This window comes from Cherax quadricarinatus, chromosome 13 (genome assembly GCF_038502225.1).
Source record: "Cherax quadricarinatus isolate ZL_2023a chromosome 13, ASM3850222v1, whole genome shotgun sequence".
NCBI classification, from domain to species: domain Eukaryota; kingdom Metazoa; phylum Arthropoda; class Malacostraca; order Decapoda; family Parastacidae; genus Cherax; species Cherax quadricarinatus.
In genome coordinates, this window is record NC_091304.1 from 52,538,798 (window position 1) to 52,610,886 (window position 72,089).

The 72,089-nt window shown below is 41.8% G+C and overlaps 1 protein-coding gene across 3 annotated transcripts; it reads right to left on the bottom strand.

Annotated features, from left to right (window-relative positions):
• Positions 1 to 30,357: 30,357 nt before the first annotated feature.
• Positions 30,358 to 54,067, bottom strand: LOC138852650 (uncharacterized). 3 transcript variants are annotated; one of them, XM_070084735.1, is made up of 3 exons: positions 53,974 to 54,067; positions 53,353 to 53,448; positions 30,358 to 31,767 (listed from the first exon to the last, which is right to left on the bottom strand). In XM_070084735.1, exon 3 carries the CDS (start codon positions 31,371 to 31,373, stop codon positions 30,423 to 30,425), a length of 951 nt encoding a protein of 316 aa, XP_069940836.1. In that variant the 5' UTR covers positions 31,374 to 31,767; positions 53,353 to 53,448; positions 53,974 to 54,067; the 3' UTR covers positions 30,358 to 30,422. The 3 variants fall into 3 exon arrangements, with proteins under 3 accessions (XP_069940836.1, XP_069940834.1, XP_069940835.1); XM_070084733.1 differs by having other exon boundaries at positions 53,236 to 53,448; XM_070084734.1 differs by having other exon boundaries at positions 53,226 to 53,448.
• Between the last annotated feature and the right edge of the window lie 18,022 nt (positions 54,068 to 72,089).

Consider the following 72,089-nt stretch of genomic DNA (forward strand, 5'->3'; position numbering starts at 1 on the left):
CACCATATACCACTGAAGCATGGGCAAGCCTTCCTCTACACCATACCAATGAAGCATGGGTGTTTCTCTTACACCTGCCACCCCTGTTTGCCCAGCAGTATATCAGCCATCTCACTGATACTTCATGTTCTCCCATATATAAATCTCTTGCTTAAATATCATCACTAACCTAAGACAGAAATTAGCTTGCTGGATAAGTCTTGGTTGGCAATTAACATGTCATCAAACCTGCCACCTAGGTAACTAGCCAACAATGGTGACTGTTACCAATGATATTCATTGTATTTGGAAGGCATTCATAATAATTACTCACATCAACTCGAGTACAGTTGTATCAGCAGTACAGGCATGATACATTGTACTTAAAATCCAGGTGCCTCATAGCTAGTTAGTTGCATCTAGCTCACGCTGAGGTCCAGGGATTGGATGCCCGGTACGACTGGACATTAGATGTGTTTCCTTTAGACACCTGCTGCCATGTTCACCTATCAGTAAATACAGTGGACCTCGCCTAACGATATTAACTGCTCCCTGAGAGAGCTCATCGTTAGCTGAAATTATCGCTAGCCGAGTTAATTTTCCTCATAAGAAATAATGGAAATCCAATTAATCCATTCCAGACAGCCAAAAGTGTTTAATTTTTTTTCATGAAATATACATTTCTCTACAAAGAAAATAAGATATGCACACAATCACATAAATAATGTTAAAATGACACTCTACCTTTATTGAAGAGTATTGATGAGTGATGAGACACTGTTTTCTTGAACACTGGGATTTTCTAGAGTGATACACCAGCAAGACTTCACTTGCAATCCTCTACTAGCATTACAACAAACATGAGGAGTTACCTGTCTTTCATAGGCTTGTGTCCTGGGAGTGCCTTTCCTCCTGAGTAATGTAGGTCCTGTCGGCATTTTCTTCCAGAACAGGTCTGTTTCCTCACAACTGAACACTTGTTGGGGGATGAATTTTCAGCTTGCCATGCCTTACTGCACTGTGTATGCCACTACAATTCTTGCAACTTCAAACCAACCTTGCTGGCCTTTAATTCACTAATATGAGCACTAGTTCAGGCATTTTTCCTGTTCACCTGGGTGTTAGCTGATCGTTGTGGGTCGCATCCTGGGACAAGATTAAGGACCCCAATGGAAATAAGTTAGACAGTCCCCGATGATGCACTGACTTTCTTGGGTTATCCTGCGCCAGCCTCAGTTAATTTTCTCGTAATTGTTTCAATGCTAAGCCACACCAACAACACACTCGCCATCTTTATAGTCCAGCTGATGGTGGCAGCAACAGCTGACTGATGGTGCAGCAGCAGTTGACCGCAGCAGCAGCAGCGACCATGGTCCAGAACAGCTGGCTGGTCCAGCAACACAGCTGGCTGGTCCAGCAACAGCTGGCTGTCCAGCAACAGCTGGCTGGTCCAGCAACATGACTGTCCAGCAACAGCTGACTGATCCAGCAACAGCTGACCATAGCAGCAGCAGCAGCGACTGATCAGCAACAGTTGACTGGTCCAAAAACAGCTGACCGTGGTGAAGCAGTGCTGACTGGGTCCAGCAACAGCTGACTGTGGTGCGTCCAGCAGCCGACTGGTCCAGCAACAGTTGATCATTCCAGCAACAGCGACTGCAGCAGCAGCGAAGACTGATCCAGCAACAGCTGACTGTCCAGCAACAGCTGACCGCGGCGTACAGCAGCAGCGCCACCATGGTACAGCAGCAGCTGACTGATCCAGCAACAGCTGACCATGGTGCAACAATAGCTGACTGATCCAGCAACAGCCGACTGGTCCAGCAACAGCGACCGAGTGCAGCAGCCGACTGTGGCACGAGAAATTTATCACCCTTTACCAAGAAAAGCTGGTACGAAGCTTTTAACGGCGGTGACTTATATTTAGCAGTTACAAGCACTATAAATAATGGAATACAAAATGTATCGAATGTATGCATGCAACCGCCACCCTGGCTTGTAAACAATGCCACCGGGCGAACAAGTGAGGCTGGCTCAGGCCGCATGGACGATCTCGACGAATCGCTGCTTGAGCTTAGTTTTTTAGTAAGAAGTGAGCAAAAATTTTTGCGCTAAAAATGTATCGCTAGGCGGATTTAACGCTATGTGATGCCAACATAAATAGGTCCACTGTGGTGCTGGAGTGTTAGTCGACTGGTCTGGGGTCACATCCTGGGACAAACGTGACTCTAATTTGTGGGAAATACTCTGCATAACAAGGGGCTTTCTATACAGTAGCATGTCACTGATGTCAGCTATGGTCTGTATACCTTGTACATACACTGTGTAAATAAGATACAGTGGTACTCGAGTTACTTAACCTAACTTATTCCAGAAGGCTGTTCGGATGCCGATATCAATTTCAGAATTTGTTCGCATATGAATAAAGCAAATTAGATTAGACTGCTCAGATCCCAAAAATACACTTACAAAAGCACTTACAAAAATATATTTACACAATTGTTCGAGTTGGGAGTGTTCGAACTTGGAGGTAACACTGTGGACACACATATTACTGGTTGGCTGCCATGTAACAAACAGTTTGTTAATATAAGATTTAGCTTGGGATTTTTAATCTAGGGGTTAGCACCCAGGATAACTCAGGAAAGTCTATGCATCACTGGGACTGTTGATCTTACTTCCATTGTGTCCCCAATCTTGTCTCCCAGGATGCCACTGTTACTCATTGTGGTTGGGATAGTCAGGGACTGTGGTTCCTGTCTATGGGCAAAGGTAAAAGTTACACTCATCTCAAGCATAACAGGCCACCCAGGGCTATCCCAGTAAACAGAAAGCACTAAAACATCATTTGTACTTCAATGGCTGGTTAATAGAGGGTTAGGCAAAAATCCTAGTTAGAAAGACCATTTATTCAACATAACACTATATACACACTCTAGAAAACACTTTCATGTATCTCCTATCCTAAACGCTCTGCTATAACAGGCAAGAAGCAGACGGCCATGTCCATGCAACTATAACACTCGCCTAGTCAGCCCAGGCCTTCACTCACCTAAATACCAACCACATTTCTACCACCATCCCACTGCACCCTGACCATGTCAGAGCCTAGGTGAGCATACAGGTAAGCTTATAGAAGTGGTTTTATGGCTTGCTAGTTAAACAAAGGGATACACAACTACAAATCTATATTTAATACACAGACCGATGCCAGCCTCCATGCCATGCTGATCTATGGATTCTCCCAGCCACGCCTACCCTACGCACCTAAACACAGTTGGAAAATAAATACTCAGCAGGATTTTTTATAATTACAGTTAGAGGATTTTTACAGTAATTCTAAATGCACATTATAAATTGAAATATGCTTACAATATATAATATTCATACACATGGCACACTCTCACTATATGTACACTACAATGTCATGCAGAACCTGCCTAACACCCTCACCCCAGACCAAAGTCTCGCCTGCTAGCAGGATCTACATGGACACCGGGCTTAGGCAATGGAAAAGAAAGAAAATAAACCCCACATTGCTGTCTGAGGCAAAGGGCAAATGATAACAGGGGAATACCACCATACAATCACGGCCCATACCAACATGTAATATTAACAAACTGAGGTACTAGATTGCAGACATGTGAAACTCACAACATAAAAGTGACTGTTCTATGCTGTAACGAGTCCACAGTCACTCTTCTTAGACAACTGTGTTAGGAAAAAATCACACAACAGCGCTGGTTAGGCACTGGCGCATGCATTTTACCTAAATTACATCAAGCAAACTGATAATTTGATGCTAACTTTGTACGGGCGTCTCTGAGGAATGTCGCTTATGAAGTAACACCAAAGTTCAGTATGTTGGTAAGGCAGACCAACTGGTGCCACCAAAAAAAATTTTTAAACAGGGCACATTTTCCAGAGGAGTTCAAAACAAGAAAACAGATTTATATGTTAATTTACTTAGAAGGTAACATCGCATTATCACCCCATCTCACAGCAATCTTTAGTAACAAAACTGGTTCTGGCGACACACCTTCATGAATCAGAATACAGGAGGGGGAAATATCAGGCTCAAAACAACGGGTGGATAGTCATATACGGTTGGTGAATCAGGCTTAAAACTTGGAATACCATTGAAGACCCACAAAGGTGGACTCCATAGCCGACACCTACACGTCATCTCAAGGACCCTGGAGTCACCTCAGCGGTGATCCAAAAGGAAAATTGAAAAGAGTCCTGAGAAGTAAACACTGATCAAGAGAGACAAGGACCCAAACAGTGGAGGGCATCACCGCCAGCCCCACATTCACTAAAACGTTAGATCCAACAGCCCCTATCCCAACAAAAAACAGAGGCAAGGCATTCCAGCCAACACCCTAAAATGTAGCATACCTTACCTAGGCATGGCACTTGATGTGACTCCCCAAACATACACACACTCGGAATCCTGATACCTCCAGCTCAACCTGCCCTTCCCCTTTGGGTGGCCCAGGTTCCATCACTGCCTACCAAAAATCACTGCAAAATAAGAATACATCAGTCTATACACTAATCATGCATTTTAACCCTTTGGGGTTTTATGTACAGTACGCCTTCCCGTGGGGTTTTTGTCGTACTGATGCGCAAAATTCTGCGGCCTCAAATCTCACGGAAAAGGCTGATAAGCCTAGATGGAGAGAATGGGTCTTGTGGGGGTGTCTTAGTAGGAAAAATCTAGGACCCAGTGGTCATTGTGGGAATGCATCATAGTACAAAATTTTCCCCCTCCCCTGTGGAAAGGGGTTCCTCACTCCTCGCGAATTGGACACTTTTTTTCCCCCAGTGACAGTTCTAATACAGATGGAAGTGACAGTGAAGATGAGTTCAAGGTTCTGGTGAGGTTTTGACTGAAACAAGCCATAATATGGGGAAAATGAGGGAAACCCAGACAACCCACAGCCTTCCACCTCTGGTGCTGGGCCGTGTTCAGTTGTACCAGAATCAAAGAGGAAACTCCTATTTCCCAAAATCCCAGACTCAGATGTGAGCATTGGTGATGATAATGATAGGGGGTTAAAACTAAAAAGATCTTCAAACTTTTTCCCAAAGAATGGGGAGGAGGGGGAGAGGAGGAGGAGGCAGAGGAGGAGGGGGGCAAGAGGAGGAGGAGGAAAAAGAGGAGGGGGGGAAAAGAGGAGGAGGAGGCAGAGGAGGAGGGGGAGGAGGAGGAGGAAGAAAGAAAAGGAGGGGGAGGAGGGAAAAAGGGAGGAGGGGGAAAAAGGGGAGGAGGAGGGGGAAAAGAAGAAGAATCTAATGATAACAATAATACATAATAATAATACATAATAATAATAAAAATAATAATAATAAAAATTTAAAAATACATAATAATAATAATAGGGGTAATAATAATAATTTTAAAATTAAATGTTCCCCCATGACAGTAACAAGATAAGGGAGATAACATCTGATAAGTTTTTGACGTTTGATGAGGGTAAATGAGGGTGAGCTGATCCCAAAAATGAATGAACATGCCTCCTTTTTTTTTGCTGGTTACTAACTTTTTCTGTCTGTCTATTTCCTTCTGTAAAGCTCCTGTCTACCCACCCCGGCTCTCTGTCTCGGGGGGGGCCCCCAAAAGCCCTTCATCACTTTTACTCACATTTTCCCAAACCGAGTATAGCATTTTGTCTGGGTTTCTTAGGTTATCCGGGAATTTTACCATGTATTCTTGTATTTATGTGTACCTGTAGGGGAGATAGACAGACAGATAAATGGGGGAGAAAGATAATTAGTTTTAGAATGGAGGGGGGGAAGCGGCATAACCCCATTTTTTTGACGGGCCCGGGGGGAAAGAGTAAGGGAAGGCCAAATTTGCCCTTTGAAAAGCTGCGGACTCCTTGTTTTTACACTATGGACAGGGGGGGAAGGAGTGGGGGAAGAGGAAGAAGGGAGGAGGGGGAAAGGGGGGGAGGGGGGAAAAGGGGAGGAGGGGAAAGGGAGGGGGAGGAGGAAGGGGAGGGGAAAAAGGGAAGGAGGAAGAAAAAGGAGGGAAGAGGAATAAGAGGGAAGGGAGGGGGAGGGAAGAAAAGGGAAAGAGGGGGGAAGGGGAGGAAGAGGAAGAAGAGGAGGAGGAGGAAGAGTAGGAGGAAGGGAAAAAGGGAGGAGGGGGGGAAGGAGGAGGGGGGAAGAGGAAAAAGTGGAGGAAGAGGAAGAGGGGGAAGAGGAAGATTTGAGGAAGGTGGGGGAAGAGGAGGAAGAGGGAAGGGAAGAGGAGGAGGAGGGGTTGGAACACTGTCACTGGTACTTTGGTCCCTAACATTTCTGTCTTCTATTTGTCTGTCTGTGGCTCCCTTTCCACTGTCACCCGTCTGGCTCTCTTCTAAAAAACCACAAGACTTTTCTCATTTTCTCACATCTTCAAACAAATTAAAACCCTTTGTTTTGGATTTCTTGGGTTATCCTAGGTAATTTATACTATTATCTTGTTTTATTTTCCCTGTGAGACAGAGATAGATAGACAGATGAAGGAGAGACAGTTTTAAGAGATGGGAATGGGGAAAAAAGATAAAACACCATTTGTATGACCCATGTTTCAGAGTTCCACAAGCTGCAGAACTAATAGGAATATTTTTCAGTGACTGTATTTTGGGTTATATATTATAGAACAATAATAAAAACAATGTTTTGTATTGTTTGTTTTTGTAAACAAGTTTTTAAACAATATATTGATAAATTTTGTTTTTGTGCTTATTGTTTTGTATAAAAAGTGTATATATTACATTTCACCTTACTTTGGTCTCATAGGACATAAAAATTTAAAAAATAAAATAGTAAAAAAAAAAACAAACCTTCAAATCAAGTAAACTAAAATTTACCGGGTGGGGCCAAAGCGCTTTTTTGCCATCTGTGGGTCATTTTCTACCAAAAATTCCTTTCATCCATATCTCCGTAAATATTTAGTAATTTTTTTTTTTTATCCCATAATGTTTAGAAAAAACTCTATTTTTTATAAGAAAAAAAATTTTTTTGAAATTTGGGACCCTGGAAACGGTTTGGGGGGGCCTGGACCCCCCCAAAGGGTTAAACATGAGACATGGCATCAAACCACATTTCCGCTCCCCTCAAAAATGAATCCCCAAGATTAAATTTTGGGGAAACCAAAGGGCCCCCCTCTTAAAAGTCATGATTGTGGGTTTTTTATTAAGTGAAAAAACTTAAAGGAAATGGTCACTATACACAGTTATAGGGGGAACTGAATGATGATATTAAACCCCAAAAAGTTGTTTCTGCCAACCTTTTAAAACAAAGCCTCCTTTTTTAAGGGGGTATAACTTCTTTGGTGACTTTTACTTTTTTTTAGAAAGCAAAGAGTGGGGTTTTCCTGCTCTACCCTGCAACAAGACTGCCCCCCAAATCCTTTATCGTTTTTCAAAACCCCGGGGGGGGTAACTCAAGGTTACACATAAAAAATCTTGAGGGTTAATGGCATACAAAAGGGTTTATGTCAGAGATTTAAAGTTACAAATTGGGGGTGTCCTTGGCACACATGGGCATGGGGAAAAGAAGACCCCCCCTGGTTTATTACACAATTTTTGAGTTCATAAGAGGAAAAAACCTTAACTTAAATGTACCGGGGCAGTCAGTGCCCTGTTCAAAGGGATCACCCGTTGAGACCCGTAAAAAACAACGTCCATGGACCCCCTTGGTACAAACAGTCTCTAAAAAAAGAAAAATTTCCCCCTTTTGAAACCCCTTTTTACCCCAACCCATCATGCCAGGCCTGTTGGGGTTGCCAAAAATTTCCCAAAAACCCCTACCTCATGGGGGTTAATAGGCCCCCCCTATTTTTCCCCGCATCCCCCCCAAAACTCTTTCCCCGAAAAGGGGAAATGGTGAGCCAACACTACAACCCATCTTTCAGAAGATCCAAATCTTCCACCTTTTCTTACAATTTTCCCCTTACATTATCTTTCTCAGGGACCTTATCCACCCCTCTTTTTAAGCCCCCCCCAGTTCCATCCCCCAAACCTTCCCCCGGACTCCGGGTCCAATGCCAATCCCATCTCTCCCGCTTCCCCGAATATTGGGACCACCTCATGGTCCCCCATCATCCCGGGCAGACTGGCAGGCTGGTGCACTAGTGCCTGACCTCATCTTAGCCAAGCAGTTTCTGAAATTGAGAAAAAGCACCTCGGGGAAAAATCACCATCCTCCGTAGATGACTTAATGATTAGAGTGCTTCCCCCCAGTAATGAAAAAGGGGGAGGGAAATTTCCCCCCATCCCAGTCCTTTCTGGTACTGGTAAAACCATGCTTTGCCCTGAGAGACGGGGGAAAACCATTGTGCTTTTCTTTGACTCCTAGGATGACATACTTTTTAATTTAACCTCAAGTAGGCCTCTCAAAATTTACATGACATTTCATAAATATGACTTCTGGGTGATTTGTCCAAACCCCTAAGAGAAAAAAATGTTTCACCAGAAATCTCAAAACCACACACACAAAGTTTCAAAAAGGGGTATTCCACTTTTAACCTTTTTAGAAGAATTTATTAATAAACACTGGTTAGTCAGCTCCCCTTTTAACACTTAACTGGCCCTTGGAAAATCTGAAAAATCAGACAATGACCCCTTTAAATTTGGGTTCTGCGGCCATTGGACTGGGCCCCTTAAAAGTCTTCTCATTTGAAACTCTGCAAAATAAACATTTGGTAAATTTTGGGGAAACCCCACACCCTTCGAAACAGCTGATAAGTGAACAGCGTTCGGGGGGCCCAAACCTTCCTGGGCCTCACCCCAGCTGCTGAAAGGGGTAAAAAAATTTTTCCCATCAGCCCCAAAGACCACTTCCCCAAACCCGAGTTCATTTGGGGCCCGGTTCATCACATCAGAACTCTCCTCCCCAGGCCCAGACTCAATGAACAGGCTCCCAAGGCCCCCAACCCATCACCCCCAGTGTGCAGAAAGGGTCACAGGGGGGGCCGCCCTGCTTTTTTTCCCTGTTTAGTCCTAGAAACTTTGCAAAAAAGTAAATTACACAAGGGGGTTTTGTTAAAAATTTCCCCAAAAAAACCCCAAATTTTTCAAAAGGTAAATTATTATTTTAATTTTTGGGGTATTATGGGGAATTCCTCCCTTCCCAACCCCGTTTAGAATGGTTTTGGCTTTCCCGGTTTAAAAAAAGAAATTTCCACATAAAATTTGATAATTCTCTCCTTTTCCCCAAAAAGTTACACAAAAAGTTGGGATAGCTGGGGACTGGGGGGCCTTGTCCCGAGGCAAAAGGGAAAAGTTACCTCATCTCCCCAAACATAAACAGGCCACCCAGGGCTATCCCCGTAAAACAGAAAAAGGGGCTAAAACTTTTTGTATTAAAGGGTTTTAAAGGGTTGAAAAAATTCCCGGGTTTTTAAAAATATATCCCATTTTTTCCCCATACATTTGTTTTAGAAAAACCCTTTTATGTATCTCCTATCCCCAACGCCCCAAAAAACAGGCACAAAAAGCAGGCGGCTGGCGGTCCCGTAACCCTCACGGCCTGGGGGCCCAGGGCCCCTTCCCCTACTCCCAAAACCAGCCCCTTTCTTATTTCCCACTCATCCCGAAACCACCAAAAGTCAGAGCCTGGAAATGAGCATACAAGGGAAGCCATAGAAGGGCCCATGGCCAAAATTAAAACTAAACAAAGGAGTACACAACTAAAAATTTGCTTAAATAAAACAGCATCTCCGGCAGCCTCCCTGCCATGCTGACTCCACTGACTCCTCCAGCCAAACCCCCTTTCCTAAACACAGTTGTAAAAAAAACCCAGCAGGATTTTTATAAATTTCAGTTAAGTACTTTACAGTACCCCCCCAAAAGCCCTTATAAATTATAAAAATTTATTTATTATTTACCCTTTTCCAATATACCTTACAATGTCTCAGAACCCCAAACAGCCCCCCACACCTTCTGTAACACCCAGGTCTATTTGTTGCTGGTGAACAGGGACGCGGTGTTACCGGGAGACCGGGGTTTTTGGAGGGGTTCGGGGCCCGGCCCCCCCGGGGTCTGTGACCAGGCCCCCTGGGTGGAAACATCCACATTTCCACCTGGCGGGCCCTGAACCCGGAACTCGGTGTAAAAGGGTTCCCAAAACCATGAACACGTTATCCCCTCTACCCCAATGATCTGCCAATGAATCAGGTTAAGATACATTACTATATGGAGGCCCCATTTCACAGGTGGGGGTCGGCTACCTGAAAAGCAAAATTGATGAAAAATAAACAACCTTATAACTTTTTAACTATCCATTGGGTGAGAAAAAAGGCCTTGAAATGAATATCCCTGCATTTTATTTTAAAAAATTTCACCCCCCTTTTTTAAGTATGGTGTTACAGTGGCCCCCGGTTAAACGATTTTTCTTTCCCAGAAGTATGTTCAGGTCCCATTTGGGCCTTTTTTCCCCCGGGGGTTTGGGGTTAGCCCATTCAGCCCCCCAAACATACAAAAAATACTTACATTCCCCCATGATTGCCCATTGGAGGTGATGTTTGGGGCCCACTGTTTTGCAAAGTCAATAAATGAAGAAGGGGATCATGAAAAACTGCTTACTGGCGAAGTCGTAAGTGGGGGTTAAAAAACTATAAACCTCCCTCAATGGATTTCCCCATTCTTAAGACCAATCGGTCAAAAAATTAAAATCCTAATGGGGGCATTTTGATGGTGGGGGGGTTTTTTGTCAACCTCTTTAATAAACAGTAAAAGCAGACCCTTTTCCCACATGTGTTCTAAAAAAGTAGATCTACTTTTTTTTCATATTTTCAAATATAAAAAAAAAAAAAAAGAATAAAAGTTTTTAAAATTTTCAAATGTAAAAAAACAAAGGAAGATCTATTTTTTTACATTTCGATTTTAAAAACTTATATACGTTTGGACCATTTATGGGTTAATATTTTTGTTTTTTTCACCTTTCCATTTTCTTTCTGGTTTTTTTTTTTAAATTTTTTCAAAAATTTATTATTTTAATGAACAGAATAAATCAGCTCTAACTACATTCTTAGGTGTGCATACGGGCCCGGTGGATAAATCAGTCGTCGATAAATGGTACATCCTAAATGAAGAAAAGGCTGACTCCTTTAAACCACAAATCTGCAAATTAAAAATATTTGCTGTGATATGTCTAGCAAGGCAGTTCAATGGTGGTTTTTTTCAAACTAGATGCTAGACCACTAACCTTCTCTAAAATATTTTACAATTTTAAAGGTGAATATTGTGCATGTCAGTGATCTATTGTTTAAGTCTTGACGGCCAGAAAAATCTATTTTTCCTAAAAATTCCCCATATATAAATTTAGTAACACTACCAGGAATTAAACCCTAATTTAAAATAAATAAAAAAGGCACAATCCGGCTGGGGCGATCACAAATAACCCCAAAAAAAAGACAGAAACTACGGACGTTTGGGCCCACTTGGACCATTTACAAATCCCCTAAGGGGGGGCGGGGGCTAATAGGCAGGAAGAGGTGGGGAGGTAGGGTGGGAGTAGTAGTAGTAGTAGTACAAATGTATATAATCCGACAGGTTGACCGCCCACCGGGCATCCCCCCTGGGGGGTTTGCTTCAGCCCGCCACTGGATGGCAAAATCCCAAAAAAACAACCAGGCCCGCACATGTGTCTAATTTCTCATAGATGAGTGAAGAAGAAAAAGGTGTAGTAGTGGTAGTGGTAAAATGGGGAAAAAAGGAACAGGCCAGTCCAGGGGGGGGCCGAGGCTAAACCCGGGGAGAGCAAGCGCACCGGGTGCGTGAAAGGGGGAAATGGTGAAATAAAATAAAAAGAACAGAAACACGAGACAGGAGAAAAAACCCCGAGGAAAAAGGGGAAGGGGGGGGAAGAAGAAAAAGAAAAGAAGAAAAATGAGTTCAGGGTTAAGTGGGTGTTTGAAGTTTGGAGCATTTTAAATTGTGGGAAGGACTACGGCCCCGGGTAAGTTCATACAAGGAAAGTTTGTATAAAAGGGTTCAACTAAAAAGGACTTTGAGTTGGAAAAAGGGAGAAGACAGTTTTGAGAAGCCAGTCAATAGGATCTATGATCTCGGTGACAGAAAAAAAGCATTGTTATTAAACAAAATAAATATTTTTGCTCCTAAGTCTGTGAAAAGAAGGTTTTCCAAATTGAAAGGACAGGAGGGCAAAAAATAGAGTAACACCAGGAACATCTGGGGGAGGGGGGGTATAGCAGATTAGTCGAAAAGTGTTAGTCTGGCGGGAAGAAACGTTCTGGGGGGAGAATTTTGAGTTAAAAGGGGCCGGGAAAAGTGGGAAGGCAGAGGATGAAGGTTCCCCTGAGTAGAGTTTGGGAGAGAAGAAAAGCGTTTGCTGAGAGGGCAGAGTCTATGAAATGGGAAGGGTGAAGGCGGGGGGGAAAAATTTTAAAGAGTGGGAAAATTTTGCTGGGAAGGGAAATGAGGATCACAGATGCGGGGCACGGAGAAGGGAAAAAGAACACTTTTTTTGACAGGGGAAACATGATGGAAAAGTAGTAATTACATGCCACTTTTCATGGGTTTCGGAAGCGGAAGGAAAAACCTGTATCTGAGCGGTGGACATGGACATCAAGGAAAAAAATGGGTTGGGTTTTCCTTCTTTCCGATGTCATTCACCTCAGGCTCATTTCCTTTCGTTCAAACTATGCTGGTTTGCTGTCTTCACTACTTTCTTCATTTTCCCAACAAAATTCCTCTTTCTCGTCCTCATCCTCGTCTCAGTTTCAGCAAAATTCCCTTTTTTTTACCCTTCTTCTGCTTGTAGCTGCTAACACTTTAGCCTATCCTCTCCATATGAGACTTCTATCCTGCCTTCCATTTCGTGCTCAAGTAACAATTCTCTCGGATCAGCACTCGAACTAACACTCTTAGCATGTCGTTCATCTCTCTCTCTCAGTTCTGAGTTCAACCTGCTCTCTGTATCTTCAGGAGAAGCTGGTCGTCTCTTTCTGACGAGCAGGAGCTTCAAATGTGTTGAGCTTTGCACTAACTGTCTATACTGGCTGCGTCGAAGTCATGAGCCATCTTGACTGTGTGCTAACTGTCTTTCTCAGCTAAACTTTCAGAAGTGTCTCTCTACTCTTGCTTTGCATGAACCTGCCTGCAAATGCTGTCTCACTTACGTGCAAAGTGACCAACTCAGCACTCCTGACACTATCTCTTTTCTTCTTCTTTTCTTCCTCTCACCCTCACTTTCCCTGATGTCTTTCTCTCTCTGTGCGTGTTTCGTTTGCTACTTTATTTTTTTGCCACTCCTCACTGCCCGATACTCTCTCCCTGCTATTGTAGTGCTCTTCAGTCTCCCCCCTGTATTGGCCAGCTCTAACTCTGCCACCACTACTACTCTCTTGCTTTACTACATCTGCGTGATGAGTGTGCACATGCTGATTTTTGTTGTGGCGTTCGCCATCCGGTGGCTCTATTGACGTCTGCGACTGAGTGCCATGTTGTGCATGTGTCATTCACTGTCGATTTTTGCTCTACTACTCTGCTCTCTGCCACTTCATTCTAAGCCCCAATGGAAATGAGTCACTGACTTTCTTGGGTTATTCTAGGTAATCTACACAAATGCTCCTATGTATGATAATTTATGTATGTAATTGTATTTGTGTACCTGTACCTGAATAAACCTACTAATCTGAACCTAGCCTAATGTAACCTAGCCTAACCTAATTTAACATTAATCTAAATTTCATAGCATAACCCATAGTTACATTCTAACAAGTCGCTGAACCTGCCATCAGGATAACTCGGTGACTTTGCCCAATACTTTAATGAAATTAAAAATACAATAAGGTAATACACAAATAACCAACACATAGGAGAAAGAAGCTTATGCCGGATTTGTAAATGTTAGATAAAAGGACACATGTGCAACTAATGTGACATTTCATTGTGGCAGTGTTTCACTCTCCAGGAGCTTCGTCAGGCCATTACAGCATGATATTATCAGTCTGTCATGATAATATTATCATATTACCATGATGCTATCAGGAATCATGGTAATATTATTCCACTATCCTGGTACTATTATTAAGCTGTCTTGGTAATATGCTGCCCTGGTTCTATTACACTGGCTTACAAGGAGAGGGTTTTGGGGGTCAATGCCCCTGTGGCCTGGTCTGAGATCAGGCCTCATGGTGGATCAGGGTCTGATTAACCACGCTGTTACTGCTGGCCGCACACAGCCCGGCTGGTCAGGTACTGACTCAAGGCGCCTGTCCGGTGCCTTCTTGCAGACAGTCAGGTGTCTATTGGTAATCCCCCTTTTATATACTGGGAGGCAGCTGAACAGTCTTGGGTCCTGGACACTTACTGTGTTGTCTCACAGTGTATTGTGGCACCCCTGCTTTTCATTGGGAAGAAATTAGCCTAGAAGAAAGTGAACAAGGGAACTCAGAACAGGTGGCAGAACTTAGGAACGACACGGAATCAATAAATATAGGTAGTCAGAACATTTGCAGTTACTATGCTAAAGGTATGTGCCTATATGGCAGAGATTGTTGGAATAAATACACCAGAAAATGTGCGAACATGTTGAGGAAGGGAAAGTGTCATTTCAACAAAGAGTGCAAATACAGTGGACCATCAGCTAACGATATTAATCCATTCCTGAAAGCTCATCGTTAGCTGAATTAATTTTCCCCATAAGAAATAATGGAAATTAAATTATTTCATGCAAGACCTCAAAGTATGAAAAAAAAAAAAAAAAAAAAAATTTTTTTTTACCACATGAAATATTAATTTTAATACACACAAACTGACACTTACCTTTATTGAAGATCTGGTGATGATTGATGGGTTGGGAGGAGGGGAGAGTGTGGAAGTTGTTAATGTTTAGAAGGGTAATCCCCTTCCATTAGGACTTAAGGTATCAAGTCCTTTTCCGGGGTTACTTCCCCTCTTCTTTTAATGCCACTAGGACCAGCTTGAGAGTCACTGGACCTCTGTCGCACAACAAATCTGTCAATAGAGGTTTGTACCTCCCGTTCCTTTAAGATTTGCCTTAATTTCCATACTAATTCTCACCCTTTTTATCACAGGGTTGGCACTAGAAGCTTTCTCGGGGCCCATGGTGACTTATTTTGCAGGTACAGTCACTAAAAACGCTGTGATAATATGAAATGTTCCGATTGTATGCGTGGATGCGACCACACTGGCTGGCTTGTAAACACTGGCACCCACGGGACAACTGAGGCGCGCTCAGGCCACATGTGGACGCGTCTTGAACGAATCGCGTTGGGCATGTTTTTTAGTGTTAGCCGAGGCAAAATTTTTGCATTAAAATGTATCGTTACCTGGATTTAATGTTAGCTGATGCCATCGTTAGCTGAGGGTCCACTGTACTTCCATCCAGTAATGTGTAAAGCTTCAACGCAGTCCAGAGAATGTTATGACCTGAGCTGCCCAGACCATCATGTAAAAGGAACGCGGCACTACAGAGTTAGCAGAGAAAGGGAAATTGAACAGCATTCTTTTTTTAGACAAAAAGAGAAAAGATCAAAACAAAGGAAGAGACAAACGGGGGGAATGGTAGAGAGGACAGGTGGGCTCAAGGCCGAATAAGCAAACAAATGCAAAGCCAGTACTGGAGAAACCAGGGGAGTGTACACCAGGGGACATACCAGGTAGTACACCACCAGTGGTACTAATGAAACACAAAGCGAGACAAAACATCCCACTTGGTAATTCCTGCTTCATATTTGCAAATATACAGGGTTTGAAATCAAATAAAAATGACAAAGTTAGTTAGGTCAGTGGGCTCCTGACAGAAGCGAATGCCATGTTCGGATCATTTACAGAAACACATACAATGGATGTTTTGGACGGAGAAATAAAGATAGAAAACTACAACATGTATAGATGTGATAGAATCAGTAGGTCACAGGGAGGAGTAGGAATCTATGTAAAGGATACTTTCTGTTGCACAGAAGTGCTGAATTCTATGAATGATATAGTAGAAATTCTAGGCATTAAAGTTGAAAATAGGAATTTGGTAATTATCCTAGTATACAAACCACCATCGGCAACTGCTGAGGAATTCACAGATCATTTAAGTAAGATAGATAGCTGTCTGGATAGGCTAGAAAGTCCTACACCAAATATTTTACTCCTTGGAGATTTTAATCTCCCTCATGTAAAATGGAAGATGGCACAACGTAATGTTATACCAGAAATATCCCCGGAAAGCACCCTGGCTCAACAGGTACATACCAGGGAAATAATGAGGTCTTGTGAAAAGTACTCTTTAAACCAACAGGTAATTGATCCCACTAGAAATGAAAATACCCTGGATTTGATATTCACAAACAACGAGGAACTGATCAGAGACATAACAGTTTCCAAAACTATTTACTCTGATCGTAACATCATAGAGGTTCAAACTAGTATTAACTCAGGGGTAGGAAACTGCATCACTAAAGTTAGAGACGGGATGTTCAGTAAGTTTAATTTTAACAACCATAGAATTAACTGGGAAAAAATAAACCAAGAGCTATCAGACATACCCTGGGAATCAGACATGAGCGACCTAAATCCCCACCAGTGCCTAGAGAAGCTGAATACAGAAACATACAAAGTATGTATGAAACATGTACCATTGAGGAAACCCAGAGGAAGATCAGATATAGAGAGAGAGCGTAGGAGATGGTACAGAAGAAGAAAACAGGTTACTGAACTTCTTAAAAACACAAACATGCTACAACAGAGGAAAGATAGATTTAGCAGAGAGATCACTGAATTAGAGCAAAATCTTAGGATGTCATACCTCACAGAAGAAGTATAAAGGGAACAAAAGGCCATACAGGATATTGCAAGAAATCCAAAATATTTCTATTCCTACGCAAAATCCAAGCTAAGAACTACCTGTAGAATTGGACCACTACTGAGAGGAGACTCATATACTGACGATGAACAGGAAATGAGTGAAATCCTAAAAGAACAGTATGAGTCGGTGTTCAGCAACCCACTAAATGACAGCAAGGTAGAAAATGCAGAAATATTTTTCACTCCAGAAGAAGGCCGCACAGACCAACCAACTGACATTAGCACAAATCCCATAGATTTCGAAAAAGAAATGGAAAACATGCCCACTCACTCAGCACCTGGACCAGATTCATGGAATGCTCTATTTATAAAGAAGTGCAAAGTACCACTAGCACGAGCCCTCAGTATTCTTTGTAGAAAGAGCTTAGATCTAGGTGAAATACCAGAGGCCTTAAAGAGTGCAGACATAGCTCCTTTGCACAAGGAAGGCAGTAGAGCACTAGCTACAAATTAGACCAGTAGCCCTAACCTCTCACATCATAAAAATCTTCGAAAGAGTGATGAGACGGCAGGTTACAAATTTCATGGACCAGCACAACCAACATAACCCAAACCAGCATGGTTTTAGAGCAGGACGATCATGTCTGTCACAGCTGCTGAACCATTATGATGGAATTACGAAGGCACTGGAAGACGACCAAAACGCAGATGTGATTTACACAGATTTTGCAAAGGCGTTTGACAAATGCGATCATGGAGTGATAGCGCACAAAATGAAGGCCATGGGCATTACAGGGAAGGTAGGCAGATGGATTTTCAGTTTCCTAACACACAGAACACAAAAAGTAGTAGTGAACAGGGCAAGATCCAGCATCAGCGAGGTCAAAAGCTCAGTGCCCCAAGGCACTGTCCTGGCACCTCTGCTGTTCCTCATCCTCATAGCTGACATAGACAAAAACACACGGCACACTTTTGTATCATTTGCAGATGACACTAAAATAAGCATGAAAGTCAGTACAGTAGAGGACACTGAAAAAGTACAGGAAGACATAAACAGGGTTTTCCAGTGGGCAGTGGAAAACAACATGACGTTCAATGGTGATAAGTTCCAGCTGCTTAGGTATGGAAAGAATGAAGAACTCAAAAGGAGCACTATATACAAAACTCAAGAGGGTCACCAAATAGAACGTAAGGAACACGTATGTCAGAAACAATTTAAATTATTGTCTTAGATATAAGATTAGAAACATCGAACACAGAATCTGTTTGGCTACAGTTTCTTGAGGGACGTGACAAATTAATTTTGGGTGTGATTTACAGGCCCCCAAACCTTGATAGGGAGGGTAGTAAGCTGTTATGGGACGAAATTCATAAGGCATCTAGATATGAAAATGTTGTGATAATGGGAGATTTTAACTTTAGACAAATTGATTGGAACAATATGACAGGAAATCTTGAGTCTAGTGACTTTCTTGATATGGTTCAGGATTGCTTTTTAGAACAGGTTGTGACAGAACCAACTAGAGGCAACAATCTGCTTGACTTAGTTCTTGCCAACAAAGATTCACTAATTAATAATCTTGAGGTTAATGATGAGCTTGGGGAAAGTGATCACAAATCACTTAGTTTCAATAAATCATGGAATTACCCAGATAACTGCAATCAAATCTCTGTCCCAGATTTTCGCTTGGCCAACTTCATGGGACTGAAAAATTACCTGGGTGGGTTAAATTGGGATGTCCTGACTATGGGTCAGGTAGGTGATCTTGGTTGCCAATATGACGTTTTTCAGAGCATAGTTCTAGCTGCCCAGACAGCTTTTGTTCCGAGTAGGGAAATAAGATCTAACAAAAATGATCCCAAATGGATGAACAATAGATTAAAACATCTCATTGGTCAAAAGAGAGGCATGTATAGGCATATTAAAAGAGGGGATGGGCAGTTAAGAAATCAATATATTCAATTAGAGAGAGAAATAAAGAAAGGAATAAGAAAAGCAAAAAGGGATTATGAGGCTAAGGTCGCAAGGGATTCAAAGACTAACCCAAAAGGGTTCTTTCAGGTATACAGAAGTAAGACTAGGGACAAGATTGGCCCACTTAAGAGTAACTCTGGTCAGATCACTGACAGTGATAAGGATATGTGTGAAATTCCAAATACCTACTTCCTCTCAGTTTTCACCCAGGAAAATACTAGCAATATTCCTGAAATAATAGATTATGTAGAACAGGATGATAATAAACTATCACTTTTTCCTCTATATCCAATTTTTCATACAGATTTTTCCCACACAAAAATAGTTGAATTGGCTCAGCTTCCTTAACAATTTCCTCATGGAGTTTCAACTTTTCCCCATTACTGACATCCCAAACTTTTATAAAGTTCCAAGGTGGCTGAGCCAACTCTCCAACATTTTTCTCATTAAAACCAAGCATGCATTTCCCAAAATCTTTTACACACATGTTATTTCTTAAATACACTTTTGGTATTTCATACAGATTATTGTTTTGCAGCCCTTTACATTCCATTAAAACATTGGTCTCTCTGAATTTTTGACATAACTTCAAACCCTTTGACCGGTTACTGTGTACACTATACTCATTCTTTTCTTGCTTGGGGGTGTGGGTTTTATATCTAACCCCTGGGAACTTCCCCCACAACATGTTCAGCTCACATCAACTTGCCATACAGATTTTCACATGAATTTGCTCCAGTATCAGCACTTCCTCTCCAGCCTCCAGAGTATCATGGTCCACATTGTGGTCCCACATCATCATCCTGGTCTGGTTGATGGGCACGTTCACTGGTACCATCCACCTCATACGAGTCAAACAGTGTCTGAAACTGAGAAAAAGCTCCGAGGGGGGAGCATCACCATCCTTCCCAAGCCAATAGCTCAGAGATTCCAGAGTGCTTCCCCACTCAGCAAATACAAAGAAAGGGATCCTCTCATCCCAGTTGTTAGTATTGTCTATACCATAGGCTTGCATCATTGTCTTGAGGGTTTGATGTAATTTCTCTATTTCCCCTTGAGATGGAGAGTGATACACAGTTGAACACTGAGGCTCTATTTTTAGTCCCTTCAAAACATTTCTAAAAGACTTTGAGGTAAAGTTAGCCCCTTGATCTGTTTGTGCTGCTTGAGGAAAACCAACATGAAAAAAGAACTTCATCAAAACCCTTAAGACTACATGAGCAGTTATCTTATGCAGAGGGACTGCTTCCAGGTACCTGGTAGTGGAGCAAATATTTGTGAGTAAATAATCATTTCCCAGTTTGGTCCTTGGGAATGGACCAAGTACATCTACTACCAGCTTGCTGAAGGGTTCACCTGGTGCTGAAATAGACTGAAGGGGAACAGGTTTAATACTTCGACTAGGTTTCCCTATAATTTGAAAGACATAATAGGTCTCAATATGCTCTCTGACAGTCTCCCACAGCTGAGACCAGAAGAAATGCATGGAAACCTTGGACATCACCACCTGGGGACAAAACCCTTGTTCTCCTTCCATCGATACTGCAAACAGAGGTGAATTCTTTATAAGAGTTTCCTCCCTGAAATGAAAACACTTATTTAACTGTAAAATCTCTTCCTCAGCAACAGCGACATTTTCCTGCACAGAAATTAATTGCCCCCTAGCAGGTGCAGCCTCTCTCACACTATTTAACTGATCCATTCTCCAATCATGCTCAGCTCTGGCTGGAACATCCTTTTCTTCAGTTGACTGCAGTTCAACATCAGAAAATAGAGTTTCCAAACTTAAGCCCTCACCATCCTCATGAGAAATATCATGAAGACTGTTGGTAGCATGATCATGAGCCATGCTTCTCATGGTGGAACCATCAGGGAGAAGGTCTGGCAGGGTTTTCCTAGCCATTTCCTCCCAACATTTGGGACTTAGTTTCCCCCAAACTAGTTGTTCCTCACTGTCTAACAGGCCCATAACATTATTTTTTTATTTTTTATTATCACACTGGCCGATTCCCACCAAGGCAGGGTGGCCCGAAAAAGAAAAACTTTCACCATCATTCACTCCATCACTGTCTTGCCAGAAGGGTGCTTTACACTACAGTTTTTAAACTGCAACATTAACACCCCTCCTTCAGAGTGCAGGCACTGTACTTCCCATCTCCAGGACTCAAGTCCGGCCTGCCGGTTTCCCTGAATCCCTTCATAAATGTTACTTTGCTCACACTCCAACAGCACGTCAAGTATTAAAAACCATTTGTCTCCATTCACTCCTATCAAACACGCTCACGCATGCCTGCTGGAAGTCCAAGCCCCTCGCACACAAAACCTCCTTTACCCCCTCCCTCCAACCTTTCCTAGGCCGACCCCTACCCCGCCTTCCTTCCACTACAGACTGATACACTCTTGAAGTCATTCTGTTTCGCTCCATTCTCTCTACATGTCCGAACCACCTCAACAACCCTTCCTCAGCCCTGTGGACAACAGTTTTGGTAATCCCGCACCTCCTCCTAACTTCCAAACTACGAATTCTCTGCATTATATTCACACCACACATTGCCCTCAGACATGACATCTCCACTGCTTCCAGCTTTCTCCTCGCTGCAACATTCATCACCCATGCTTCACACCCATATAAGAGCGTTGGTAAAACTATACTCTCATACATTCCCCTCTTTGCCTCCAAGGACAAAGTTCTTTGTCTCCACAGACTCCTAAGTGCACCACTCACTCTTTTTCCCTCATCAATTCTATGATTCACCTCATCTTTCATAGACCCATCTGCTGACACGTCCACTCCCAAATATCTGAATACGTTCACCTCCTCCATACTCTCTCCCTCCAATCTGATATTCAATCTTTCATCACCTAATCTTTTTGTTATCCTCATAACCTTACTCTTTCCTGTATTCACCTTTAATTTTCTTCTTTTGCACACCCTACCAAATTCATCCACCAATCTCTGCAACTTCTCTTCAGAATCTCCCAAGAGCACAGTGTCATCAGCAAAGAGCAGCTGTGACAACTCCCACTTTGTGTGTGATTCTTTATCTTTTAACTCCACGCCTCTTGCCAAGACCCTCGCATTTACTTCTCTTACAACCCCATCTATAAATATATTAAACAACCACGGTGACATCACACATCCTTGTCTAAGGCCTACTTTTACTGGGAAAAAATTTCCCTCTTTCCTACATACTCTAACTTGAGCCTCACTATCCTCGTAAAAACTCTTCACTGCTTTCAGTAACCTACCTCCTACACCATACACTTGCAACATCTGCCACATTGCCCCCCTATCCACCCTGTCATACGCCTTTTCCAAATCCATAAATGCCACAAAGACCTCTTTAGCCTTATCTAAATACTGTTCACTTATATGTTTCACTGTAAACACCTGGTCCACACACCCCCTACCTTTCCTAAAGCCTCCTTGTTCATCTGCTATCCTATTTTCCGTCTTACTCTTAATTCTTTCAATTATAACTCTACCATACACTTTACCAGGTATACTCAACAGACTTATCCCCCTATAATTTTTGCACTCTCTTTTATCCCCTTTGCCTTTATACAAAGGAACTATGCATGCTCTCTGCCAATCCCTAGGTACCTTACCCTCTTCCATACATTTATTAAATAATTGCACCAACCACTCCAAAACTATATCCCCACCTGCTTTTAACATTTCTATCTTTATCCCATCAATCCCAGCTGCCTTACCCCCTTTCATTTTACCTACTGCCTCACGAACTTCCCCCACACTCACAACTGGCTCTTCCTCACTCCTACAAGATGTTATTCCTCCTTGCCCTATACACGAAATCACAGCTTCCCTATCTTCATCAACATTTAACAATTCCTCAAAATATTCCCTCCATCTTCCCAATACCTCTAACTCTCCATTTAATAACTCTCCTCTCCTATTTTTAACTGACAAATCCATTTGTTCTCTAGGCTTTCTTAACTTGTTAATCTCACTCCAAAACTTTTTCTTATTTTCAACAAAATTTGTTGATAACATCTCACCCACTCTCTCATTTGCTCTCTTTTTACATTGCTTCACCACTCTCTTAACCTCTCTCTTTTTCTCCATATACTCTTCCCTCCTTGCATCACTTCTACTTTGTAAAAACTTCTCATATGCTAACTTTTTCTCCCTTACTACTCTCTTTACATCATCATTCCACCAATCGCTCCTCTTCCCTCCTGCACCCACTTTCCTGTAACCACAAACTTCTGCTGAACACTCTAACACTACATTTTTAAACCTACCCCATACCTCTTCGACCCCATTGCCTATGCTCTCATTAGCCCATCTATCCTCCAATAGCTGTTTATATCTTACCCTAATTGCCTCCTCTTTTAGTTTATAAACCTTCACCTCTCTCTTCCCTGATGCTTCTATTCTCCTTGTATCCCATCTACCTTTTACTCTCAGTGTAGCTACAACTAGAAAGTGATCTGATATATCTGTGGCCCCTCTATAAACATGTACATCCTGAAGTCTACTCAACAGTCTTTTATCTACCAATACATAATCCAACAAACTACTGTCATTTCGCCCTACATCATATCTTGTATACTTATTTATCCTCTTTTTCTTAAAATATGTATTACCTATAACTAAACCCCTTTCTATACAAAGTTCAATCAAAGGGCTCCCATTATCATTTACACCTGGCACCCCAAACTTACCTACCACACCCTCTCTAAAAGTTTCTCCTACTTTAGCATTCAGGTCCCCTACCACAATTACTCTCTCACTTGGTTCAAAGGCTCCTATACATTCACTTAACATCTCCCAAAATCTCTCTCTCTCCTCTGCATTCCTCTCTTCTCCAGGTGCATACACGCTTATTATGACCCACTTCTCGCATCCAACCTTTACTTTAATCCACATAATTCTTGAATTTACACATTCATATTCTCTTTTCTCCTTCCATAACTGATCATTTAACATTACTGCTACCCCTTCCTTTGCTCTAACTCTCTCAGATACTCCAGATTTAATCCCATTTATTTCCCCCCACTGAAAATCTCCTACCCCCTTCAGCTTTGTTTCGCTTAGGGCCAGGACATCCAACTTCTTTTCATTCATAACATCAGCAATCATCTGTTTCTTGTCATCCGCACTACATCCACGCACATTTAAGCATCCCAGTTTTATAAAGTTTTTCTTCTTCTCTTTTTTAGTAAATGTCTACAGGAGAAGGGGTTACTAGCCCATTGCTCCCGGCATTTTAGTCGCCTCATACGACACGCATGGCTTACGGAGGAAAGATTCTTTTCCACTTCCCCATGGACAATAGAAGAAATAAAGAAGAACAAGAGCTATTTAGAAAAAGGAGAAAAACCTAGATGTATGTATATATATATATGCATGTGCGTGTCTGTGAAGTGTGACCAAAGTGTAAGTAGGAGTAGCAAGATATCCCTGTTATCTAGCGTGTTTATGAGACAGAAAAAGAAACCAGCAATCCTACCATCATGCAAAACAGTTACAGGTTTTTGTTTCACAGTCATCTGGCAGGATGGTAGTACTTCCCTGGGTGGTTGCTGTCTACCAACCTACTACCTACATAACATTATTCCCTAATAAGAGGTCGACCCCTTCGAAGGGAATTTCATCTGAGACGCCTACAGGGAGATAGCCAACTTGGTATGCAGATTCTACCCATAATTTGTGTACAGGTGTCCTTATAGTTGAACCCGTAATACCCTTCAACAATATATCTACTCCAGTATAGGTATCCTTAGACACTGGCAGCACTCCAGCACGTAGCAAAGAGTAGGTGCTACATCCATCTCTCAAGGACAGTATGTTCTCAACTCTGCCTACATCCTTTTGCAAACCAACTGCGGACCTACTAGAAAATATACACATCCTGGGGTCTAGATCCAAAAGTTCCTCCTCACCTTGCCTTGAAGACCTAATGCAGGCAACTGGATGTATCTCTGCAGTTAGAGTCCTCTGGGGTGGTTCCTCCCTTTCCTGATCTCGCCGCCTTGACCAGCAAAACTTTTGTGTGTGTCCAGTTTTGTTACAGTAATAACAGATAAAACTCTTAAAGGTATTTTTACCATTTGGTGTAGGACTGATACTGTTTACTCGAGGATCTGAAACATTATCTGATTGTCTAAGTAAACTTTGAACTCCAGCTGACTTACCTTTTCCTTCTATTTTAGAGGGCACCTCAGCCTTCATTTGTCCCTGAAAATTCTTGTCCCACTTACCTTTATGACCATAGGACTTGGAATAAGGTTTAGAATGAGTGGGGAAATTTTCAGAAGCAGCATGACTGTTTTTACTTACCAATTCCCTGTGAGCCAAGAATCTGTCACCTAGATCCAGTGCTTCTGAAAGATTATCTGGGTTTTTGTCCTCCAGATACTCTCTGAGGTCAACAGGGATTGTATTGTACAATTCCTCATGAACCATCAGATCTACTAATTTGTTATAGTCTTTATTAACTCCTTTGAAACAAACCCATTTCTTAAAAAGGAACAGTTTCTCATTCCCAAACTCAGTTAAGGTCTGCCCATCCTGAAATTTTTGATTCCTGAACTTTTGTCTATATTTCTCAGGTATCATTTGGTAGGCAAGCAATACTTCCTCTTTAATCTTATCATAATCAGAAAAATTTTGCCCCTCCAGAGTCTCTACTCTCTGGAATCCTTTACCCACAAGTTGTGTGCGAACTAGGGTAGCCCACTTCTGTTTGGGCCATCCTTGCTCCAAAGCAGTCTTCTCAAAAAAAGAAAAATATCTATCTGGGTCACTCTCTGTAAACTTAGGGACAAAATTTGCAGCTTTAGTTATGTTAAAGTACTGCTCAGGCTCTTGTTCTGAACCTCCTAACCTCTGACGTTCTTCCTCCTTAGCTTTCATTAATTTCATTTCAGCCTCTAGTACAGCTAATTTCAGTCTCATTCTCTCCATTTCCATATCACCTGGAGTAGGTGATTCCTCATCTTCACTGTTAACAGGCATGTTTACTGATGAATTATTACCTTCTTCCCTGAAGCCTAAAAAGTTTAAAGACTCATCTTCTGACATAGTTTTTATCTTTAAACACTTGCTTCCCTCTTACAGTATCAGTGGACAAAGTTTTCCCACAGGTACATAAAATAACACAAATTGAATGTAAACTATGCACATAGCACTTACCATAACCACAACAAAAATGTGTTACTCAACCTTTCTCCCACCTTAGGAGAAAAACAACCTGTAAACTAATATATGAAAACAACACTTCCACTGACCCACCTTGGTAAATCTTCTACCAGAAACATGCAACTGTTATTACCCCATACCAGCACATATAGGTCAAAGAATGTTTTGAGTTATTTTAGCAGTCAAATAACTCTCCCGGTCAAGCTCCCATGTTACGTTGGTAGGTCTTATTATTTTGATAGTAAGGTTCTCACTACATGTTCTAGTGTGGGGTAGCTTTTTACTTAATGGCCTTATCTGTCTAGGGGTAATACTTACATCATGGCTGATCATCTTGAGTGTCTCTGATACCCTTTCACCAGCCCTCTTCACAGGTTATGTAAACTACTACTATAAAAATATAACTGTATTCTCAATAGATATGTACAGAATATACAATCACAGCCTCACATTTTCAAAACAAAATCTACACACTCCATACCTGTTCTCCACATGGTGTGTTCCAACAACTTTTGTCCTTCTCTCTTCTTGACATAACTCTGGGCTAACCAGTGTTTTGACACACTTTAGTCACCCTGGGTATGGTGGCCACAACTTAAATTATAAAAACTCACCCCTGGAGCACACATGATGCCCCAAAAGATAGAAGAAGGACCTAGAGATCCTGCCAGGTTGAAGGTCAGCCACAGAGCGAGAGAGTCAGAGAGAGGGAGAGAGAGAGAAGCCTACCTAAGCTCCTCCCACCAAAACAAAAGACTGTTGCCAAGCACAATTCTCCAGTTACCACAATTCTACCACACCTTAATTTTACTTTTACAAAAAGAAATACAACTTTATAAACTACTTATTTAAATTGTGTGTTTATGTGTCTATAGTATAACCTATTATATTGAGAAAAATAGGCTTGACCCAGCTGCCTCTCAGTCATAAGGTTGATCAGTCCTTCTGACATTTAGAGCAAAGTCCCCATCAATTCAATATAATTAGGTATTCCAGAGTAACTGTTACTTATAAATACATGTTGGGTCCTATAGCCCCATAACACTAGCAAACGTGTTTCTTTGATTTCATTGTTTTGCACGATGACTTGTACGTGGTCCTGTATTATCCTGACAGCAGTTTCTTTGCACTGTGCTTGTGTTATGTCACTTGGAATGTGTGGACTGTTTATTATAACTGCATCAGACAACTTATCTTGTTCAGTTTTGTCGTCTTGGAAATCAAGGTATTCATTTAGTCGAGTGTGCATGTTCTGATTCCAGTCCTTGATTGCTTCTTCAACCTTCATATTTATTGTAGTTATTTGTTCGGTGTGACTGGCTATTGCTGCTTTCAGAGTATTTTCTGTGTCAACACTTCCCGATGTAATCTTCTCTTCAAGGTTTTGGATCTTGTTCTCGAGGTTGGTTATCTTGGATTCTCGTCGCTCGAGTGTTGCTTTGATATCTTTGATTTCGTTTTCTAGAGCAACGATGTAGTCCTTGATATTATCAGGAATAATCATACCTGAGTAATCATGGGTGAATCCTTTGAAGGGAGTGGAGTTGGAGGGGGAGTCAGCCATGTTTGTTGTTGTTGTTGTTCCCTGGGTGGCGGCGGTGAGGGGGGTTGATGATACACCGGCGTCCTGCTGGGTAGACAAGTTGAGTTCTAGGGTCCTTGCTGTTATTCTTTTATTACTGATGTTGTTTCTTCTGCGATATCCTTTCATAGTATCACTGAAGTAGATACTGTGTAGCAATGGAGAAGGCTTGTTTTCTCGGAGCTTGGGTTAAGTGGCTGTCTGGCAGCGGAGGCAGTGTTTGGGTTAGCAGGGCTGTCTTCCTTTGATTTTCTAATTTTGTCAAGATTTGGGTTACATTCTTAGTATTCTTGGGTCATTTTGTGGTCTACGTGGGTTCATGTAGTTGAACTTTCACTTAGGCCATCACAAGTTTTGGTGAGCGATGTTTTTTGAGGAAGAAGAGCTGGTAGGATGCCGCTGGGCGAGAGAACGCAGAATACAAAATGTATCACACGTATGCATTGAATCATCCTCACTGGCTTGTAAACAATGGCACACTGGCTGTACATGGAGTGTCCGTGCCACTCGTGGCGCGTGGACACATTCAGGACGATTGTCTTAAACCGAGTTCTTTGTCATTAGCCGAGCCAATATTTTGATGCAAAAACGTGTCATTATCCAATTTTTATGTTATCCGATGATGTCGTTAACTGAGAGTCCACTGTAATACATCAAACACATTGGCTCGTAAGACGTATATATACGAATGAAAAAGTCAAAGGGTTAAGTGTATTCTAACCTTACTACTCTAAAATCCAGCAAATTTAATAATCCGGCACACTACAGGTCCCAACGATGCCGGATTTGTGATGGCGGACCAGTACTATAAAAACTTGGAACATTAAAAAGTAGTGCAAAGGATATAGGAAACTGGAGCTCTAGCAAGCTTGATTAGAAATTGTACACTGGCTGTGAAAAGACTTTTTGGGTGCTGCATTAGATTCCTTCCAACTTTTATTCAAAAACATTTCCAGAATGAAACAGAAATATTAAACTGAGGCACTCTAAAAAAGCAAAGGTTTTTTAAATATTTGCCAATATTAAATATGAAATAAAAAAAATATATTTCTAATCATGCCCTACCCCTCAATGGCAATTGCAGCAAATAGTTTTATTACAATTCAGTGCAAGAGCATGTGCTCACAGCAATCAAAGTTGAATGCCTAATACTGAAGGCACAAGCAGTTTAATACAAATCACTTAGTGTGGATTTTCTGGTGGCTTCTCATTTTGTCCTTTCTTTCAAAAGCTTTACCACAAAAATCACAAACATGAGGCTTCTCTCCGGTGTGGTATCTCAGGTGGACAGTGAGCTTAAAGCCAACATTAAACACCTTGCCACAATACTCACAAGTGTGAATCCCATCTGATACCATCTGGTTGTGTTTCTTACCCTTGAGTTTTGATGCAGCTGGTGCTTCTTGCTGAACCAATTTGCACTTAAATTTGGGTTTTGGCACTGTTGGCACTTCCTGCCAAATGACTTCGAACAGGCGATAAATGACATGCCCATGCACTCTGCCCCAGGGCCAGACTCATGGAACTCTGTGTTCATCAAGAACTGCAAGAAGCCCCTATCACGAGCCTTTTCCATCCTATGGAGAGGGAGCATGGACACGGGGGTCGTCCCTCAGTTACTAAAAACAACAGACATAGCCCCACTCCACAAAGGGGGCAGTAAAGCAACAGCAAAGAACTACAGACCAATAGCACTAACATCCCATATCATAAAAATCTTTGAAAGGGTCCTAAGAAGCAAGATCACCACCCATCTAGAAACCCATCAGTTACACAACCCAGGGCAACATGGGTTTAGAACGGGTCGCTCCTGTCTGTCTCAACTACTGGATCACTACGACAAGGTCCTAAATGCACTAGAAGACAAAAAGAATGCAGATGTAATATATACAGACTTTGCAAAAGCCTTCGACAAGTGTGACCATGGCGTAATAGCGCACAAAATGCGCGCTAAAGGAATAACAGGAAAAGTCGGTCGATGGATCTATAATTTCCTCACTAACAGAACACAGAGAGTAGTCGTCAACAGAGTAAAGTCCGAGGCAGCTACGGTGAAAAGCTCTGTTCCACAAGGCACAGTACTAGCTCCCATCTTGTTCCTCATCCTCATATCGGACATAGACAAGGATGTCAGACACAGCACCGTGTCTTCCTTTGCAGATGACACCCGAATCTGCATGACAGTGTCTTCCATTGCAGACACTGCAAGGCTCCAGGCGGACATCAACCAAATCTTTCAGTGGGCTGCAGAAAACAATATGAAGTTCAACGATGAGAAATTTCAATTACTCAGATATGGTAAACATGAGGAAATTAAATCTTCATCAGAGTACAAAACAAATTCTGGCCACAAAATAGAGCGAAACACCAACGTCAAAGACCTGGGAGTGATTATGTCGGAGGATCTCACCTTCAAGGACCATAACATTGTATCAATCGCATCTGCTAGAAAAATGACAGGATGGATAATGAGAACCTTCAAAACTAGGGAGGCCAAGCCCATGATGACACTCTTCAGGTCACTTGTTCTATCTAGGCTGGAATATTGCTGCACTCTAACAGCACCTTTCAAGGCAGGTGAAATTGCCGACCTAGAAAATGTACAGAGAACTTTCACGGCGCGCATAACGGAGATAAAACACCTCAATTACTGGGAGCGCTTGAGGTTTCTAAACCTGTATTCCCTGGAACGCAGGAGGGAGAGATACATGATTATATACACCTGGAAAATCCTAGAGGGACTAGTACCGAACTTGCACACGAAAATCACTCACTACGAAAGCAAAAGACTTGGCAGACGATGCACCATCCCCCCAATGAAAAGCAGGGGTGTCACTAGCACGTTAAGAGACCATACAATAAGTGTCAGGGGCCCGAGACTGTTCAACTGCCTCCCAGCACACATAAGGGGGATTACCAACAGACCCCTGGCAGTCTTCAAGCTGGCACTGGACAAGCACCTAAAGTCAGTTCCTGATCAGCCGGGCTGTGGCTCGTACGTTGGTTTGCGTGCAGCCAGCAGCAACAGCCTGGTTGATCAGGCGCTGATCCACCAGGAGGCCTGGTCACAGACCGGGCCGCGGGGGCGTTGACCCCCGAAACTCTCTCCAGTCTCTCCAGCTTCTTAATCTTAAATTTAGGCACAGATATCACTTCCTGCTGAACTGGGCTGTGCTGAGCTTTGAATTTTGGCACAGCCAGTACTTCCTGCTGAATTGGTTTGTGTATTTTAACTATAGATTTTGGCCGAGCCAGTGCTTCCTGGTGAGTGAGTTTGTGCTTGACTTCATGTTTTAACACAGTTGGCACTTTTTGCTGAGCTGAATTATGTTCAACTTTGGATTTTGGCACAACCAACACTTCTTGCTTAAGTATTTTGTGCTTCTTACCCTTAGATTTCAGCTGAACTGGTTTGTGTTTCTTAACCTTGGGTACTGGCACAATCGGAGCCTCCTGTGGTAATGGGTTGTGCTCAACTTTGAGTTCTGACACAGCAGGCACTTCCTGCTGAACCACTTTATCATCCAATAAATGTCTGAATTTTTGGTGTATGTGGAGTACATCGGAGCGACTGAACCATTTTCCACAGAAGCATACATATGGTTTCTCATCCATGCGAGAACACAACGACACCTTGCATAAGGAGACAATTTCTTTCTGGCATATACTGCACTCTTGCTGGTTAGGATCCTCTGAGCCTTGAGTATCAAGCTTGTCGGTGTTTTCCAAAGACTGTTCCTTGATGTTAATAATCCCCTCTGTCTTCACCTGAACTGTAGTGGAAGCACATTGCTCTCTTAAAATGTTATTAACTTTGCTTTTTACTGTGGATGTTCCTATATTATTACTTTTGACTTCCAGCAACATTGAACATTGATCTGGATTCATCAAGTATCTAAAGGAGTGAATTTTTAGGTGACTGCTTCCAGCAAATTTACATCAAAAACACAAACTTCCCTGAGTGAGTTTGCCAGTGGAGAATAGGGAAGTGAAGAACTACAAGGATTTTGTATATATACTGCTGACAAGGCTTTCCTTATTCCAGGACTATCATATAATGACCTGCACAAATGTTAGCACACTGGTGCTAAGATGGGCTGTAGTATGGGCACTGTAAAGGTAATTCTTCTGGTGCCATGATGACCTGCAATATTTGCATGACAATAGTGCAAGGATCATCTACAGTATTAGTACTGTACTGAAAAAGTAATGCCAGACTCTAGTGCTAGGTAAGCTGCAGTACTGATACAAGGGTAGTGTCTGCCTCTAGTGAAACAAAGATCTGCAAAAAAAAAAAAAAAAAAAAAGGTCATTAAATGGCTTACAAATATTTACCAACCATAATCATTTGTTTAATATTTTGTTACATAAACATTCAGTTTCAAGTATGCTCTAAGTATCTTCCAAAATTTTTGAAGCATTTTTATTACAAATACACTTTTAGACGCAAAAAAAATAACACTGGTTGTATCCCACTAAGGTAGAGTGGTCGCTAAAGCTCTCGCTTCACACATCGAGGGGTCTGGGTTCGATTCCCAGTGAGAGTAGAAACACTGGGCATGTTTCTTTACACCGGTTGCCTATGTTCACTCATTAGTAAAATGGGTACCTGAGAGTTAGTCAATTGGTGTGGGTCGCATCCTGGGACAAAACTGACCTAACTTGCCAGAAATGCTTTGCATAACAAGTGACTCTTTATATAGTAATGTGTCATTGATGTCAGCTAGGCCTGTATACCATGTACACATACTTGTAGTAAATAAAGATATTATTATTCTTAATGAATCCTGTGAAGCAGTCACATTATTTGAATCCGCACTATGTTTACTTGTAATCACATATGCAAAATATGGTAATTAGTCCAGCCCACTGGAAATATGCAATGATAAACAAGTTTTTTATTTATTTATTAAAGTAATACAGGTCGGTCATCACTAATCCGGCAATCAGTGATCCGGCACTAACTTCAGCTAGCATAATTTCAAATTTCCGGGGTCGCCACACCAACCTGCTGCTACTGTTTAGTGGCACTACTTGCTGCATAAGTGATTCCAATTTCTTTTTCTCCATTTATTGTTATAACCTGCTTACTTTTAGCCCTAGCCATGGTTCCAACAAAAGAAATGCTTCACGCTGTGTAAAGCCTTTTAAAGATCAAAAAAGACTGTGATAACCGACTAGCTACTAGCAAAGCCATTATGAACATAGGTATCTAGGCAGGTTAAGGGGTCAATAGTGGAGCAGCTATATGAAAGCCAAATTGACTAGTGGAGAGACTATTGTCTATAAATACCATACCAAATGTCTATTTACTAGACGTTCCATCAATATGCACATTGCATTGGTAAGAGCAATGGGATCTTAGAGTGAGGCATCATGGCCTGAAGTACCTGATTTACAAAAAGGCAGAACAACGGCAGATTTTTACAGCTGTGGAAGAACTCCTTGTGACCAAATAAGATTGAAAAGATGTAAGAGGACTGCAAGGGCTGATGGATGTAACTGCTGAGACATATGAATGCCATCAGGCCCAGTTGCCAATGATTGGAAAGTGGAAAGTGTTGAATCCAGTTCTAGAAGCATAAAAGGCATAGCATAAGACCTGTCTCTGCTAGAAGAAAATTCTAAAGGTAGTAATTCTGGTGCTCTTGGAGGAAAGAAATGAGGAGCATAGATGGAGCGCCTGAGAGATACGGACATGAGGGGCACAGATGGACTGCCTGAGATATGGACAAGATGATTTCCAATCTCTGTGGCAACTTCAAGAAGTCTTGCAATGCTGACATTGGTGACTCAAAGAACAGGATCCAGGTCTGGAGTGAACATGCCACTCAGTTTCCATAGTTTTTTCCAAACTGCATTCATAGAGGAAGCTGAAGTAATGGAAGAAACATAATCCAACCAACACGTGTGTTTAGCTTCATGGATGACATGATGGGCAACTGCTTTCACCCACTTAAAATCAAGGAGTCACTCTGCTGTCCTATTTTAATGATGTCAGCCCCAAGTAGGTGACCATCAAGGCATGCATTTCTGAGAGTGCCTACTTGAGGTTTGAGGGACTGAATATGAAGCTGCAGTTAAAATCAAGATCAAAAATAGCTGAAATAGTTCATTAGTGGAGGACAAAGAAGGTTCATCACTAAAAACAGTTTGACACAAGTAAAGGTCACAATTTGGCCAACGTGGGCTTCAAGGAAGGCAAGTCAAGAATACGAATGGGAAGTAAGGAGGATAGGAAAATGATTGCTGTCATGTAAATCTGGGAGCACAGACCAGGTAAAGTTGAATGCAGTTGATGAGGAGCAAACTGAGAGATCAATGAGAGAGAGATTGAGTGAGGGTCAAAATAGGCGAGAATATTCGTATTTAATACATGGAGGGGAAGAGAAGCGAGAACTTCTAACTAATCACCATGAGAGTCACAGTAACCCCCTCCCCCAAGATGAAATGATAAGCATTAAAATCACTTAATAGAGAAGAGGTGGCAGTAAGGAAGAAATTTGAAATAGATAATGCTTGAGAGGGAGAAAGATACAAAGAGAAAACTGTATGCCACTTGTTCAAGTAGATTCGGGCTACAGTGTAATGCAGCAAAGCATGAACAAAAATCTGATGGTGTGGTATACCTGTGCATACAAGAAGTGCACTTTCATTAAAAGTTTCATTGGGAAAAGGTTCCAATGAACGCAATAAACTACAGCCCGAGATGGGATGGATAACAGCGGAGCATAATTTATGTTCTTGTAAACAGACACAAACAGGGGAAAACTGGGAGAGCAATACCTGAGGCTCATCCTGATTACCCCTGAGGCCTCGAATATTCCATTGTAAATAAGTCATGATTTGTGAAGAGAAGTACAGTGGACCCCCACCATACGATATTAATCAGTTCCTGAAAGCTCATCGTATGCTGAAATTATCGTAAGGTGAACTAATTTTCCCCAGAAGAAATAATGGAAATCAAATTAATCCATTCCTGACACCCCAAAATATGAAAAAAAAAAAAAAATTTTACCACATGAAATATTAATTTTAATACACACAAACTGACACTTACCTTTATTTAAGATCTGGTGATGATTGATGGGATGGGAGGAGGGGAGAGTTTACCTGGAGTTTACCTGGAGAGAGTTCCGGGGGTCAACGCCCCCGCGGCCCGGTCTGTGACCAGGCCTCCTGGTGGATCAGAGCCTAATCAACCAGGCTGTTGCTGCTGGCTGCACGCAAACCAACGTACGAGCCACAGCCCGGCTGATCAGGAACTGACTTTAGGTGCTTGTCCAGTGCCAGCTTGAAGACTGCCAGGGGTCTGTTGGTAATCCCCCTTATGTGTGCTGGGAGGCAGTTGAACAGTCTCGGGCCCCTGACACTTATTGTATGGTCTCTTAACGTGCTAGTGACACCCCTGCTTTTCATTGGGGGGATGGTGCATCGTCTGCCAAGTCTTTTGCTTTCATAGTGAGTGATTTTCGTGTGCAAGTTCGGTACTAGTCCCTCTAGGATTTTCCAGGTGTATATAATCATGTATCTCTCCCTCCTGCGTTCCAGGGAATACAGATTTAGGAACCTCAAGCACTCCCAATAATTGAGGTGTTTTATCTCCGTTATGCGCGCCGTGAAAGTTCTCTGTACATTTTCTAGGTCGGCAATTTCACCTGCCTTGAAAGGTGCTGTTAGTGTGCAGCAATATTCCAGCCTAGATAGAACAAGTGACCTGAAGAGTGTCATCATGGGCTTGGCCTCCCTAGTTTTGAAGGTTCTCATTATCCATCCTGTCATTTTTCTAGCAGATGCGATTGATACAATGCTATGGTCCTTGAAGGTGAGATCCTCCGACATGATCACTCCCAGGTCTTTGACGTTGGTGTTTCGCTCTATTTTGTGGCCAGAATTTGTTTTGTACTCTGATGAAGATTTAATTTCCTCATGTTTACCATATCTGAGTAATTGAAATTTCTCATCGTTGAACTTCATATTGTTTTCTACAGCCCACTGAAAGATTTGGTTGATGTCCGCCTGGAGCTTTGCAGTGTCTGCAATGGAAGACACTGTCATGCAGATTCGGGTGTCATCTGCAAAGGAAGACACGGTGCTGTGGCTGACATCCTTGTCTATGTCGGACATGAGGATGAGGAACAAGATGGGAGCGAGTACTGTGCCTTGTGGAACAGAGCTTTTCACCGTAGCTGCCTCGGACTTTACTCTGTTGACGACTACTCTCTGTGTTCTGTTAGTGAGGAAATTATAGATCCATCGACCGACTTTTCCTGTTATTCCTTTAGCACGCATTTTGTGCGCTATTACGCCATGGTCACACTTGTCGAAGGCTTTTGCAAAGTCTGTATATATTACATCTGCATTCTTTTTGTCTTCTAGTGCATTTAGGACCTTGTCGTAGTGATCCAATAGTTGAGACAGACAGGAGCGACCTGTTCTAAACCCATGTTGCCCTGGGTTGTGTAACTGATGGGTTTCTAGATGGGTGGTGATCTTGCTTCTTAGGACCCTTTCAAAGATTTTTATGATATGGGATGTTAGTGCTATTGGTCTGTAGTTCTTTGCTGTTGCTTTACTGCCCCCTTTGTGGAGTGGGGCTATGTCTGTTGTTTTTAGTAACTGTGGGACGACCCCCGTGTCCATGCTCCCTCTCCATAGGATGGAAAAGGCTCATGATAGGGGCTTCTTGCAGTTCTTGATGAACACAGAGTTCCATGAGTCTGGCCCTGGGGCAGAGTGCATGGGCATGTCATTTATCGCCTGTTCGAAGTCATTTGGCGTCAGGATAACATCGGATAGGCTTGTGTTAATCAAATTTTGTGGCTCTCTCATAAAAAATTCATTTTGATCTTCGACTCTCAGTCTGGTTAGCGGCTTGCTAAAAACTGAGTCATATTGGGACTTGAGTAGCTCACTCATTTCCTTGCTGTCATCTGTGTAGGACCCATCTTGTTTAAGTAGGGGCCCAATACTGGACGTTGTTCTCGATTTTGATTTGGCATAGGAGAAGAAATACTTTGGGTTTCTTTCGATTTCATTTATGGCTTTTAGTTCTTCCTGCGATTCCTGACTCCTAAAGGATTCTTTTAGCTTAAGTTCGATGCTTGCTATTTCTCTGACCAGTGTCTCCCTACGCATTTCAGATATATTGACCTCTTTTAGCCTCTCTGTTATTCTTTTCCGTCGCCTGTAAAGGGAGTGCCTGTCTCTTTCTATTTTACATCTACTCCTCCTTTTTCTTAGAGGAATAAGCCTTGTGCATACATCGAGTGCCACCGAGTTAATCTGTTCTAGGCATAAGTTGGGGTCTGTGTTGCTTAGTATATCTTCCCAGCTTATATCGGTTAGGACTTGGTTTACTTGGTCCCACTTTATGTTTTTGTTATTGAAGTTGAATTTGGTGAATGCTCCATCATGACTAATCTCATTATGTCGGTCTGGGGCTTCGCGCATACATGACTGAACCTCAATTATGTTGTGATCTGAGTATATTGTTTTTGATATGGTGACATTTCTTATCAGATCATCATTGTTAGTGAAGATGAGGTCTAGTGTATTCTCCAGTCTAGTAGGCTCTATTATTTGCTGGTTTAAATTGAATTTTGTGCAGAGATTTAAAAGCAGTAGGATGAGGTCTAGTGTATTCTCCAGTCTAGTAGGCTCTATTATTTGCTGGTTTCGCGTGAGTGTGAGTTTTCATCAGAGCTGCCTCCTGGTGTTATTACTGCAACAATATTATTTGCTATATTCCTCCATTTTAGGTGCCTTAAGTTGAAATCCCCCAGGAGCAAGATGTTGGAGTGTGGAAGTTGTTAATGTTAAGAAGAGGAATCCCCTTCCATTAAAACTTTAGGTAGCACGTCCTTTTCCGGGGTTACTTCCCTTCTTCTTTTAATGCCACTAGGACCAGCTTGAGAGTCACTGGACCTCTGTCGCACAACATATCTGTCCATAGAGGCCTGTACCTCCTGTTCCTTTATGACTTTCCTAAAGTGGTTCACAACATTGTCATTGTAATAGTCACCAGCACGGCTTGCAATAGCTGTGCGAGGGTGATTTTCACCCATAAAGGTTTGCACTTCAAGCTACTTTGCACACATTTCCTTAATCTTTGAAGTAGGCAACTTCTTCAATTTCTCTCTCCCCTCCTCCGAAGCAGATTCCTCAGGTCTGGCTTCTTGCTGTTGAAGATGATCTTGCAGCTCATCAGTGGTTAGTTCTTCATTGTCCTCTTCCACCAACTCTTCCACATCCTCCCCACTAACCTCCAACCCCAAGGACTTATCCAATGCCACAACTGATTCCACAACTGGCATACACTTCTCAGGGTTAGCCTCAAATCCTTCAAAATCCCTTTTGTCTACACATTCTGGCCACAGTTTCTTCCAAGCAGAGTTCAAGGTCCTCTTAGTCACTTCCTCCCAAGCCTTACCTATAAGGTTTACACAATTGAGGATGCTAAAGTGATCTTTCCAAAACCCTCTTAGAGTCAATCGAGTGTCTGTGGTCACTACAAAGCACTTTTGAAACATAGCTTTTGTGTAGAGTTTTTTGAAGTTTGAAATGACCTGCTGGTCCATGGGCTGCAGGAGAGCAGTGGTATTAGGAGGCAAAAACTTGACCTTAATGAAACTCATGTCCCCAGAAAGTCTCTCTGCCAAGTCTGAAGGATGACCAGGAGCATTGTCTAATACCAGGAGGCACTTAAGGTCCAATTTATTTTCCAGGAGGTAAGTTTTCACAGTGGGGGCAAATGCATGGTGTAACCAGTCATAGAAAAGGTCTCTAGTGACCCATGCCTTACTGTTGCCCTCCACATCACACACAAATTAGCCTTGAGGACATTGTTTTGCCTGAACACTCTGGGAGTTTCAGAGTGATACACCAATAAAGGCTTCACTTTGCAATCACCACTAGCATTAGTACACATCAAGATAGTAAGCCTGTCTTTCATAGGCTTATGTCCTGGGAGTGCCTTTTCCTCCTGAGTAATGTAGGTCCTGTTTGGCATTTTCTTCCAAAACAGGCCTGTTTTGTCACAATTAAACACTTGTTCAGGTTTCAGTCCTTCACTGTCTATGTACTCCTTGAATTCCTTCACATATTTTTCAGCTGCTTTTTGGTCTGAACTGGCAGCCTCACCATGCCTTATCACACTATGTATGCCACTACGATTCTTAAATCTCCCAAACCAACCTTTGCTGGCCTTAAATTCACTCACATCACCACTAGTTGCAGGCATTTTTCTAATTAAATCCTCATGCAACTTCCTAGCCTTTTCACATATGATCGCTTGAGAGATGTTATCTCCTGCTATCTGTTTTTTGTTTATCCACACCAATAACAGTCCCTCAACATCTTCGAGTACAGTGGCCCCTCAGCTAACGATGGCATCACCTAACGTTAAATCTGGCTAGCGATACATTTTAACACAAAAATTTTGCCTTGGCTAGTGCTAAAAAACTCACCCAACGCGATTCGTTCGAGACGCGTCCACGTGTGGCCTGAGCGTGCCTCACTTGTCCTGTGGGTGCCAATGTTTACAAGCCAGCCACCGCGGTCGCATCCAAGCATACAATCGGAACATTTCATATTATCACAGCGTTTTTAGTGATTTTACCTGCAAAATAAGTCACCATGGACCCCAAGAAAGCTTCTAGTGCCAACCCTACAGAAAAAAGGGTGAGAATTACTATGGATATGAAGAAAGAGATAATTGCTAATTATGAAAGTGGAGTGCGTGTCCGAGCTGGCCAGGTTGTATACGAAACCCCAATCAACCATTGCTACTATTGTGGCCAAGAAAATGGCAATCAAGGAAGCTGTTCTTGCCAAAGGTGCAACTTTGCTCTCAAATAAGATATCGCAAGTGATAGATGTTGAGAGACTGTTATTGGTGTGGATAAACGAAAAACAGATATCAGGAGATAGCATCTCTCAAGCGATCATATGTGAAAAGGCTAGGAAGTTGCATGAGGATTTAATTAGAAAAATGCCTGCAACTAGTGGTGATGTGAGTGAATTTAAGGCCAGCAAAGGTTGGTTTGAGAGATTTAAGAATCGTAGTGGTATACATAGTGTGATAAGGCATGGTGAGGCTGCCAGTTCGGACCACAAAGCGGCTGAAGTATATGTGCAGGAATTCAAGGAGTACATAGACAGTGAAGGACTGAAACCTGAACAAGTGTTTAATTGTGACGAAACAGGCTTGTTTTGGAAGAAAATGCCAAACAGGACCTACATTACTCAGGAGGAAAAGGCACTCCCAGAACATAAGCCTATGAAAGACAGGCTTACTCTCTTGATGTGTGCTAATGCTAGTGGTGATTGCAAAGTGAAGCCTTTATTGGTGTATCACTCTGAAACTCCCAGAGTGTTCAGGCGCAACAATGTCCTCAAGGCTAATTTGTGTGTGATGTGGAGGGCAAACAGTAACGCATAGGTCACTAGAGACCTCTTCTATGACTGGTTACACCATGCATTTGCCCCCACTGTGAAAAATTACCTCCTGGAAAATAAATTGGACCTTAAGTGCCTTCTGGTATTAGACAATGCTCCTGATCATAATTCAGACATGGCAGAGCGACTTTCTGGGGACATGAGCTTCATTAAGGTCAAGTTTTTGCCTCCTAATACCACTCCTCTCCTGCAGCCCATGGACCAGCAGGTCATTGCAAACTTCAAAAAACTCTACACAAAAGCTATGTTTGAAAGGTGCTTTGTAGTGACCACAGAAACTCAATTGACTCTAAGAGAGTTTTGGAGAGATCACTTTAGCATCCTCAATTGTGTAAACATTATAGGTAAGGCTTGGGAGGAAGTGACTAAGAGGACCTTGAACTCTGCTTGGAAGAAACTGTGGCCAGAATGTGTAGAAAAAAGGGATTTTGAAGGATTTGAGGCTAACCCTGAGAAGTGTATGCCAGTTGTGGAATCAATTGTGGCATTGGGGAAGTCCTTGGGGTTGGAGGTTAGTGAGGAGGATATGGAAGAGTTGGTGGAGGAGGACAATGAAGAACTAACCACTGATGAGCAGTAAGATCATCTTCAACAGCAAGAGGCCAGACCTGAGGAAACTGCTCTGGAGGAGGGGATAGAGAAATTAAGGCAGTTGCCTACTTCAAAGATTAAGGAAATGTGTGCAAAGTAGCTTGAAGTGCAAACCTTTTTTGACGAAAATCACCCTCACACAGCTATTGCAAGCCGTGCTGGTGACTATTACACTGACAATGTTGTGACCCACTTTAGGTAAGTCATAAAGGAACAGGAGGTACAGACCTCTATGGACAGATATGTTGTGCGACAGAGATCCAGCGACTCTCAAGCTGGTCCTAGTGGCATTAAAAGAAGAAGGGAAGTAACCCTGGAGAAGGACTTGTTACCTCAAGTCCTAATGGAAGTGGATTCCCCTTTTAAACATTAGCAACATCCACACTCTCCCCTCCTCCCATCCCATCAATCATCACCAGATCTTCAATAAAGGTAAGTGTCAGTTTGTGTGTATTAAAATTAATATTTCATGTGGTAAAAAATTTTTTTTTTCATACTTTGGGGTGTCAGGAACGGATTAATTTGATTTCCATTATTTCTTATGGGGAAAATTAATTCAGCTAACGATAATTTCATCTAATGATGAGCTTTAAGGAACGGATTAATATCGTTAACTGAAGGTCCACTGTACTTGCCATCTCTTATTCAAAAACACAGTTGCACCTTTTGCAAGAACAGCTTCCTTGATTGCCGTTTTCTTGGTCATGATAGTAGCGATGGTTGATTGGAGTTTGGTATACAACCTGGCCAGCTCCGAGACACGCACTCCACTTTCGTACTTAGCAATTATCTCTTTCTTCATTTCCATAGTAATTTTCACCTTTTTTACCGCACAGTTGGCACTAGAAGCTTTCTTGGGGCCCATGGTGACTTATTTTGCAGGTACAATCACTAAAAACTCTGTGATATGAAATGTTCCGATTGTATGCGTGGATGCGGCCGCACTGGCTGGCTTGTAAACACTGGCACCCATGGGGCAGCTGAGGCACGCTCAGGCCACACGTGGGACGCGTCTCGGACGAATCGCGTGAGGTGAGTTTTTTAGCGTGAGGCGAGGCAAAATTTTTGCGTTAAAATGTATCGTATGGTGGATTTAACGTAAGGTGATGCCATTGCATGGTGGGGGTCCACTGTATACTGGTAACATGAAGCAGTAGGGGTCTACAGACTAGAAGGGTTAGTAAAGTTACATGTGGAGGTAACAGAAAACGAGTAAGCAGCTAAGAATTGGAACTCTATGAAGAAAGGATTGAGTTTAGAAAAGTGAGGAAGAGGAGGAATGATGGGAGGTGGATCTGTGTCCCTCACTGATTTTGTCTCCTCAATGTATTCAGAGATAGGCTCATGTGTTTCAGAGCACAAGGAAGTTGCAGGTAGTACGACATCAGAGACAGAAGGGGAGGGTGAGTAAAGATCGGAGAGAAGATAGAAGTTACCAAAGAAGGGAGGGGGATGAGATGTTACAGTTAATTTGGAAAGAAACATTGGAGGGGACAGAAGTGTAAGAAGCCTGAGAGGGGACAGGAGAGGAGGGTACTGTACAAGGGGAAGGATGAACCTCCACACACATAACAGAGACAGTAAGAGGTAAAGTACTAGGCACACAGACTGGAAAGGAAAAACGTTTGGGAAGGATAAGTGAAGGAGGGGTCAAAGGAGTTTGGAACTTTGGGGATGTTTTAGACTTTGGAGAAGTAGAGAGGTGAAAGGAAGGTGTCGTTGTGGGAGATCTTGCAGCAATGGATACATATGAGCAAGAAGATGAAGAGTCAAGGACAGTTTGAGGCAATGAGGTAGGGACCTTGGAGTCCACTGCTGCAAGTGAGTTAAAAACAGAAATGACTTTGGAAGTTGTGACCACAGAAGAGATTGTGGAAGTAGGTACCACTGAGGTTGGAGGCCTCTTAGTAACACTAGAATAAGAAAATCGTGGAAGTTTCCCTTGAAGGTGAAGATAAGAGACTGCCATGGTGTAAGTGAAACCCCAACCCCTTTTCTCTTTGATACAGCATATTTCTCATTTTTTTTAAGTAAACTTGGGAGTCAAACATTAAGCAAGCTACATTGCTGGAAAGTGTTTCTGCCTGTGGGGAAGATAGTACATAAGTGTCCAATTAGAAAATTGGGAGGTCTTGGAGCTCAAGTTACTCCAGAATGTCAGCATCATATGTCCGAAAATCATATTGAACAATGGTATCAGGCAGAACTATGGTAACACTGCAAGAATTGAAAGAAATGTGTTTTTGAATCATGACAGGAAATATTGTGAGCCTGGCCAGCATTTTACACCATGATGATGCATGTACCACTCTTATGAGAATAAAATGAAATACAGTGGAACCTTGACTTATGAGTGTCCCAACGTACGAGATTTTTGAGATACGAGCTGTCCCTGGGTCGATTTTTTGCTCTGAGTTACGAGCCAACATTTGAGTTATGAGCTAGCTCCCCCTGCTTCCCCATCAATGCAAAACCTTATTATTAATTATTATTAATTATTATTATTATTATTATTATTATTATTATTATTATTATTATTAATTTAGGTAACTAGAGCACAGATCCAATTCCCTAGATCAAGAGCCCCTCACCCGCATCGAGGTTCCTTGACGCTGGTGAGGGGCTCTTGATCTAGGGAAATGAATCTGTGCTCCAGTTACTTAAATTAATAATGATAATAATAATAAAAATATTACTATTATAAGCTTCAGTTCCCTAAATTAATAATAATAATAATAATAATAATAATAATAATAATATTTTTATTTTTTATTATCACACTGGCCGATTCCCACCAAGGCAGGGTGGCCCGAAAAAGAAAAACTTTCACCATCATTCACTCCATCACTGTCTTGCCAGAAGGGTGCTTTACACTACAGTTTTTAAACTGCAACATTAACACCCCTCCTTCAGAGTGCAGACACTGTACTTCCCATCTCCAGGACTCAAGTCCGGCCTGCCGGTTTCCCTGAACACCTTCATAAATGTTACTTTGGTCACACTCCAACAGCACGTCAAGTATTAAAAACCATTTGTCTCCATTCACTCCTATCAAACACGCTCACGCATGCCTGCTGGAAGTCCAAGCCCCTCACACACAAAACCTCCTTTACCCCCTCCCTCCAACCTTTCCTAGGCCGACCCCTACCCCGCCTTCCTTCCACTACAGACTGATACACTCTTGAAGTCACTCTGTTTCGCTCCATTCTCTCTACATGTCCGAACCACCTCAACAACCCTTCCTCAGCCCTCTGGACAACAGTTTTGGTAATCCAGCACCTCCTCCTAACTTCCAAATAATAATAATAATAATAACAATAATTATTATTATTATTATAACAGAGCTTCAGTTCCCTAAATTAATAATAATAATAATAATAATAATAATAATAATACATAATACGTATGTAATAATCAGAATGCTGCCATAGTTGGCACAGCTGATGCCAAAACATCCGGTAAGCAGTACACCTTTACATCGCTGTAGGAGCAGCTCTCTCATGGTTGCATGCATTTTTTTTTTTTACAGTCATTTGGCCAAATTTCTTTTTTCTAACCATGGGCCCTAAGAAAATAAGTGCAAAAGACAATGCTGAGAAGAAAAAGAAAACGATTTCCATGGACTTAGCCAGGCAATACCAGCTTATTACATCTACGATATGTAGATACTAAAGCTGTATCAGTTATGGTCAGTGATTAAACAAAACAATGTTGTTGTTGGAGGTTTACAAGGCCACTGACATCATACGCCACACCCTCAACCTCCCTCCCTCCCTCAACATCACCCACCCTAAACATCCTCCACCAACTCTGCTCCATGTAAGTACACCTACCATCCGACTTACGACCGAGTTCAGTTCCGAGAAACCGGTCATAAGTCGAAATGGTTGTAAGTCAAACTTTACTACTGAATATCAACAAAACATTTTTGTAATGACTTTATTTTATTGTTTTATTTTGGTATTTCATGTTTTACTTTACTTTTTATGCTGTTAGAACTGTATTTTATACTGTAAGGTTTAGGATAAACACTGTGTACAACACAAATAGTTGTTTATTTCCCAGAAATTTGGCATAAAAAACACGGTCGTAAGTCGAGTGGTCGTAAGTCAAGCAGGTCATAAGTCGGATGGTATGTGTACATATACACTTTATATAAACAGTTTAACATTTCTTTACATTCTGTAATGTATTATGATTTTTTTTATATATGATATTTCTGCAATTAGCCTCTGTTTTCTCTTACAATAAGAGCACGGGAAGATACTATAGTCAAAGTTAGACAGGAAATGGCAGACACTTCCGCCACTGCCTCTGCCACCGTATTGTGGCCTATTTTATTCATTCTAGAGTATATATCATGTGTCTGTGTTTATTATATTGTTTATTATGTCATATTAGATGAATTGCGATAGATAAATAAGCCATACAGTTGATATTAGTGTCATATTCAAGTATGTACACCTACCATCCGACTTACGACCAAGCTTCGTTCCGACCAACTGGTCATAAGTCAAAATGGACGCAAGTCAAACCTTTGAAAATTGCCGACATACTGGGTAGGGCATAATGTCAAACTTTTCCTATATAAACTACCTACATAGTACTGTAATGTACAATCATTTCATTATTTTTACCATAATTTACTTCTATTGTTATATTTTAATTATTTATGTACTGTATATAATGTATACATGGTAGTGAACTGTATTGTAAATTTTACATCGCATACAGTATCATATGTTACTGTTATCTTTATGTATTGTCGACACAGTGAATGGGAGAATACCACTGGTAGTGTCATCCTGCCAGAATGTAGTATAACCTATACCCTAAGTAAAGAGAAACAACTCTGGAACATGTGTAATACGTAGCTGGCTGGCTATGTAGGTGTATTTTGTCTTGTCCCCAGAGTGCAGGAATGGATTAATGGTTTTTCAATTAATTTAAATGAGGTAAATTGATTTGACATACGAGTAAATTGAGTTACGAGCTAGGTTACGGAACGGATTAAACTCGTAAGTCAAGGTTCCACTGTGTTCTGACCAATATGGCACAGGAGTGCCTTGCTGATACTATCATCAGATAGTTAGTGGGAGATGTTGGCTGCAGAGTGAAAAACTTAGTCCATTGAGCACTTTGAAACATTTTGTGTAAGGGGAGTGAGGGTCATGCTAGTCTTTTCTGGGAAAAGTGAGAGGTAATTGAAGCAGTGTCATCTGTTAGTGATCATGATCGTTTAGGTGTGGGACCAGAGGTGGTTCATCCTGAGATCTGTGGACAATCTGAAAATTGTTGCACCATAGAGGGAGAAGCCGGAAGCATGATCAAAGATGTATGGAGGTTGAATGTATCAAAGAAATTAGGTTAAAGCCCGGTACAAGGGGCAGGCAATGAAATGTTACCAGCAGAAGGTACTGGGGTGTTAAAATGGTCTGATAATGAGGCAGGGTCTGGAGACGGTGCCACAGCAGAAAGGGGGTCCAGGAGAAGTATCATGGACTTGGGACTCCATGATTAGGTCACTTCTTTCTTCTCTTTCCGAAATAAAGAAAGAAGTAAAAAAAGCGAAATATGCTCACAAAGGGGGGGAGGGGAAACATAAAAGGGTAGATCCTAGAAGGGACTAACCTCCACACCCAAGATTACCCCAGCGTGGCCAGTAGTGCAGCTGCGGCATGGAACCTGTGCCACAAGGCATACCTCCTTCAGCTACCATCTCCTGCAATCTGACAGGTAGCCTCCAGAGACATTCATCACCCAAAAGACATCAGCCACCCACTGGGAGACCAGAGAGGGATTGGGACATTCACTGATGACCCAGATTCCACAGCAAACCACCCCTCAACGGAATGGGATGGACAATGATACCCATCCCAATCTAGCAGCTAGAATTCCTGAGGGGAAGACCCTCAAAGACCAAAAGTAGGAAAGAGAGGAGACAGAAGGGAAGGATAAAGGAGGAGGGATGGGAGAGGGATGGGAAGGATGAGGTAGGGAAGGGGAGGACTGGGGGCTTAATTAGGTTTGGTCAGAGGAAGATGATGAAAGGGTCCATTTCCTGAGACCAGCATCAAGGAGGCCTCCAGAAAGAGGACAAATACACGTGAAAGTTGGGGGCGTCAGTGGAGAAGATAAAGTAGTGATGACGTTGGAGGTAAATCTTGCATGCTCACTGGTAGATAGGACAGGCTAGTAAAATATGGCAAACTGAAATTGGAAGAGTCCAAATGCACTTCAGTCTCCCAGATTTTTTTTATACTGCATACACTGAGCACACAGACCCATTCTCTCACATGTAGGCCTACCAGCTTTCTCCCACCAGATCTGAAGCTGTTAGAATTTTGGCATTGTGTTATGGGACCAACACTGGCTTGCAAGCTGTAATATTACGGGACCAACAGTGAAAGAGTTAACCCTTTGAGGGTCGACAGGCCCTCTCCGAAACTCGTTCTCAGGGTCGGCCAAATTTAAAAAAAAAAAAAATTATTTTCTCTTATGAAAAGATAGAGAATCTTTTCCCGATCATAAAGACACCAAAAGTTTGAAATTTGATAGAAAACTTACGGAATTATGCTCTCGCAAAGTTAGCGGTCTCGGCGATGTTTACGCATCGGCGATTTTGCCCACTTTGAGCCCCATTTTCGGCCAATTTCACTGTACTAGTCGACAAAAAACATGAATATTTCGCTAGAACTCCATTTTTTCTATCGAATGGATGCAAGAAACCACTCATTTATGAAATTCAACTATCCAGTACAGTGGTCAGAATTTAGCAATTTTGCCAATTTCACACAAATTTCAAAAGATGCCAATTTCGGAATAGGGTCCAGAATAAACAAGAAAGACATTCCTGGCACTAAAATGACATTTCCTCTAGTCATTAGTCATGTCTCAAGTCCCCTCTTATATTCTTTTGCTTTCCACTTTGAATTTTTATTTTCACAAAAAATATAAGATTTACTGTTATGCAGACTACTGCATTAGTGTAAAAAATGGTATAAATATTATTGGTGCACTTGTGAAAGAATATTAGACTCACCAGTTGACGTGTATTGCACGCTTGGCACGATTTGTTTACTTTTGAAGTTTGGTAAAAATCGAACATTTCTGCTACTTTGAGCTCAATTTCAAGGCACCTTTCTTTGTAAAACCAGTCAAAATCATCTCAATTTCTGTAATATGTCTTCCATTCTATAAAATGAGACCAAGAAAACTAGAATACAACAATAAATACCATACGAAAATACACTGCAAAGTCGCTGATTTATTAAAAAAAAATGGTCAGTTTTTTTTTTCTCATTATGCACTGTGTGCTGCAGGATTTTTTTTAGACTGTGCACACTGACCACATAGACCCATTCTTTCATATGAAGGCCTACCAGCTTTCTCCCACTAGATTTGAGGCCGCTAGAATTTATGAGTACTAGTACGTCAAAAACCCCTACGCGTAAAACGTACTAGTACGACGAAAACCCTCAAAGGGTTAAGGACACAGTTTCATCAACAAGACCTCTGGACACAGGAGTACCACAAGGTAGTGTCATTGGCCACCTGCTTTTCCTCTTATACATCAACAATCTTCCAAACGTATGACAACAACTTAGACCTATTCTCTTTGCTGACGACATGACTTACTTCATCTCCTACCCTTATCTTGCCTCATCCAACACTATTGTTAATGAAGAGCTAGTAAAAATATCAACCTGGATGAATGCCAATAAACTTACACTTAATATTGACAAAACCTTCTACATTATGTTTGGGAGCAGAACAGGTGATGCCCACACTGAACATTATGACTGACAACACTCTTATTGCCAAACATATTGAGGGCAAATTTCTGGTTCTGCACCTTGACAGCAACTTGAAATTCAACACCCATATCCAACATATAAGATAAAAAGTATCCTCTAAATTATTATTATTATTATAATCAAAAAGAAGCGCTAAGCCACAAGGGCTATACAGCGCTGCAGGGTAGGGAAGGAAGCGAGGGTATTGGATGGCAGAAGGGAGGAGGGATGATCAGTAGGTTACAGAAAACAGTGGGGCAGGGGATAGTACGGGGGTAGAGGATAGCAAGGGATTGAAGTAGAAAGGGCTGAAGGTATCAGAATTTGTGAAGTCAGTTGTTGTCAAAAAGTCAATGAGAGAGTCTGGATGAAAGGTGGGTCCATCAGCGAGAAGGGAAGGTAAAGAGAGAGCAGCAGAGCGAAGACGACGACGGAGGTAAATTCTGCGTGCTCGTTGATAAAGTGGGCAGTCCAACAGAATGTGGCTGACTGATAATGGAACTTGGCAATTCTCACAGAGAGGAGCAGGGTGCCTCTCCATGAGATATCCATGAGTAAGACGAGTATGGCCAATGCGAAGATGGGAGAGAGTAGTGATTATCTCATACAGTGGACCCCCAAATTTCCCCGAGTCTCAAGTTTCATGAATTTCGAGTACATACAGTGGTCCCTCAATAATCGTCCGGCTCGATAGTCGTCCTTATCGGAAATCATTGCGTTATTCTCGTCCAAACATTGGCTCGCAAATGGTCGGTTTACTCGCTAATTGTCCTTCGTCCGGGACGCGTACTCACGCTCTGAGCCACCTCGGCCTCCCTTCCCAGCCAGTGTGCCATTGTTTACCAGTGAGTGACGGTCCCCTCACTTATTCGTACCAAATATTTCATATTCCATTCATTTTAGTGCTTGCAAGTGCTAAATAAGCTACCATGGCTCCAAAGAAAGCTCCTAGTGCCAAGCCTTTGGTAAAGAAAGTGAGAAATACGATTGAATTTAAGAAAAACATCATTGAACAATATGAAAGTGGTGTACGGGTGGCCGAACTGGCCAGGATGTATAACAAATCCCGTACAACCCTATCTTCCATCGTGGCCAAGAAAAAGGAAATCAAGGAAGTTGTTGTTGCAAATGGGGTAAATATGCTGACAAAAATGAGATCACCAGTACTCGAAGATGTTGAGAAGTTATTATTGGTGTGAATAAATGAGAAACAATTAGCAGGAGATACTCTTATGACGTCGATTATTTGTGAAAAGGCTAGGCAGTTGCATGACGATCTGGTAAAGAAATTGCCTGCAACGAGTACTGATAATTGTGAATTTAAGGCCAGCAAAGGTTGGTTTAAGAGATTTAAGAAGCGTAGTGGCATACACAGTGTGATAAGGCATGGCGAAATGTGGGGTAGGATGGAAAGATTCATGGAGAAACACCACCATGAGAAGGATGTTGCAAGCCATATCGGCAACTTGTACAGTGACAGGGTTATGGACACTCCCGAGCTTCAGAACCTTGCATTTATCTACATTGAACTGCATCTGCCACTTTTCTGACCAAGAGTAGAGTTTGTCTAAATCCTCCTGAAGTTCCCTAACATCTACATTTGAATCAATTATCCTACCTATCTTCGTGTCATCGGCGAATTTGCTCATATCACTAGTAATTCCTTCATCAAGATCATTGATATATATTATAAACAACAACGGGCCCAAGACTGATCCCTGTGGAACCCCACTTGTTACTGATCCCCACTCGGATTTAACCCCATTTATGGACACACTCTGCTTCCTGTCTGTGAGCCATGATTCGATCCACGAGAGCACCCTTCCCCCAATGCCATGAGCTGCTACTTTCTTCAACAGTCTTTGGTGCGGAACTCTATCAAATGCCTTACTAAAATCTAAGTAAACAATATCAAATTCTTTATCGTGGTCAACAGCCTCAAAAGCTTTACTGAAGAAAGTTAATAAATTAGTTAGACAAGACCAGCCTCTTGTGAATCCATGCTGAGTATCATTAATCAAGCTATGCTTATCGAGATGGCTTCTTATAATCTCAGCTATAATTGACTAGTAATTTGCCTACAATTGAGGTCAGGCTTATTGGGCGGTAATTTGACGGTAACGACTTGTCCCCTGTTTTAAAAATAGGAATTACATTAGCCATCTTCCACATATCAGACACTACCCCTGTTTGAAGAGATAAATTAAAAATATTAGTTAATGGTTCACAGACTTCCATTTTGCATTCCTTAAGAACCCTTGAAAAAACCTCATCAGGACCCGGTGACTTATTTTGCTTCAGTCGGTCTATCTGCTTCACAACCATTTCACTAGTGACTGTGATGTTACATAATTTATCTTCTTCTGATCCACTATAAAAATTAATTACCGGAATATTATTAGTGTCTTCCTGTGTAAAAACCGAGAGAAAATAATTATTTAAAATCGAGCACATTTCATTCTCTTTGTCAGTAAGATGCCCATAGTTATTTTTAAGGGGACCTATCTTATCTCTGACTTTTGCAGACTCAAGGCACAAGCTATCCTCAACAAACCGCCCATGGAACAGCCCCCTAAACAGTTCATAGTACTCCCATGTGGCGATGTTGCCACGAATACTCGCCGGGCACTTGCTATGAGTAACATCAACGTTTCCACCATAAACACATCCTCTATCAAAGACCTCACTACTAAACGCAGCCCCACACCTCTAACTTCTACAGCAGGCGTCTACACTATCCCCTGTGGGTTCTGTCCCAAGAAATATGTAGGCGAGACAGGCAGAGATCTTGCAGTCCGCCTGAATGAGCATCGAAATGCCTCTAACAGAGACGATGTAAGGTACGCCTGTGTCCTCCAAAGAGACTCCACGGGGCATTTGATGAACTGTAACGAGGCACAACTCGTTCTCACCGAACCAGACCTCAGACGCCGACGGTGCCTAGAAGCCTCACTAATCACCGTCACCGACACTATAGAACGCAACACTGGAAACTACAAAATTTCAAAAACATTGGCATACATGATACTTAAGCAGCACCAACCCAACAACACAGGAGTCACATGATTTCATCGTCTACCCGTCCTCATCATAAGCAGAGGTTGTTTTGATAAGGACCTGCCTCGCATGGGCCAGTAGGCCTTCTACAGTGTTCCTCCTTTCTTATGTTCTTATGACATTCCTCAGGTCACGTGCGTCACATCTCACTCTCCGCCTATATATATAATGTCTTTCTACCTCTGTATGTTAGAAGTGATCAAGGTCCCAGGACCGAAACGTTTTCTAATAAATATGTTATAGTGTTTGCTTACGTGTCTTTCTAAACCAACTACTGAAAATAAAATTACTTGGCCAGGTCCTCTACAATCCTACTGAAAATAAGATGTGGTTAATTAAACATTTCTGAGGAATTGCTATTGATTTTCTGGCTATAATATATTTTGCCTAAGGAAAATTTATCCCGCCATGTGAAGCTAAAAATAGGTTAGACAAACGAGTGGCTGAGAGTTGGACTTGCCTTGCATGGGTCAATAGGACTGCTTCAGTGCTCTTTTCTGTCTTAATAATGGATATGCCTGATTTAATAGGCTTTCCTTACACCCGGCATCAAGACCTCTACCATCACCCTCATCACACTAAACCATCTTAGTATAATTATTAACCCGGTAGATTAACACACAATTACCCAATCAAGTATGCCCAGTATGGGCCAGCAGGCTTACTGCAGTGTTCCTCCTTTCTTATGTTGTAAGTCAAGATGACATGACATTTTCATTAGGATATTTATACTCCCCCAGGATGCGACCCATACCAGTAGGCCTGCTGCAGTGTTCCTCCTTTCTTATATGAACGGTGCCAATGGATGTATGGGAACATGGCCACTTGTGCCAGGGATCGACTCCCGGTTCTTCAGTTGACGCCACTACCAACTGAGCAATGATATATCACTAACACATTTCATCTCTGCTTCCTACAGTCTTGCAGGATGGGTATAGGCGGCATAATAAAGACATTAGACTAACAAACTTCCTAAACTCTAATCAGTCTTCAGTTCTAAGCTTTACAACCCATTTCTCCAGTTTTTATCTACACCCCATAAAAGGTAACCTGAGATTAAGACACATGTGCAACATCTGGGTATCTTTATTGTAGACGTTTCGCCATCCAGTGGTTTTATCAATACAAATTCTAGAACATAACTTGAAGACAGTAGAACTATGTACAGAAGATGAGGTAATCAGTCCCTCAACCTAGGAGTAGGTGCGAAGAGCACCATAGTCGTGGAGATTCTGAAGCAGAAGAAAGGACCCTGGCGCTTATATAGTAACGTCAGGTGTAGCAGACGAGGGCATATTCACTGGTAGGCGGGATTCCCCAGCGGGAAGGACCTACTTCCACTGGGGAATCCCGCCTACCAGTGAATATGCCCTCGTCTGCTACACCTGACGTTACTATATAAGCGCCAGGGTCCTTTCTTCTGCTTCAGAATCTCCACGACTGTGGTGCTTTTCGCACCTACTCCTAGGTTGAGGGACTGATTACCTCATCTTCTGTACATAGTTCTACTGTCTTCAAGTTATGTTCTAGAATTTGTATTGATAAAGCCACTGGATGGCGAAACGTCTACAATAAAGATACCCAGATGTTGCACATGTGTCTTAATCTCAACTTGTCGGTATTATATACCATTCGTACACAAAAGGTAACCTACAGAATACATGCCTCATTATTTCATGGCCAGAGATTTCATCTCTGGTGGGGAGATAAGCTAATACTTTCCCACTAAGCTACTTTTGATATCAATTCCTTACACTTTCCTATACTCTCCCCGCCAGCCTGCCACCTAATACAATTACCATCTGCTTCAATAACCAAACTTTAGTGGACTTATAACCTGGAAATACCTTACAAGTGGGCCCCGCCCACCTCTGACTACGTCTCTAGCTGCTGCATCTCCACATATTTGGAGTAACCCTCTCCAGCTATACTCCAGGTATAACATTAAATGTTATGGGTCAGACCATTTACTAGTGTGGTTGTCTCCACTCCTCAGACTGGTCAATGTTGCTGTGTTGATCACTGTTGAAGCAGACAGTCAAGCGCAGCAATTACCACACCTGGAACAATATGACCATCAACATTACACCCACATACACAAACATTACCATGTAACAAACTAACAACAGTATTGTCTGATTGATATACCCATTAATGCTTAACATAGAAAACTATATTTTCTTTAATCAATATTTCTTACACATTAACCTGATGACTAACAATTTGTTTACATGGGAGTCTACATCTGGATCACAAGGCGCAAGTTATTTGGATCAAAAGACCTTCACTAAAGTTATTTTTCTATAATGGAAAAAATAGCTCACAACTACATACACCATTATGGGTTATGTAACGCCTAGTGTGAGTTATTTTTTGATCAGAGGAAGGGGAGTAGCCCCAGTTCCTCGCATCAAAACTCCTCCACTAAAGTCAATTACTCCCACACCCCTCTAAGACATCAGACCCCAAAGAAAGTTAAGTCTATTAAAATAAATAATTTTGTAACCAAGCTGGTGGCAGGGATCAGGAGCTGCAGGTCAACTATCCTGTTGTACTTACAAAACACGTCAACATCCAATACTTACGTTATTTAGGTGTATTAAGAGGCTGAGGAAGCTATAAAGCCGGCGGAATGGCAGGAGGAAGAGCAACACATCATCCCTATACAACCACTGAAGTTCAAATGATCTTTAGTGACTTGGAGGTTGGTCACTGTCCTGACCTTCACTATAACACCATCATTGATAACCTAACTAATTCTGACTACCACCACTAGCTGGCACTACTACACCATCACTATCGGTACTACTTATGGTGGAGCGCTCAACCCATGGGGGCCATGCATAGGGAGTGATTTTCGTGTGCAAGTTTGGTACTAATGTCTCTAGGATTTTCTAAGTGTATATAATCATGCATCTCTCCCACCTGCGTTCTAGGGAGTAAAAGTTTAGGAACTTCAATCATTCCCAGTAACTGAGGTGTTTTATCGCAGTTGTGTGTGCCGTGAAGGTTCTCTGTTCATTTTTTAGGTCAGCAATTACACCTGTCTTGAAAGGTGCTGTTAACGAGCAACAATATTCCAGCCTTGAAGAATATCAATATTCCAGCGACTTGAAGAATATCAATAGACACTAGGCAACAAAGAATTAAAACAGAAAACAAATTACAGCAAAGACAAATGTGAGGAAAAAGTTTAATGTCTTACAAGCGAGAACTGAGACGGAGAAGAAATCATGATGGAAGATATGATAAAGAAAGTGATCACTTGTGGTGCGCCTTCAGCCTTGAAAATAGTCTCGTAAAGTAAAAGTTATTGGACAATCATTCTTGAGGAGCACAACCTCTCTCAAGGACACACACAGACACAGACATAAGACTCATACACAGACAAAACACAGACACAGAAGTGAATACATATATAGACATGTACATGAGCACATGGTTTAGAAAGACACGTAAGCAAACACTATGACATATTTATTAGAAAACGTTTCGGTCCTGGGACCTTGATCACTTCTAATATACAGAGGTAGAAAGGCATTATATATATAGGCGGAGAGTGAGGTGTGACGCACGTGACCTGAGGAATGTCATAAGAACATGAGAACATAAGAATGGAGGATCACTGTAGAAGGCCTACTGGCCCATGCGAGGCAGGTCCTTATCAAAACAACCTCTGCCTACGACGAGGACGGGTAGACGTTGAAATCATGTGACTCCTGTGCTGTTGGTAATGAACTCACAATTTACAAAGGTAATGAACTCACAATTTACAAAGGTAATGAACTCCAGGTAAGTCTGGTCACAATCATGACAAGTTACAAAGGTATTTACAGATTACAGAGGTACGTAATGGGTCCAGGGACTGGGCCCCCAAAGTTTTGATAGCCGAACTAGGTACAAAGGTAATGAGCTCACAAGTTACAAAGGTAATGAATTCTGTAGAATGGTTACTTACGTTTATACTTTGGCTACAATCATAAACAAATTATAGAGTGAGTTCATTGCCTCTGTAACTTGCTCAGCTATCAAAACTTTGGAGTCCAGTCCCTGGACCAATTATGTACCTCTGTAATCTTTTGACTACCGCCCACAGGATGGGTATGGGGTGTATAATAAACATATTAAACTAAAAAAACTCCTGTGCTGTTGGGTTGGTGGTGCTTAAGTATCATGTATGCCAACACCAACACCACCAGCACCACCAACCCAACAGCACAGGAGTCACATGATTTCAACGTCTACCCGTCCTCGTCGTAGGCAGAGGTTGTTTTGATAAGGACCTGCCTCGCATGGGCCAGTAGGCCTTCTACAGTGATCCTCCATTCTTATGTTCTCATGTTCTTATGACATTCCTCAGGTCACGTGCGTCACACCTCACTCTCCGCCTATATATATAATGCCTTTCTACCTCTGTATGTTAGAAGTGATCAAGGTCCCAGGACCGAAACGTTTTCTAATAAATATGTCATAGTGTTTGCTTACGTGTCTTTCTAAACCAACTTGTCGGTATTTATTACCAAGGTTTATACCACATGAGCACATACACGAACATAAACACAGATACATAAATGAACACAGAAATAAAAATATGGAAATGAACACAAACATAAGAACAGAAAATTTCACAATTACACAGATATAATCATGAACACAGACACAGACATGAACAAAAATACACACCTGGACACAAACACAGTATCATAAGCAAAAACAGAAAAAGTATGATTGGTGTTACGAATCGCTTCTAACTACAGCTGTAAATAACTAGTAGGAAAAATAGTTGTAAGCATAACCTTAATTTTTAAAGGGGTGGACCGGTAAGCTAGAGGAAGGAGTCTGTCCGATGACCAAAAGCTCCAGTGGCAGGTCATCATTTGATTAAGACCCACGAAAGGAAACATTTACCCTGTTTCTTGACAAATCTTACCTAGAGCAGTAACTCACGAAATCGTAAAGCAGTAGTCAAAACCTTTAGTAAGTTTATTCAGATATACACAAATACACAGGTTATCATACATAGCAGCGTATGTGTAGAGAACCTAGGATAACCCAAAAAAGCCAGACTTATTTCCATGGCATGAAGACAGCTTCTTTATCCAAAATTAAATGAATTAAGATTTCAAATTTACGTCTCATTACCGATATGACTCCAAACTAGACCATAATTCAGGAATTCTTGCAATAATTAAAATTAGATCAAGCACCAGAGTTGAATTCGTAGTTTTGATTTTTTTTATTAATTCCAGAGTTCTAATAACATTCAATAAATCCCTATGGGTCATGCATCGTTGTTCAGCTTCTCGAGCCATTTAGTCAGTAGGCACATAAAAAATAACTGCTTTTATTTCACAGTCAAAAGATTACAAAAACAGGAAAATTTACAGTTAAATTAGGTATAGTTTAGTTTAATATGTTTATTATACACCCCATACCCATCCTGTGGGCGGTAGTCAAAAGATTACAGAGGTACATAATTGGTCCAGGGACTGGACTCCAAAGTTTTGATAGCTGAGCAAGTTACAAAGGTAATGAACTAGATCTGGTCACAATCATGACCAAGTAACAAAGGTAATGAGCTCCAGGTAGAGCTGGTCACAATCATGACAAGTTTCAAAGGTAATGAATCATAAACACGTTAATACATGGTTACAATTATGAACAAATTACAGAGTAATGAGCAGTTAACAAACATTGTGGGGAATTCATCCATTTGCCCAACAACAGATGTCGCTAGGTGCCTGTCCTTCCTCGACAGGACAGCCAGATAGCCACTGCAAACAGCAGCAGGTTGCACCAGGAACTGCTGCTTGCAGGAGCACCATCGACCCTCCCCAAGAGGTCCATGAGGCCAGCGACTCCGCTAGCAGCCCGAGGGAGAGCCGCTCTGGGGACGTGTCCACTTCCTGGTGGACGCCAATTTGATTGAAGATTCCAGGCCCCCTGTAAAGGTGAAGGCACGGCAGCTGTAACTAATGTCTGCTGGGAGGGGCTGCAGTTGACAATAACTACTTCCACTGATCAGGTAGTTTCATAATGAAATGTTTCACAAACAATCACTGCACACTTTCACGGCGCTCATAACGGAGATAAAACACCTCAATTATTGGGAGCGCTTGAGGTTCCTAAACCTGTATTCCCTGGAACGCAGGAGGGAGAGATACATGATTATATACACCTGGAAAATCCTAGAGGGACTAGTACCGAACTTGCACACGAAAATCACTCACTACGAAAGCAAAAGACTTGGCAGACGATGCACCATCCCCCCAATGAAAAGCAGGGGTGTCACTAGCACGTTAAGAGACCATACAATAAGTGTCAGGGGCCCGAGACTGTTCAACTGCCTCCCAGCACACATAAGGGGGATTACCAACAGACCCCTGGCAGTCTTCAAGCTGGCACTGGACAAGCACCTAAAGTCAGTTCCGGATCAGCCGGGCTGTGGCTCGTACGTTGGTTTGCGTGCAGCCAGCAGCAACAGCCTGGTTGATCAGGCTCTGATCCACCAGGAGGCCTGGTCACAGACCGGACCGCGGGGGCGTTGACCCCCGGAACTCTCTCCAGGTAAACTCCAGGTAAACATGAGGGGAAATCATAATGCAAGACATACTAGAGTGTTCTATTAAACTCATGAGGAGCTGTAGCAACTGGAATTTTAGTCCAAGAATAAAACGAAACTATGCTATTAGTGTAACAAAAAGTAAATTACAGGCAACAAGCAAGGTGTACAAGAAAAGTCAGCTAAGAAATCAACTAGACTAAATAGGTCATCTGAAGTCAGCTTCAAATAACTGAGTTGGCTGAACTAAAAAACTGTCATCTATCTCAGAGGCTAGCCTGTACGTGAATGTCAAAATCTAGCATAAGTAAGTTTGTTTCAGGTATACACAAATACAGTTACATAGATTATCATACATAGCAGCATATGTGTCAAGAACCTAAGATAACCCTAAAAAGTCAGACAAAGTGACTTATTTCCAAGTGCATGACTCCGTGCCAAAAAGGCTTGCGGTGCAAGAATGTTACCATCCAGGGTGTACAGAAATCCATGTCTCAGAGGCTAAGGCCGATCACTCTTGGCAGTAAGACTACTTCCAGACATAGGTTAAAACTGAGAAGTCACGGGAAATTCATGACAGTACATTTCAACTGTTAGTTCACAGGGGAAATATGTCTTTATAGGATAGTGGTATTGAAACTTAGAGATCCTCTGGACCTGTACAAGACAATTGTTCCTAGAATCTTTGCTAGTTACTGTACACCAGCGTTCAAATTTGAAGCTCATTGGATGAGGCGTTCTTGTATTGTGAGAGAAACGAAAACGAAAAGCTGGAGGAAGAAAAATTCAGAAAAAATTATAAAATATTGTGGAAACCAGTTAAAAGTTTCCCCTCAGGGATACCTAATTATTAATGCTTGAAAATATTACACTAGAAGGGAAATGTGCCTGATCAAACTTGATCCTTGCAATATAAATGGCACGAGACAGGATGCTGAAATGAAAACCACTGGTAAATCAGACTTTTTTTTTTAACATGTGGGCCTAACTGGGACAGAAAAGAAAAGGAGAGGAAACCACTGAGATTATTAAGAAAAACAAAAACAACAGGCAAGCAGACCAGAGAGTACAACAGTAGGAGCAGAAGTCTAATCTCCAGTAGTGCGTCAAGAACTCCCTTAAGTACGTAAGTTCCCCCATCTTCTAATAATATGCTTATTTTCTACTATAATCTACCTTGTCCATAATTACTACCGCATTTGCTTTGTCTGTTTTATAAGATGAAGTCTAGGATCTTTCCTTAATTCATAGTATAACTTAACAAATATTTGAGGACAATTGTGTTGTAGAGGTCTGAGCAATGTACGGTATATACAGCTCTGTACCATTAGGCAAATGCAAGCACAAGACACGTTGAGAATCGTAGCAACCAGGCACAAAGGCAAGTCTGCCAAGGACGATTCATGAGTGTACAACACTGCTTCAAAACTTTGGTGGGCTTCCTTGTGATTGGCTAGGTACTTGTATATCAATGAGGCCCCAGCTCGTTAAACCTGGTTCATGATCAGGAGGCATGCCTATATGGGTTTGTGACATACACCAAATAAAATGTAACATACTCTTAGTATGCCACACCCCTACCCAAAAGGGCTTTAATAGCCATGACTAGGCATCCTTCTTGGGTAGTGTGCCAACATGGCATGAAATACTACTGGAACAACCTTTCGTCTCAACCATCCAACTCATTAGGTAGTGTTCAGCTCAAAGGAACTCTCAAGTCTGACACAACCTTAGAGTGAGACAGCAGACAGTACGACTATCATAGGTTCAAGATACATGCGGACAGAAGCAAGTGTCACCTCACTAGAAAAAACCTTATGGCCAGATTAACTCAAATTTTACTTTATGACCATTTGGAAAAAATGATCTTACTACCCAATTTGTCCCTAACACATCTTGCAACCTCTCCATAGTTGTAAGGCTGCATCCGTAATGCCCAATGCTTAAGACAAGTGTTCTTGCTCTTGTTCTTCATGAGCTAAGATACATCCGAGGATTGTGGTCACCGAAGATGGTGACCACATGTGATTAGCTGCTCAAGAACACATCGAAATGCTCCAGCACAAGTACCAGGGCCAGGGGTGGAGTAGGCCCACTGACAGGATTGGTATTTGGCTGAATAGTAAGCCATGGGCTGCAGACCACACTTACCAGAAGCTTGGAGTAACAATGACCCAATTCTCGACTCCCAAGCAACAACCTGTAATACAAATAGCTTTGAAAAATTTGGAGACAAAAGTATGGGAGCAGTGCATAAGAGATGTTTAACATCAATAAAATCCTCTTGACAATTAGGGGTCCAGTAAAATTTAGTATTCTGATCTGTGAGGTTAGGGGGGCTACAACATCTGCAAAATTTTTGCAGAATTTTCTATGAAATCATATCATTCCTAAGAACCTTTGCAGAAACTTCTTATCTTGAGGAATGGGATAAGTTTTAATAGCCAAAACTTTGACCAATTTAGGTGCTATTTTGTCACTACGTACTTCTTGACCTAAGAAAGTAAGAGCAGATTGGCGAAAAGATGATTTACTCAGGTTTAATGTCAGTTAAAAGGGCCTGAACCTCTCAAAGAGGGATTCAAAATGAGACACGAGTTGATTCCAGTTATCAGAAACTTCAACTATATTGTCCAGGTAAGCTGCTATGCCTTCAAGTCCTTTGATAGCTTGATCAATGAATTTTTGAAATGTGGCAGGAGAGTTCCATATTCCAAATGGGGTCACAGTATATTGATATTGACTTCCTGGAATTACAAAGGCAGAAATCTCCTTCGCTTTATCTATTAAAGGTACCTGGTAGTTACCTTTAAGAAGATCTAGTTTACAAACAAAGGAGGACTTTTCCACAAAGTCCACTGTATCAGTCCAAACATGGAAGGGGATAAGTATCAGGTACTGTGACCTCATTTACCTTGCAGAAGTCGGTACACATTCAGAATCCTCCATCAGGCTTTTTAACAAAGATGCATGCATGCACACCAAGAGCTGTGACTCAACCCCTGTAACTACATATAGATAAGCATACACACACACACACACACACACACACACACACACACACACACACACACACACACACACACACACACACACACACACACACACACACACACAGCAGAGGTATGATAAAGCTCACGGCTCAGGGAGAGTGACCTAGTAGCGATCAGTGAAGAGGCGGGGCCAGGAGCTCGGACTCGACCCCCGCAACCTCAACTAGGTGAGTACAACTAGGTGAGTACACACACGCACACACACACACACACACACAGAAAAATAATCCAGAATGTGGTACACGAGGGCACAACTGAACGTTACAAGAGCAAATGAGTCACAGAGATGTTTGGAAACATTTCTTTAGTCTTAGAGCAGTCAGGAAGTGGAATGACCTGGACAGTGAAAGGATAAAAATATCATTTATACGTGATTTTCAGGATGGTAATGAGAAGTTTCGCACAGCCAGGAGAAAGGACACCAGTAACAGCAACGGAAATTTGGGGCCAGGAACTGATACTCGACCCCTGCAACCACATAAAGGCGAGTACATATAGATGAGGTCTGAACAAGTAAGTCTTTTAACTATGTGAATGCTACATATTAAAGAAGGGTAAATATTGTATTTGTTCACAACTTGTTTCCTACTGAGAAATCATGCTGTACATCCAGCAACACCTGTGTACTGATCGCTACCAGCTGTGGCTCGCACTTACTGTGTATTGGAGTACTTAGGCAATTTAATTATAGGTTCATTAATGAATATTCTCTTTGATAATGTCGCTTGCAGAAGAAACGGATAATATTTATTTTGCAAATGATTCCGTGTGTGCTGGGGTGAGGTGTTTGAGGGTTCTTTCTGTTGTACATGCGCTAAGAGAAAATACCTGAGTTTAACATTGTCATAATAACCCTTTCAGTAATGTTATTTAACCTGTTCTGGTGGCACTAGAGACTGTTGGGTCAGTTAACAAATATGATAATGTGAATAGGCAGGATGGTGAGAGAAACAGCCTCGGATGTGAGTTGACATAGATGGTGTTCGTAAACACATGATAAGGACGTACTCTTAGCCTTTCGACGGTTGCTCAGCAAGAAGCAACCGCTGTCGTGAAGTATAATAGACGGTGCTATCTACTATCACATGAGAATGTGGTACATGTTGACTGTCATTTTCAGGGTAGTTTACATGACTGCTCACCAACTTACGTTCATTAATCCCAAATTGCATGGAATTAAACTCCAGTACCTGTTCATTCTATTAATTAGCTTCCATTTGACTAGTGTAGTTGTTTTCTTGGTTCTTGAATTCTATAGCATCGACCTGAATGTTTTATTTGTATTGTCTCCAAGACTTATTGAAATATTCAATTTGAATTTGCATCCCCGGGAAGTGAGTCATTCCATAACATCGTTTCTATCCCTTACAAAGCTAACTTTTTTTTTCTTCTGCTAGACGTATCATTAAGTTTTCCTCCTTTAATTTGACTACAGAGTTAAGTATACTTTCATTTGTTCTGTTATGGTGCTGAGTTTATTTTACCTCTTGTATCAGTAGAGAACCTAGTTTTCCTCCCCTTCGCGTTAATTTTTCTTTTAAATTCACCGTTCAGAATATTCTGTACACTCGAAGGTATACCTTCATCGTGTCATGTGTTGTCACATCACGTCCATATGACAACACATGGCAGATAACCCAGAGCGTTTAATTCAGTTTTAAGCTTCACATAAATATTCCCTTACACACTATTAATTGTGATTCTTTTAACATAAATTGTTCAGAGTAATCGGTGAAAAACTGAAACTAACTAGGACAGATACTCTCTCCTTAATATGAAGATTATTGATCTGGAGTTTACCTGGAGAGGGTTTCGGGGGTCAACACCCCCGCGGCCCGGTCTGAGACCAGGCCTCATGGTGGATCAGGGTCTGATCAACCAGGCTGTTACTGCTGGCCGCACGCAAGCTGACGTACAAACCACAGCCCTGTTGGTCAGGTACTGACTTTAGATGCCTGTACAGTGCCTTCTTGAAGACAGCCAGGGATCTATTGGTAATCCCCCTTATGCATGCTGGGAGGCAATTGAACAGTCTTGGGCCCCGGACACTTATTGTGTTGTCTCTCAATGTACTCGTGGCTCCCCTGCTTTTCATCGGGGGAATGCTGCATCTCCTGCCGAGTCTTTTCCTTGCATAGGGAGTGATTTTCGTGTGCAGGATTGATGCCACTTCCTCCAGGACCTTCCAAGTGCATATTATCATGTATCTCTCTCGCCTGCGTTCGAGGGAATACAGATCAAGGGGCTTCAACCGTTCTCAGTAATTTAGGTGCCTTATCGTACTTATGTGTGCCGTGAAAGTTCTTTGTACACTCTCTAGGTCTGCAATGTCGCCAGTCTTGAAGGGGGCCGTTAGTGTACAGAAGTATTCCAGCCTAGAGAGCACAAGCGATTTGAAGAGAATCATCATGGGCTTGGCATCCCTAGTTTTGAAGGTTCTCATTATCCATCCTATCATTTTCCTTGCGGATGAGGTAGAAACATTGTTGTGGTCATTGAAGGCGAGATCCTCTGACATTATCACTCCCTGGTCCTTCACATTACTTTTCCGCTCCATTGTATGGTTAGAATTTGTCGTATACCCTGATACATTTTTAATTTCTTCAAGTTTCCCATATCTGATTAGTTGAAATTGCTCCTCGTTGAACGTCATATTGTTTTCAGTGGCCCATTCGAAGATCTGGATAATGTCCGCTTGGAGTTTCGCGGTGTCTTCGATGGAGGTCACTGCCATGGTAATCCGGATGTCATCCGCAAAGGATGACATCCGGATTACCATGTCTATGTCAGAAGTGAGGACGAGGAATATAATGGGAGCGAGTACTGTGCCTTGTGGAACAGAGCTTTTTACCGTGGCTGCCTGGGACTTTACTCTGTTTACTCGTTGTGTTCTGTTCGTCAGGAAATTATAGATCCATCTACCAACTTTCCCTGTTATTTCTTTATCACACATTTTGTGCGCTAGTACACCATGGTCACACTTGTCGAAAGTTTTTGCAAAGTCTGTGTATACCACATCTGTATTTTGTTTATCCTTTACAGCATCCAGGACCTTGTCATAGTGGTCCAGTAGCTGGGACAGGCAGGAGCGACCTGTTCTAAACCCGTGTTTCTCTGGGTTGTGTAATTGATGGGTGTGGCATGCAAAGAGTACGTAACCAGGTTCCAGCCAATAAGAAGATGATTTTGGCAATCACAGAGGTTATGTGGGTACCACTCTCCTGTCTGCCCTTGTCATTCCCATTCTAGAGCTGGTTGAAGCACGGTCTGCTCTCTAGTGGCTTCTATTCTGCCTTGCTTACCGTGGAGTGCACTAATACCTATCACTGTACTTAGTGTATATAGTGTACATACTGCTGTTCTAAATTGGTGAAAGATAATATAAGTCAAAACTTTTCTGCTGTGTTTATTTTGCTCCCTTTACACCCAGGATAACAGGCCATTTGGAATCCTGGGTTGTAATAATGGGTATCTAGGTGGTTGGTGATCTTGCTTCTTAGAACCCTCTCAAAGATTTTTATTATAGGGGATGTTAGTGCTGTTAAATTTAAAGCTTATCATCTGTAAGTAGATGATTACGGCGGTGATTCACTATTCCCTTACATCAATCGCTATGGCAGTATATATATATATATATATATATATATATATATATATATATATATATATATATATATATATATATATATATATATGACCTGTACTTAACTCAGTGAAGAAGTGTCTTGTGTGCTCCCCGTGGACTGAACCAAGATGCCCTCCATCGAGCAACTTTACCAGCAGCTTAAGGAAGAATTGAGGGTAGCGAAGATAGAAATACAGTGATTGACTGAGGAAAACAAGAGGATTCGTAGTAGTCCTCCTGTTTTGAGTCCTCAGGTCAAGAAGGGAACGTGGTCAGTGGCTGGACAGCATGGAACGAAGTTGACGATCAAGAAGACGAATGGAAAGGTAGAAACGATGAAGAAGAAAGAGACTGCTGTGGAAACTGTTGTGGAAACATCTAATGCATTCTCCGTGCTACCCGACGAATGTGAGTCGACTACTGGGAACGTCACGACGAACGACACCAAGGAAGGTAAGAATATTGTTGTTGTTGCTGGGGACAGCCAGGTTAGATACATGGACAGGGCATTCTGCTTGAAGGACAGGAGTAGAAGACAGAGGGTTTGCTTTCCTGGGGCTGGGATGGAGGATACTGTTAGCCATCTGGATGACATCATGAGAGGTAATGGGGGCAATCCTATTATCTGTCTCAGTGCTGGAGGCAACGATGTTGGTAGATGTAGGAGTGAGGGCCTGATTAGCAGGTATAGGTCAGCAATAGAGATAATTAGGAGGAAGGGTGGGAACCCTGTCATATGTGGTATTTTGCCAAGGAGAGGAGTTGGAAACGAATGGTTGTCCAGGGCAATTGGTGTCAATTGCTGGCTGGACAAATACTGTAAGGAAAATGCGGTAACATTCATTGACAACTGGGACCTCTTCTATGGCAGAAATGACCTGTATGCCAGGGATAGGGTTCACTTATCTAGGTCTGGGGTGGGGGCACTGGCAACTGCAGTGGAGGGAGCTGTTAGGACTTTAAACTAGGAATAGTTAGTGGTATGGGTTTTGGCGGGAAAACAGTGAAGTCCCAGTGCAGTAATATGAGTACTAGGAGAACTAGTAATAGGGAAAATGAGGTGGATATTGGAAAGCCACTGACACTAGGCGACAAGGACAGTAATAGGTTTAGTGGAAAAACAGAAATGAGCAGGAAGGGTAAAGAAAAAGGAGCGTCTTTAAATATACATTATGCTAATTCCCGTAGTGCTAGGAATAAGATGGACGAGTTGAGATTAGTTGCTAGTGCAGGTAACATTGATGTATTTGCCATAACTGAGACGTGGTTTAATTCAAAAAGTCGGGACATGCCTGCAGAATGTCACATTCAGGGTTTTAAATTGTTCCAAGTAGATAGAAGTATCGGTGGTGGGGGTGGCGCTGTATGTCCGAGAACGCTTGAACTGTTGCATAAAAACGGGTATTAAGTCTGAAGTAACACATACAGAGTCTGTTTGGATAGAATTTTCAGAGGGGCGTGAAAAATTGATTTTAGGTGTAATATACCGTCCCCCAAACTTAGATAGGGACCAAGGGAGACTACTATGAGAGGAAATTATTAAGGCCACAAGGCACGATAATGTAGTAATTCTAGGAGACTTTAACTTTAGTCATATTGATGGGAATTTCTTGACTGGGAATTTAGAATCGAACGACTTCTAGGAAGTAGTTCAGGACTGTTTTTTGAAGCAGTTTGTGACAGAGCCTACAAGGGAAAATAACCTGCTTGACTTGGTTTTGGCAAACAAGGAAACTCTTGTTAATAATTTAGAAATTACAGAGGAACTCGGCACAAGCGATCACAAATCAATTACCTTGAGCATTCAAATTCAAATTCAAATTCAAAGTTTATTCTCTATAAGGATTACAATGCTGAGTTTACAGAAATTTGGTTATTGTTTGGTTTACATGTAGTAAAATTGTGATTACAGAGTGTACCACTAGAACGCTTAGCATGGCTAGGCATTTCGGGCATACTTAGTTTTATTCTTAATTGTAAAATATTACAAATTATGAGGTAAGTTGGTTGTTAGGTAAGACACATATGCAACAGTTAGACAACTTTATTCCGAAACGTTTCGCCTACACAGTAGGCTTCTTCAGTCGAATACAGAAAGTAGGCAGGAACAGTAGAGATGTGAAGACGATGTAATCAGTCCATCACCCTTAAAGTCGTAGAATTTGAGGTTGTCAGTCCCTCGGCCTGGAGAAGTTCAGTTCCATAGTCAGGAACTATCTGAAGATCAAGCGACAGTGCGGAGACTTAAATACTGTCGGAAGGAGAGGTGCAGGGTAGTAGTAGTAGTAGTAGTAGTAGTAGTAGTGAGAGGCAACTGAGAGGTCATGTCCCTCTCAGATCCAACCCTTCTCACTTGAAAAGCTTGTCCAAGGTGTTTTCTGTACCAAGATGCCACGTGTTGCAGTGTCTGACAAGATGAACATCAAAATGGTATACAATACCGACAGGTTGTTAGGTAAGACACATATGCAACAGTTAGACAACTTTATTCCGAAACGTTTCGCCTACACAGTAGGCTTCTTCAGTCGAATACAGAAAGTAGGCAGGAACAGTAGAGATGTGAAGACGATGTAATCAGTCCATCACCCTTAAAGTCGTAGAATTTGAGGTTGTCAGTCCCTCGGCCTGGAGAAGTTCAGTTCCATAGTCAGGAACTATCTGAAGATCAAGCGACAGTGCGGAGACAGTCAGACACTGCAACACGTGGCATCTTGGTACAGAAAACACCTTGGACAAGCTTTTCAAGTGAGAAGGGTTGGATCTGAGAGGGACATGACCTCTCAGTTGCCTCTCACTACTACTACTACTACTACTACTACTACCCTGCACCTCTCCTTCCGACAGTATTTAAGTCTCCGCACTGTCGCTTGATCTTCAGATAGTTCCTGACTATGGAACTGAACTTCTCCAGGCCGAGGGACTGACAACCTCAAATTCTACGACTTTAAGGGTGATGGACTGATTACATCGTCTTCACATCTCTACTGTTCCTGCCTACTTTCTGTATTCGACTGAAGAAGCCTACTGTGTAGGCGAAACGTTTCGGAATAAAGTTGTCTAACTGTTGCATATGTGTCTTACCTAACAACCTGTCGGTATTGTATACCATTTTGATGTTCATCTTGTCAGACACTGCAACACGTGGCATCTTGGTACAGAAAACACCTTGGACAAGCTTTTCAAGTGAGAAGGGTTGGATCTGAGAGGGACATGACCTCTCAGTTGCCTCTCACTACTACTACTACTACTACTACTACTACCCTGCACCTCTCCTTCCGACAGTATTTAAGTCTCCGCACTGTCGCTTGATCTTCAGATAGTTCCTGACTATGGAACTGAACTTCTCCAGGCCGAGGGACTGACAACCTCAAATTCTACGACTTTAAGGGTGATGGACTGATTACATAGTCTTCACATCTCTACTGTTCCTGCCTACTTTCTGTATTCGACTGAAGAAGCCTACTGTGTAGGCGAAACGTTTCGGAATAAAGTTGTCTAACTGTTGCATATGTGTCTTACCTAACAACCTGTCGGTATTGTATACCATTTTGATGTTCATCGAGGTAAGTTGGTATTATGGCTAAGTGACTAAATACTAGTTTGTGAGTTTAGCAATGTGAATGCTTTTGTTTTGGCACAGTATATAGTTTCAGTATTGGAGTATCACAGGATTCATTATTTTAAGACTGAGATTAATATTTCTGTTTATGGTCAAATGAGTGAGCGAGTGTAAGTGTGAACCACCAGGTGGTATTCGTGTAGTTAGTTGACGGGGTGTATCAGGGAGATAAGATGTTTTCTAATGGTAGTTTTGAAGGTGATGAATGTGTCTGCAGTTCTAGAGTTCTCAGGTAGGGTATTCCAGATTTTAGGGCCTTTGACATACATTGAATTTTTGTAAAGGTTTAGTCGGACACGGGGAATGTCGTAGAGATGTTTGTTTCTGGTGTTATGCCTGTGGGTTCTGTCACAACTATCAAGAAAGCGTTTTAGGTCAAGGTTGATATTAGAGTTTAAGGCCCTGTAGATATAGATTGCACAGTAGATTGCACAGTAGATTGAATGGAAGTATGATAGTAGGGATAATTCAGTAATGGTCTCGGATTTTCGCTTAGCAGATTACAATGGGCTTAGAGAACACTTATCATCTGTGGACTGGGGTAACGAAGAGAGCTATCAGTATGATAGCTTTCTTAACACAATACATGCTTGCCAAAGGACATTTATCCCATATAAGGAAATTAGATCGAATAGAAATGACCCCAAATGGATGAATAATAGGCTCAGATATCTTTCAGGACAGAAGAAAGGAATTTATAGGCGTATCAAAAGAGGTGAGGGTCATCTTATGAATCAGTATATTAAACATTAAGAGGGACGTCAAAAGGGGGATAAGAAAAGCTAAACGGGACTATGAAATTAAAGTTGCTAGGGATTCGAAAACTAACCCAAAAAGTTTTTTCCAGGTTTATAGAACAAAAGTTAGAGATAAGATAGGTCCCCTTAAAAATAACTCTGGGCATCTCACTGACAAGGAGAATGAAATGTGCTCTGTTCTTAATAATTATTTTCTCTCGGTTTTCACTCAGGAAGACAATGACAATATCCCAGTAATTAACTTTTATAGTGGTCTTGAAGATGATAAATTATGCAATATCACAGTCACTACCGAATTGGTTATCAAACAGATAGACCGGTTAAAACAAAATAAATCCCCGGGCCCTGATGAACTTTTTTCAAGGGTTCTTAAAGAGTGTAAAATGGAACTCCGTGAACCTTTAACTAATATTTTTAATTTATCTCTTCAAACAGGTGTAGTGCCTGATATGTGGAAGATGGCTAATGTAATTCCTATTTTTAAAGCAGGGGACAAGTCGTTACCGTCAAATTACCGCTCAATAAGCCTAACCTCAATTGTAGGCAAATTACTAGAGTCAATTATAGCTGATAATATAAGAAGCCATCTCGATAGGCATAATTTGATTAATGATACTCAGCATGGTTTCACCAGGGGCCGTTCCTGCCTAACTAATTTATTAACCTTCTTCAGCAAAGCTTTTGAGGCCGTTGATCAGGATAAAGAATTCGATATTGTTTATTTAGATTTTAGTAAGGCTTTTGACAGAGTACCATATCAGAGACTGTTGAAGAAAGTGGCTGCTCATGGGATTGGGGGAAAAATGCTGTCATGGATCGAGTCATGGCTCACTAATAGGAAGCAGAGAGTGTGCATAAATGGGGTTAAGTCTGAGTGGGGATCTGTAACAAGTGGCGTTCCGCAGGGATCAGTTTTAGGCCCATTGTTGTTTATAACATATATGAACGACCTTGACGAGGGAATTACTAGTGACATAAGCAAATTTGTTGATGACACGAAGATAGGTAGGATAATCGATTCAGACGTTGATGTCTCACAACTTCAGGAGGATTTAGACAAATTCAATTTGTGGTCAGAAAAGTGGCAGATGTAGTTCAATGTAGATAAATGTAAAGTTCTAAAGCTCGGAAATGTCCATAACCCTAGCACCTACCAACTGAATAATGTTGAACTTAGCAGTATAGAATGCGAAAAGGATTTGGGGGTTATGGTAAGCAGCAACCTTAAACCAAGACAGCAATGCCTAAGCGTGCGTAATAAGGCAAATTGATTGCTGGGATTTATATCAAGAAGTGTAAACAACAGAAGTCCAGCGGTTATACTTCAGCTTTATACATCATTAGTAAGGCCTCACCTGGATTACGCAGCTCAGTTTGGTCTCCACATTACAGAATGGACATAAATGCATTAGAAAACATTCAGCGTAGAATGACTAAATTAATACATAGCATTAGAAATCTTCCTTATGCAGAAAGATTGAAGACCCTTAAATTACATTCACTTGTTAGACGAAGAATGAGGGAAGACATGATCGAAGTGTATAAGTGGAAGATGGGTATTAATAAAGGGGATATTAATAAGGTCTTGAGGATATCTCTCCAGGAGAGAACCCGCAGTAATGGATTCAAATTGGGCAAGTTTAGATTTAGAAGGGATGCAGGAAAGTATTGGTTTGGAAATAGGGTAGTTGATGAGTGGAACAGTCTACCTAGTTGGGTAATTGAGGCTAAAACCTTGGGTAGTTTCAAATATAGGTTGGATAGGAAGGAAATGGTATGGTGATACCGACAAGATGTGGAAAAAGACACTTATGTACAGTTCAGGACATTTATTACTGAAGAAGCCACTCGTGGCGAAACGTTTCCTGTAATAAATGTCCGGAACTGTACATAAGTGTCTTTATCCACATAGGTTGGATAAATACATGAGTGAGAGGGGTTGGATTTGAGTGGGAGTTGCATATGAGAGTGGATAGAATTATCAGAGCTTATTTCTTGGGTGGCATTGAAAATTGGGTTGGGCAAATGTTTTGTTAGTGGGATAGATTGTAAAGGACCTGCCAAGTATGGGCCAACAGGCCTGCTGCAGTGTTCCTCCTTTCTTATGTTCTTATTGATAAATTAGACACATATGCAACTCTTGGGTATCTTTATTGAGGAAACGTTTCGCCACACAGTGGCTTCATCAGTCCATACGTAGGAGAAACTTGAAGAACAGGAGGAGAATGAGGTAATCAGTCCCTCAACCTTGAGTCGATGTGTTCAGTCCATCAATCTTGAATAGAATACGGCATATCAGCGGAGAAGCAGCTTATAAACCGTATGGCAGGAGAGGTGCAGCAGTCATAGGTCGTGTCACATTTGTTCAATGTGGAAGTAGGTCGTGCCCAAGAATTAGGCAAGCGAAGAATTCCTAAGTATTAAGATCCCAAGAAGTTGCAGTGTCTGACAGATTTGTAGATGAATGGTTCAGAGAACCGACATGTTGATAAATTAGACACATATGCAACCCAAGAGTTGCATATGTTTCTAATTTATCAACATGTCGGTTCTCTGAACCATTCATCTACAAAACTTATGTTCTTATGTTCTTATATTACAACCCAGAAGTCCCAAAGGCCTGTTACCCTGGGTGTAAGGGGAGCAAAATGAACACAGCAGAAAAACTTTTGACTTGTATTATCCTTCACCAATTTAGAACAGAAGTATGTACACTATATACACTATGTACAACAATAGGTATTAGTGCACTCCACGGTAAGCAAGGCAGGATAGAAGCCACTAGAGAGCAGACCGTGCTTCAACCAGCTCTACAATGGGAATGACAAGGGCAGACAGGTGAGTAGTACCCACAACACCTTTGTGATTGCCAAAACCATCTTCTCATTGGATGGAACCTGGGTACTGATTGAACGACAGGGCCCCATCATCAACCCTAGTGCCTGGTTCGCTGATTGGGGGAGATAGCCTTTCAATGAGGGTGCGCCGAATAAAGGTTACGTACTCTTTGCATGCCACATATATATATATATATATATATATATATATATATATATATATATATATATATATATATATATATAT

Coding starts and splice junctions, on each gene's coding strand:
- LOC138852650 (XM_070084735.1), bottom strand. CDS start 31,373: ATGAATCCAGATCAATGTTCAATGTTGCTGGAAGTCAAAAGTAATAAT.